This window comes from Physella acuta, unplaced genomic scaffold (genome assembly GCF_028476545.2).
Source record: "Physella acuta isolate Inbredline_101_S28 unplaced genomic scaffold, ASM2847654v3 ptg000508l, whole genome shotgun sequence".
NCBI lineage: Eukaryota > Metazoa > Mollusca > Gastropoda > Physidae > Physella > Physella acuta.
The window spans coordinates 457,545-528,809 of record NW_026732027.1 but is presented as its reverse complement, the minus strand read 5'-3'; the positions used below and the strand labels follow the sequence as shown (position 1 = coordinate 528,809).

General features: G+C 36.9%; 8 protein-coding genes and 1 long non-coding RNA gene across 12 annotated transcripts; 6 read left to right on the top strand and 3 right to left on the bottom strand.

Annotated features, from left to right (window-relative positions):
• The first annotated feature begins 17,483 nt into the window (after window positions 1-17,483).
• LOC131944782 (uncharacterized) lies at window positions 17,484-22,098 on the top strand. 2 transcript variants are annotated; one of them, XM_059305597.1, is made up of 4 exons: window positions 17,484-17,626; window positions 18,311-18,480; window positions 19,632-19,787; window positions 21,052-22,098. In XM_059305597.1, the coding sequence occupies exons 2-4, from the start codon at window positions 18,312-18,314 to the stop codon at window positions 21,213-21,215; spliced, it is 489 nt and encodes a 162-aa protein (XP_059161580.1). In that variant the 5' UTR covers window positions 17,484-17,626; window position 18,311; the 3' UTR covers window positions 21,216-22,098. The 2 variants fall into 2 exon arrangements, with proteins under 2 accessions (XP_059161580.1, XP_059161579.1); XM_059305596.1 differs by having other exon boundaries at window positions 18,274-18,480.
• Window positions 22,099-22,724: 626 nt separating this feature from the next.
• On the top strand, window positions 22,725-27,562 carry LOC131944798 (uncharacterized). Its single transcript, XM_059305611.1, has 4 exons — window positions 22,725-22,919; window positions 23,494-23,698; window positions 24,773-24,919; window positions 26,507-27,562. The coding sequence occupies exons 2-4, from the start codon at window positions 23,497-23,499 to the stop codon at window positions 26,701-26,703; spliced, it is 546 nt and encodes a 181-aa protein (XP_059161594.1). The 5' UTR covers window positions 22,725-22,919; window positions 23,494-23,496; the 3' UTR covers window positions 26,704-27,562.
• Window positions 27,563-34,072: 6,510 nt separating this feature from the next.
• LOC131944797 (uncharacterized) lies at window positions 34,073-37,342 on the top strand. The gene is made up of 4 exons (XR_009387077.1): window positions 34,073-34,275; window positions 35,960-36,161; window positions 36,861-37,007; window positions 37,266-37,342. It is a non-coding gene; the product is annotated as an uncharacterized LOC131944797 (long non-coding RNA).
• Window positions 37,343-38,825: 1,483 nt separating this feature from the next.
• On the bottom strand, window positions 38,826-42,609 carry LOC131944793 (tetranectin). The gene is made up of 4 exons (XM_059305606.1): window positions 42,540-42,609; window positions 41,888-42,067; window positions 39,663-39,848; window positions 38,826-38,953 (listed from the first exon to the last, which is right to left on the bottom strand). Exons 1-4 carry the CDS (start codon window positions 42,607-42,609, stop codon window positions 38,826-38,828), a joined length of 564 nt encoding a protein of 187 aa, XP_059161589.1.
• A 3,296-nt stretch (window positions 42,610-45,905) lies between these two features.
• LOC131944791 (fibrinogen-like protein A) lies at window positions 45,906-49,334 on the top strand. Its single transcript, XM_059305605.1, has 4 exons — window positions 45,906-45,920; window positions 46,717-46,903; window positions 47,745-47,888; window positions 48,739-49,334. The coding sequence occupies exons 1-4, from the start codon at window positions 45,906-45,908 to the stop codon at window positions 49,332-49,334; spliced, it is 942 nt and encodes a 313-aa protein (XP_059161588.1).
• A 1,249-nt stretch (window positions 49,335-50,583) lies between these two features.
• LOC131944790 (fibrinogen-like protein A) lies at window positions 50,584-52,374 on the top strand. Its single transcript, XM_059305604.1, has 4 exons — window positions 50,584-50,593; window positions 50,780-50,965; window positions 51,245-51,376; window positions 51,737-52,374. Exons 1-4 carry the CDS (start codon window positions 50,584-50,586, stop codon window positions 52,372-52,374), a joined length of 966 nt encoding a protein of 321 aa, XP_059161587.1.
• Window positions 52,375-56,636: 4,262 nt separating this feature from the next.
• Window positions 56,637-67,384, top strand: LOC131944774 (high-affinity choline transporter 1). 3 transcript variants are annotated; one of them, XM_059305587.1, is made up of 12 exons: window positions 56,637-56,797; window positions 56,933-57,012; window positions 58,481-58,653; window positions 59,407-59,514; window positions 59,802-59,957; window positions 60,158-60,306; window positions 60,639-60,785; window positions 60,977-61,106; window positions 62,059-62,276; window positions 63,149-63,264; window positions 66,103-66,303; window positions 66,392-67,384. In XM_059305587.1, exons 3-12 carry the CDS (start codon window positions 58,488-58,490, stop codon window positions 66,591-66,593), a joined length of 1,593 nt encoding a protein of 530 aa, XP_059161570.1. In that variant the 5' UTR covers window positions 56,637-56,797; window positions 56,933-57,012; window positions 58,481-58,487; the 3' UTR covers window positions 66,594-67,384. The 3 variants fall into 3 exon arrangements, with proteins under 3 accessions (XP_059161570.1, XP_059161569.1, XP_059161571.1); XM_059305586.1 differs by having other exon boundaries at window positions 56,930-57,012; XM_059305588.1 differs by lacking the exon at window positions 56,933-57,012.
• Window positions 57,289-58,073, bottom strand: LOC131944776 (peptidyl-prolyl cis-trans isomerase-like). Its single transcript, XM_059305589.1, has one exon. It carries the CDS (start codon window positions 57,986-57,988, stop codon window positions 57,497-57,499), a length of 492 nt encoding a protein of 163 aa, XP_059161572.1. The 5' UTR covers window positions 57,989-58,073; the 3' UTR covers window positions 57,289-57,496.
• Window positions 67,385-68,721: 1,337 nt separating the features above from the next.
• LOC131944759 (aerolysin-like) lies at window positions 68,722-71,092 on the bottom strand. Its single transcript, XM_059305566.1, has 2 exons — window positions 71,052-71,092; window positions 68,722-70,484 (listed from the first exon to the last, which is right to left on the bottom strand). Exon 2 carries the CDS (start codon window positions 70,468-70,470, stop codon window positions 68,737-68,739), a length of 1,734 nt encoding a protein of 577 aa, XP_059161549.1. The 5' UTR covers window positions 70,471-70,484; window positions 71,052-71,092; the 3' UTR covers window positions 68,722-68,736.
• Between the last annotated feature and the right edge of the window lie 173 nt (window positions 71,093-71,265).

Below are 71,265 nucleotides of genomic sequence, written 5' to 3'. Positions count from 1 at the left end.
TCATTGAGGGCTGGCACATCACGGTACATACAAGTATACAACAAGTACATAATTAGTGCCTCTACTAAAAATGTGTAATGATAGACTTTTACATAATGATTATGACCAAGAAGGGGAATTAAGATTAGCTTTAATGCTGCGTAGGCCTACTTCAGAAAAAAATACTTTGAACGTTAAGTTTTTACATAACAATTAATACGAATACATATTTTTGAAATATTCTCAACACGTTATAGATTCTACTTAAAAATAACAGACACTTAGAAAAGAATATATCACCAAAGTGGACGAATGATAACTGGTAGGGCAAGGAGGGGGAGGGTAAAAACTTGCAACTTATGGTCGCCGTTAAAGCATTAACCTTTTTATAGAATAAAACTGTAAAATATTCCCTTAAAGATGATTTTATTTGTGTTAAGTAATGAGAAGAGTAATGTTTTTTTTAAAAAGATATATCATTCGTATAATATTAAGCTACTCAAGGTGGATAAATCTGTATCCTACCTCTCACTATTTGAATGTGTAATGTACCTCAAGAAAGATAACTCTTGGTAATAAATGTGTTGTTTATTTACGGTTACCTTTCCTTACCCAAATGTGTCGTGGATAATTTTTCACATTTAGCTAATGTTTAAGATGATAATAATTACCAGGACAGCCATTAACTATAGAACAAGTATCGCATAGGACGGGGGGAAGGGTGAAAATTATGTGCTTGCATAATGACGGCTTGAATGTAACGCAGCAGATTATGATTGTCTTACAAAATCAGAATAAGCAAAATAAATCAATTTTGTGTGTGGTTTGGACAACGCATTTGAGAAGAAAGAGAAAGAGCGGGTTAGTTTACTTTTGAAATGTCCTTCATTGTGGTCTAAATTTTGAAATTATGTGGCCAAGCAGGTAGCGAATCACACGAAGTAAAGGGTCATTCATAAATGACGTCAAGCTTTTTTAGACGATTTTTACCTCCCCCCCTCCCCTCCGTCACACATTGTCACGAAAAGCCAGACCCCCCCCTAAAATGACGTCAGACCTCAGTCTACAACCCCCCCCCCCTCCCTCTCAGAATGGCTGTTGAATTTTTCTTAAAAAATCGATATTTTTCCAAAATCTTGTCAGGACTATGTCAACATAGAGTCAATTTCTATTACAATTTAGTAAAACCGTTTTGGAAAACGCGAAATAAAAGCTAAAAATCGTTTTCTAACCATGCATTTTTCAAATGCAAAAGTGTGACGTCACGCCATCTGAACCCTCCCCTCCCTCCCCCTCATCACACACCGTCATAAAATTACAGACCCCCTTTCCCTACGAGTGTACGTTATTTATGGACGACCCCTAACCCTCAGCTAACACTAAATTGTGGACATAGAGTTATGATTGTAAAGCCTATTTTCTTTATTCTCACGTCGGTGTAAAGGAAGTATTATGCGGCTGTATTCAAGCTATTTTCACCAGCTTTTAATTGCTTGCTTTCTCCGTCTATCGTGCTTTTTGTCTGTTTTTGTCGTCGTGGATCGAAACTGTCAGAAAATTTCTCTGAAACTTGGCATGTGGGTCAAGACTCGATGACAATTCAATGTGACATCAAATCTAACTTAATTGGATGCTTAATTATTTTTAAATAATTAATTAAAAGTTACGATATAAAGAACTGTATACCACGTTATTATACGCACGTTTTCGTGTTCATTTAGTGAGCAATTATTTTACAAACCTATGGTATCAAAATTTCTAAAGTACTGAATAAAATGCTTAAAAATGTTTTAATAACACGCTTTTATGTAATAATGCACTAAAAAGGGAGAAAATAAATGATTTTCTTTAAGTAAATAAAAATGAAATAATATTCTGCTTGATTGTGGATGATTAGATAAATTATGTCATCAATGTACTCCAGAAAAAAATTAGCACATTATACCTCAATCAGGCCAAACCAATTTTTTTAAAATTATTTAATAGCTGAAATATTTTGATTTTACACTTCTGACTTCACCAGCCACCCAGAGAATCAGCATTGCAACATAAAAGTACTGAACCAGCACATAGGCAGGAAATGTATGTACAACTATGAACATCAACATTATTAAGTTAAAGCTTGAAACAACTACATTTAGCAAACTCCACACAAGGGCAATTGGCCAGACAAGGTAATTTAGAAAAGAATTTTGTAACCCTTTTAAATAAAATTCCCTTCCCTAATTATTGTATGATGCTTTTAGTTATAAACTCAACGACAATAAAAAAAAATACATTACATTATTTAAAGTTTAACAAATGAGAAGCTGTTTACCTATGTTGTCATCATTGCTAACAGTTAAGGCACAAACTCCCAAATCTTCAGTAGGCTACAGTTCTGCCACAACCCCCATGCGTTCTGTCGCTTCATATTGCACAGCTTTAAAAATTGCCCATTTTGGTGCACAATATCCAACAATAAATGTTAAAGAACCAACTACAACTCCAATAAAGCCAACCTTATAAATGAGTCCACTTGGGGTCTTTCTCGCCAGACATCCATCTTGTTCGTATAAATCTAATTAGATCTTGGTAATTTTATTAATTTCTTTTTGTCTCTTGTCATTTTGGAGATAATTGGCGTAACACAGATTTCGCATGCCTGTTTACTACTGTTTAAGATGGCTGTTTTTAAGATTTAGTCACCGTATTAATAGCATTATCTGTATTATGATTTTAAAATACACAATTTTTTTATTTTTTTTTTCGCCTCAGACACGTAATTTATAGCGTCAGTTGTGTGTTCGCTTTAGTATTACAGTTTTCATCATCAGCTTGTGAGGACTGATACAGATTTACAATAGTAATATTTCTTTCTTACTTGTAGCCTGCTTTCATTCATTTAAGATGGTTTACTTATACATAGATCTAATACAAACACGTCTAAATATAAAGAAAAAGTAAAAATTAAAAACCGACCTGAAACTGAAAATGCAAATGTGTAATTAAATGATGATTCAAGGGATCTTTTTTTCTCGGCTTGCGTGGTGGGCTGAGGGGACGGGGGGTGGGGGGTGGAATTTGGGTTTTTAAGTAGAGCTGAAAAAAAATTGGGATTACCGAGAATTAAAATTATACACATTTTAAGCAATCGGAAAAGTTATGTTATTACAATGAGACACATCAAAGTGTAACGTTTACCTATCTACCAGCCAGATAGATGGTGAACGTCCCCTGATTCTTTTTTCGGGGTTATATGCAAATGACTTAAAGCCTAAATGAATGAACACTAACTCAACAACACACTAGGGCTCGATTTCGATGTCTAGGGAAAACTAGTGATACTATTGAAGTTAACAACTCATTCAATCTGCATACAACCTTTAATAAGCGAACACAGTTGTGGCAGAACACTAGGTTAAACGAGATAAAATATTTAATTTAGAAAATAACAAAACCCAACTTACAAAGCGTAAGAAAAAATACTATCACAGATTTTAACACTGTATAAAAAATAGCCACAGGTCACACAACACTGCTATAGCTTCAAGAATCACTTGGCGACAAGTAATATTATACTAGAAGACTAAAACCACTTAAGAAAGCATAGCACACTCAGGACTAAAGTTCTCTCACGTTCAAATGGTCAGAATCTATTGCCGGACAAAATGGACGGCATGGTCATAATGGACCGCTTGATCAAGGTGGACTGCCTCGTGTCGCGTGTGTGCGATCTAGTTAAAGACTTAGGCAACAGGGGAGGTTATCCTCAACTCATGTGGCCATTGGTTGGGGTGGTCATCTGGTCTGAATTAATCAATCAGATCTTGATGGAAAATTTCTACGTCTTAGACACTCTTAATAAGACAGTGGAAAAACCCCGGTAGTTGCACCATCAGTCCATATATGGTATTAACACAATGTCAAAATAAAACATGACGAGACCTAAGTAGGTCACATCCCCTCCCTTTTTGGAAGTGACAGATAGGTTCCACAAAAACATACATAAGGAACCAATCTGGCAATGAAATAAAAAAAATGTTTTACAAATGTAGCCAATCAAAATCTTAATATCCGATGAAAACATCCCTGGAAACAAAAGGGAAGTAACTCAAACTTTTACAATTTGTGAAAGGGGAGTAACCCTTCAAGAAATAATTATACATCAAAATCCCTCAAAAAAGGGTATTACAATATTTCCATGTGGATATTAAAGTGGTAAACCCGACAGGGTAAGACCTTTATTTCAATGACTAGCTACAATATCAACTGAGTCATATGAGACATATTATCATAAAAGATTACATATAATCAAAAACCCACCTTTAATTAAGGTTCACCTGAAAATAAATAAAATATTCAACAGGATTGGGATTTTGAAAAAATCAAAACTCATACCACTCATTTTCATGTGAGTGTCACCCAAACACAACACTTGTGTATGGTCCTAATGAACCACAAAACATGACACATGATCAATGTGTGCAATAAGATTTTACATCCTTGACAAACAATCAGCCACAACATTATCACTAACCTTAATGTGTAAAATTTCCAGATTAAAATTTTGGAAGTTTAAACACCATCTCAATATTCTTTGATTTGTCTGTCCTAACTTAGAGGTAAATTTCAGGGGATCATGGTCAGAAAACACTCTGATTGGATTGGTTGAAGAAGAGACATAGACTTCAAAATGTTGTAAGGACAAAACCGAAGCTAAAGCTTCTTTTTCAATAGTAGAGTAATTCTTTTGGTTCTCATTTAACTTCCTGGAAAAAAAGGCAATGGGATGGTCAATCCCCATGTTGTCTTCTTGAAATAGGACTGAGCCAATGGCTAAGTTGCTAGCATCAATGGCAAGTTTAAAGGGCTTGCTGAAATCTGGTGCAGCCATAACAGGAGCATTAGATAAAAATGACTTAATGGTTAAAAAAGCTTCATGACATTTATTTGACCATTCAAACTCAACACCCTTTTTTAATAATGCAGTAAGAGGTTCAGCAACAGCTGAAAAGTTTTGACAGAACCGCCTATAGTAACCAGCCATCCCAAGGAACTTTTTGATTTCTTTACAATTTTTGGGAGGTGGCAACTTTACAATAGCATCTACTTTAGCTTCAATGGGCCGAACTTGGTTCGTTCCCACTTGATAACCCAAATAGGTAATTGAACCTTTACAGAAATCACTTTTATGCAAGTTTACAGTAAAATTCACTTCAGACAATTTTCTAAAAAGGTTAGTCAACTGAACAATATGTTCTTCAAAAGTATTAGAAAATACAACTATATCATCTATGTAGGCCTCACATTGGTCTATGTCAGCAATGACAGAGTTAATGACCCTCTGGAAAGTTTGACCAGCATTTCGCATACCAAAGGGCATACGTTTGTATCTATAAAAACCATTAGGGGTTACAAAAGCAGATATTTCTTTTGCACGGTCAGATAAGGGGATTTGCCAGTATCCTGAAAGTAAATCAATTTTGGAAATTATCTTAGCTTGACCAACTTTATCAATAACGTCTTCTATTCGAGGTAATGGATAGGAATCAGCTTTGGTGAGCGCATTTACCTTCCTAAAGTCGGTCACAAACCTGAAAGATCCACCGTCTTTCGGGACTAGGAGACATGGGGAACTCCAGTTGCTGAAACTGGGCTCAATGATATCATTCTTGAGCATATAATCAATTTCATCTTTTATCAAAACAGCTTTTTCCGGGTTAACTCTATAGGGGTGTTGTTTGATGGGTTTTGCGTCACCTACGTCTACATCATGAGGTGGAACCTTCGCTTCTTTGGGGACATCCCCAAAAATAGAGGGAAATGTCTCGAATAACTGAGACAATCTATGGCTTTCCTCTGTGGACAAATGCATAAGGTGGACATTCAAATTATCTAAAAAAGCAGAATTTACCAATTTTGGGGGTTTCAATTTATCATGTATCACATCATCAGAAACATTTGAACATACAGGTAAAGTAATTTTAGCTGTGGAATGAAAATTGTTACAATTATCATAATACTTTTTCAGTGAGTTAACATGATACACTGTCTGTTTCTTTCTTCTGTCGGGCGTATTGGCAACATAGTTCAAATCACTTAATTTTGAATGCACAGTAAAGGGTCCACAATATCTTAAGGACAACGCATTGTTCAGATTAGACACTAGCACAAGAACCTTCTCGCCTGGATTGAATGTTCGTTTACGAGAACTCTTATCATACAGTCCTTTCATTCTCACTTGGGCCTTTCTTAAGTTCTTGTGAGCCATTTCGCACACGGCTTTCAGTCGAACGTGAAAATCGTCAAAGTTTTCCACTGGATGATCACTGGTACCTGTCCACCGTTCGTGGATCAGCTTCAGGGGACCACGGACAGAATGTCCAAACACAAGTTGAAAAGGAGAGTAACCTAAAGAGTCCTGGACACAGTCTCTCGCGGCGAAAATAATCCAAGGAACAGTCTCATCCCATTGGGTGTTACTTTTAGCGAATGTTCTTAGCATGGTTTTGAGGGTTTGGTGGAACCTCTCAAGTACGCCTTGAGACTGAGGGTGGTAGGCTGAGCTGGTGATGTGGGTATCGCCTAGCTTGGCTAGCGCTTCCTGAAAATGGTGACTGGTGAAGTTGCTGCCTTGATCTGTTTGGACGATTCTAGGTAATCCAAAGGTAGTGAAGAACCGGGTCATGGCTCTGACTACAGTCTTTGCCTTAATGTTCCGTAAGGGGAACGCCTCGGGAAAACGGGTACTTGAACACATAAAGGTAAGTAGGTACTCGTTGCCCGCCTTGGTTTTAGGCAAGGGACCTACACAGTCCATGACGATTTTAGAATAGGGTTCTTCTAATACAGGAATCGGACTCAAAGGGGCCTTAGGAATTTTCTGGTTTGGCTTTCCGGCCAACTGACAGTTCGTGCAACTTTTGCAGTAACGCGACACATCATTTCTCATTTTGGGCCAAAAGAACAGTTCTTTGATCTTCGCCACTGTTTTAGTGACTCCTGGGTGCGCTGACATTGGATGGTCATGTGCCAGTTTCAGTATTTCATGCCGATAAGGTGGAGGGACCCACAGCTGGTTTTTACCCAACCATGGTTCGGCTGGTGAGGCATCCACTGGTACAGAGCGACGAAAGAAGAGGCCGTTCTCGGAGAAATATTCCCCATCGTCAGATGATAGAGATTTTTCGACCATTGCTTTGAGTTCCGCGTCGACTTGTTGAGCTTTAATGATGTCTTCCTGAGATATCCTCAGGGGTAAGCCCAGGCTTGTGTTCTCTGGAAGCATAGACTCCAGTTTGGGAGTCGAATTTCTTGACGATGATGGTAGGTGTGGTTCAGACGTTGTGTCAGCCAATTGTTTGGTCTGGCTTCTTGTCACCACACATGCAGGATACAGTTCATTATCATTATCTGGAACTGTTGACAAGGGGTTTGGAACCGTACAGGGGTATACTTTGCTTCCCGCAAGGTCATTCCCTAGAAGTAGGTGTACTCCTGGGACAGGAATACTATCTATCACACCTAAAATGACTTCACCTTCGACGAGATGATGTTTCAGGGCAAACTTGTGTAAAGGGACGACAGTAGATTTTGTCCCCACTCCCTGGATAATGGAAATATTTCCGGTGTTCGTCTCTGGTGTAATGTCCATTGAACTTTTCAAAAGAAGTGATTGTGACGCTCCTGTGTCTCTTAGGACGGTGATATTCTTCTGAGACAACGGATCACCTGGTTTGCTAATGATAGCTTCGGCAATGAAAGATGAAAAGTCAACTTTTCTCGATCCCTCGAGATCGGTAGACTCGGAAGAAACTGGATGGTGGCGTGAACAGTCAAAATGTGACTGCACATAATGTGTGGAGACTTGACTACCTTCTTGCGGACACTTAGGGTTAGAGTCCTTTAGAATTCTAGAGTTCATAGTTGAACTGGCTGCTTGAGGGGATAGAGCATAGTGCGCAGAAGTACGCACCACCTCTCTGTTATATTGACGACGTTTGTAACAGTCCTTGACAAGATGACCAGGTCTTTTGCAGAACTGGCATACTGCTCGACGATTGAGAGTTGACCTTGGTTTCTCTCTGGACTGTAATGCCTTCACGTGTTGGCCACCAGGAGGATTGCTGCCAAAAAGGGGAAGCACGGGGTTGAGGCGGTTTCCTGACACTGGTGGTTTCTTATGCACCAACATATATGTGTCAGCCGACTCAGCAGCCTTCTGGATGTCAGTTATCTTGTTATCCAGTATGTGTAGTCGTATCTCTTCAGGCAAGGACGTTAGGAATTCTTCCCTTAGGATAAGTGACCTGAGTTTCTCAAACTCAGAAACTTCCTCAGAGTGTAGCCACCTTGAGAATATTTTCTCCTTTTCAAAGAGAAATTCCACATATGATTGAGTGGGTAACTTGCGGAGTGCTCGGAATTTCATCCGATAGGCCTCGGGCGTCAGTTCGTAGGCCTTCAAAATGGCAGTCTTGACCAAACTATAGTTATTTTGAACGTCGTGAGAGAGTGCCTGGTATGTTTTTGCAGCTTTCCCAGTAAGGACCGAGCTCAATAAAGCAGTAATGGAAGTTTCGGGCCATTCACATGTCTTCGCTAAACTCTCAAATGAGTTAAAGAAAACGACCAAATCTGTTTCATCAAATTTAGGAACTGATTTCCCAAATTTGGCAATCACTTGCCCCACCGACAACTTTTTTGGATCTACCAGAGAAGTAACATCACTAACTTGACCAAATTCTAATTCCAACCTCCTCTTATCTAAAGCAATTTTAGCCTCCAACTCCTGTTTCTCTAAAGCAACTTTCTCCTTCTCTAAAGCAACTTTCTCCTTCTCTAAAGCAATTCTAGCTTCTAATTCTACCTTCTCTAGAGGTTTCTCCTCGCGGAGTAACACACCAGCCAACAAACTTTCATCAAATACCCCTTCATTAATAAAATGAACAACAATTTTATCTCTCAACACCTCTGATTTCTGCGTAACAGAATAATCCAATTTCAATTCCTTAACAACACTAATCAAAACTTTTCTACTCAACTTCTCTACCTCCTCAACAGTGGGATTAGCCAAAAAAGGTTCCATAACACTAACTTCAAAATCACAACAAGCCTAGATTCTCTAAATTAACACGGAGCGCTGGGCCGTGTACTTGACCTCCTATCGTGACACGTCTGGCTTCTGACCTAGATACCACTAGCCTTGCGCGCGTTGTAAGAACACGGCGCCACTGGATAGAAAAACAACTAAATCAAACTAAACTTAGTGTTTAACTGATATAACCAACAACTGGAACGACAGATTAAATCTCGGCGAGCCCCCACTTTGTAACGTTTACCTATCTACCAGCCAGATAGATGGTGAACGTCCCCGGATTCTTTTTTCGGGGTTATATGCAAATGACTTAAAGCCTAAATGAATGAACACTAACTCAACAACACACTAGGGCTCGATTTCGATGTCTAGGGAAAACTAGTAATACTATTGAAGTTAACAACTCATTCAATCTGCATACAACCTTTAATAAGCGAACACAGTTGTGGCAGAACACTAGGTTAAACGAGATAAAATATTTAATTTAGAAAATAACAAAACCCAACTTACAAAGCGTAAGAAAAAATACTATCACAGATTTTAACACTGTATAAAAAATAGCCACAGGTCACACAACACTGCTATAGCTTCAAGAATCACTTGGCGACAAGTAATATTATACTAGAAGACTAAAACCACTTAAGAAAGCATAGCACACTCAGGACTAAAGTTCTCTCACGTTCAAATGGTCAGAATCTATTGCCGGACAAAATGGACGGCATGGTCATAATGGACCGCTTGATCAAGGTGGACTGCCTCGTGTCGCGTGTGTGCGATCTAGTTAAAGACTTAGGCAACAGGGGAGGTTATCCTCAACTCATGTGGCCATTGGTTGGGGTGGTCATCTGGTCTGAATTAATCAATCAGATCTTGATGGAAAATTTCTACGTCTTACACACTCTTAATAAGACAGTGGAAAAACCCCGGTAGTTGCACCATCAGTCCATATATGGTATTAACACAATGTCAAAATAAAACATGACGAGACCTAAGTAGGTCACAAAAGCAAACATTCTTCCCTTTCAAACATCTATATCTATACAGTCCTCAAACATTTTTTTTGTTTTTTTTTTTTATTAATTCAATTGTTTTAAACACTTAAATCAGTAATAGTAATATATTTGGTAGATTTTACACAGCATCAAAGACATGAACAATGAACATCAATTGCATATATACTAATCAAAGGGAGAAAATATAATGGCATAAGAACTAGATTAAAATAAAGTTTGCAAACTAGGTTTCTCTTGACTGCTTAGTTTAGTGTGCTGCGGAGTCAAAAGTTCACATTGTAGCCACCCATGGACAGAAATAGAAACGACCGTGGGAGAAGTGTCTCTGTAATACACATACTGATCTATCATTCCAAAACTTTCCATGACATAAAATTGACCCTTGGCAATGAGGGCACGCTACCTTGAAATATCCGCCAGTCCGGTTGAGTGGGGGGGGGGGTGGGGTGTGTGTGTGTGGGGGGGGGGGGGGGGGGGTTGAGGTGTGTATCTCTTTCTATCATTCAGGTTGTGCATTTTAAAACCCGGGAAACAGAAGACTGTTCTAATGTTAATTTACTTGGGGGCTGCTCGAGTGATGTTTGGCTTGAGACTGTCTAAATTAAAATTAATACTTTATTTATTTATTTCCTGTATATTTCTTTTTTTTCTCAGTTAAGTGAGAGTTCCCAGTCTATGTCTTAGCTTTGCTTGAAATATTTCTTTTAACTCGATATCCGTGTATTTTGTGAAAAAATATCTGACTTTATTCCTAATTTGCCATATAGTCGATCTAAAAATAGCCGTTACTACTAGTCAGTCTGTTTTCGTCTTCTGTTCTTTGTCTAATCGTGTTAATTAAATTAAGTGTGATACACAAACAATAGTAGTAATTAACAGCTATAACCAAAAACATCGGAATATAATGGAAAGTAACAATATAATCTTAATTACATTTAATTTTTAATTCGATTTTAGTTTATATAATTTGTTTGAGTCAAATAATAATGTTAAAGTAAATCTAAATATGAGTATTAGCACAGTTTCATAAAGAAACATAAATATTTTTTGTACCTTTTATACTAAATCTTGTTTTTTTTTTTTTTAATAAATCTTATTTATCTTTATTTTAACTACTTTTAAGAATATTGTTTTTGAATTGTTTCCCTTGAATGCCGAAATTGAAAAAGAAATGGACATTAACATTGTTAATTATTGTTATACCTTTTAAATTAGAAACATGTACCTTGTTCATTTGGGAGCTTATCTATGTATATCAAGGTCAGAGAAATATGCCAGTAAAAAGTGTAAGAAAATATTAAGTTCTCCTGCTTAAAATCAAGCTATTGAGTGTGCCCCTTCACCCACCCAACATGGGACGGCTGATATCATTCAGAGAAGACCTACTACAGCTCCTTATTGATACATATAATTATTGGTTAAATAGTTGATGCATCGTATGCTATCGTTTAATATTGTTAGATTACTCTGAAACAAACAACACATTAATTTTTAAAGGGTTATAGTTCCTGAGGTTTGTCGTACTGTAAAACCCAACAAACGTCAGGTTGGTCAATTGTGAAATTAGTGTTCAAATATATATTGTATTTTGCATTATCATACTCAACGAGAAATATGAAATATAGATAGATACATAAGAACCAAAATTCAACTTAGTCTACATTATGGTTTAAGAAGCATACACATATTTAAATATTCTTCTTCTTCGTTTTTAAAATTTAGTGTTGGAAGGGATCCCCTCCAGCACAATGGCCGTTGACAACGATTTCAGCCTGCTTTTCTTCTTGGATTTGATTCCATAGCCTTTGTCCAACTAAGAACAAACTACAAGATAGAAGTTGTTTAATTTTAAGTTATTATCTGCCCGAGGATTCGAACTCGAGACTTTTCGGTTTAGCAACTATGAGCTTTACCGACTCAACCAGGCCGACCCCTACACATTGAAATAACTAATTGATTTTTAGCTGTAAGACTTCACACATACCTAGATGTAACTGACATTCAACTTTTTTAATGTTGATATTTTTTTAGCTTAACTAAATCTATTGTTGTAAGACTATACATATATAAATTATCAATGCTGTGTAACTAATGACTGAATTTTCTGAATCAACAGTTTGCTTCTAAATGCTATACATCACCTGTTTCTCTAATGTCTCTTGTTCTATAATACTATAAGGATTGTCAGTAGCTGGTATAGAGGTGGTGAACTGGGATATAACGGCATAAGTGTTTTCGGATTGAACTACTTCAGCTGCAGTGGATGATGGATCAGTTGACCTCTTTCTGGACCGGCTGCAACAATCTCTCAGTGTTTTCCTACATCTGTGTTCATCTGTAAAGAATTCGTAGATTGATATCAACAATTTTAACACAATTTAAATTTTTAAAAAATATCCCATAAGTTGTATTACTTTAAAATTTCAAAATAATTAAAAATTAAGGAAAGTAAGCATTCAAGCGCATAGATTTTGATTGTCACAAATTAGAAAAAATTAACAACTGAACATTTAATGTTACCTTTGTAGGCGCTGACGAAAATAGAAACCATGACAGCAAGTATGAGAATTGGAGTTAAAATATAGAGGGTCCAGTGAAGGTAATTCAGTAGTGTCATATCATTGTCGAGTTCTGTAACAAGGTACACATTACATCATAATTTTCATTCTGTCAGTAGCTTGTGGTTGTACGTGCACCTGTATCCTGCCTGTCTCCTTGAAGCAGTCAAGCAAGTCAGTCAGGCAAGCATCGACCTCCGTGTACGACACAACACACACCGACACGGTCACTGAGTTGCTGATATTCCCGAAGACAATTTTTGTGCTGGCGTTTTCGTCACAGGGCGCTGGGGGACCTGAGTTTTTTAAAATATGTTTTAGTGGCGTCAAAAGCACTTTGTTAATATCTGTTTAGTGACATCAAAACATTTTGATAATTTCTGTTTTAGTAACATCAATAACTATTTGTAAATAAAGAAAAATCATTGAGGGAAATTTAAATATTTAATTGGTTTATGTAAGTAGGCAATAACGATCTGGAAAAAATAATATCAAGGGCAGAGGCGTCGCGAGGCGGGGGTTGCGGAGCGCACCGGGTGACACCATTTAGGGGGTGACACCAAGAAAAAGAAAATGTGAAAATGTATAGTAGAAAAATGCTTTATGCCAGTTTAATTAATGATTGAATAGAGTTACAAAGTCTTACAAAGTGCAAATCAAAGATTCCGATATTGGGGAATGGGGGAATAATAAGCTGTATTATATATATATATATATATATATATATATATATATATATACATATATATACACACATATATATATATATATATATATATATATATATATATATATATATATATATGTATATATATATATATATATATATATATATATATATATATATATATATTTAAACTGATACTTTTTGTTGGCGGGGGGTGACACCATTACTCGCCGCACTGGGTGACACCCGACCTAGTGTCGACTCTGATCCAGGGCAAATACTTAAAAGAAACTACATAAAAATATTTAATTAAGATGTATACAAATTGCCATAGATTACATATTTCTTTGTCGTAGACGGCTGGTTTTGAAATTGGCTCTCCATCAAAAGTGTGTACAAAACATTCAAAGTTCGGGATCACTGGGCAGACCAAGTCACTGAACTGATGTTCGATTCGAAGTGTTTTGTTTTTAAAGTCTGGATTGGTTATTTTTCGCGGTAATATCGGTCGGTCTGTGTACAGTGTGATATCTTGTGGGTATCCCGAGGCTTGACATTCTAGACTCATACTTTTAGTTGACCCATCTTTAAAGAAATATTTCCATTTCAGCTCAGTACTTGCGGTGGATCCTAGTAAAAAAAATGTGATAAAATATATATGTATGCGTATTACATATATATATATATATATATATATATATATATATATATATATATATATATATATATATATATATATATATATATATATATATATATATATATATATATATATATACCGTTTTATCAGTATATATAACATATATTATTATAAGTAATTAATCTTCACCCCCCCCCCCCCACCGCCAATTAACAAAATGTTAAATACTCTACATCAAATTCTAATCATACAATTACTCATTCTTAGAATCTTATGATGTATTTTTTAAAATACTTTTTTTTATTTTAATTTTTAGAAATATAAATAACTTAAGTGCTAAAATGTAAGAAAGTAAATTAACAAAATATAAAAAGACACCTTTAGGAGAGAAGTAAATAATTTAAACGAAAAAACGTGAGTCATTTAGACTTTAACCTATACATAAGTGTTTGAAGAAGTCGTTAAAATTCAAGCTCAACTGAGTTTCGTTTTTGTAAAATGAGTTTCCTTTCGCTCTGATGTGGTTGTTGAGCATAAGCTGCTGTATAGTTTTACAGGAAAAATACGGGTTAGTAAAGTACATAAAAGTTCGTGTAATTTTCGGGAAATGCCCTACAGGAAAGTACGTAACTACTAAATCCCTTTTTTAATTATTAGATCTTTGAACAAGGCGTGCCAATTAGTAATGATCTTAGATTAGTCTAAAAATATATATCCTAATTAGTTGCACTTCAGTTAGAACAACTTTCGTGACCTTTTTAAACTATTTGGAATCTATGCTAGGTGTTAGGTTATTGTTGCCGTCTGTTCTAATTACGAAAGCTGTCAATTTTAAACGTAATCGAAGGCGCTTTTATTTGTGTTATCAATCCTTTTTTTCTGTGATTTTACGAAGGTTTTCATCTGTGTTATGCATAACAATGTATTTTTAGCAGCGTCATCAACGAATGTTTGTGTTATAAATACATGTTGTTACCTGTGTTATAAATGCATGTTGTTACCTGTGTTATAAATGCATGTTGTTACCTGTATTTCTAATGATGTTGTAGCGTGTGTTATTATAACTATAGATGTCATTACCCGTGTTATCAACAAATGTTTTACCTGTCTTACCAACGTATGTTTTACCTGTTTCATCAACCAAAAGTAACGTTTCCAGGTACCGAGAACAACAAGAAAATATTTGCACTGTGTAGACGCCACACTCCACGTCTACAACCCGTATCGTTATTTTCACTCTAAAGTCAGCCACATTCTCCCATCCAAACCAGACTCTATCGCTGCTGCTGTTGCTGATGAAACTTCCATTGACAACAAGGTACAACACAGTGATCGTGTCGTTAGCACAGACATCCAGAGATCCTGCAGTTGTTCTATTGGCACCAATGGAGACAACGAACCCATGTTGATCAGGGCATGGGCGTAAAAATCCTTAAGTACATTCAAAGAAATACGGATTAGATTTTTCATTATTCTATAAACTTTAGTTATATTGATTAACATACAGGACTACTAGATGACGTATAACATACCCATAAACCATCCCTCTTATATGGACAAGTTGCGGGCGCCCTATATTTTCACCGTAAGCATCAATATTTATTTGGACAATGTGGCCAAGACTGTTCATAGACTCAATAAATGAAATTTAAAGTAATTATCGTAAAACCTGAACTCGGGAATCTAAATCCTTGAGTCCAGCAAGCTATGATGTGTAGCTGGCATCAATAAGTTATGTCTCGATGTGTAGGATAAAGCGAGATTACTCATCGGCAATATATAGATTCAATTTTCAATATATTGCCTACCAGCACAATATTGATCTTAACTAATAGAATAGTTACATTCAGCCCTCATAACATCTTTAGTTCGATTTGGCAATTGTAACACAGTAACAATGTTAGTGACAATCTTGCGCATGATAATCTTTTTTCTTGTGATTTCCCGGCCATAAGAACATGTCTACATATTTATAACCCGACGTGATAAATAACTAATAAACATTACCTTGTGAGGTACAGACTGAATTTCTGTTGTCCACATAGCCACAGAAATTAATTTTCTCTGATGATTCACCTGTGTAATAATTCATTAAAAGTAAACTAAAATATAATCTACACTTTAATATGGTCAAATATAATCACACATAATGAAATTACTTATTGTGATTCATAACCTAACACAAGCTTTCAATACAACATCTACTTTTAAGCTTTAGTTTACAACGTAATTTTTATAACACACAACGCACAAACAACTATAAATTACCAGCTGAAATATGGAGCACACAGCTACACACGCATACAAGAAAGACGAGTTCAAACATGACACGCATCTGAATTATAAGCTGTAAGCCAAAGAAAAATGTGATGTAAGTCTGTTGTTGAGACGTTGCATACAGCGATTGAATAATTCTAACAATAAAAAAAACGAAATTATCCTCTAAATCCAGGATGTTGCTCGTTGATGTTAGCACTCAAGTTTTGGTTGAATGAATCACCACTGGGTTTTTGTCAAGTGTATTTGTGATGTATTACCAATGGGTCACTAGGTTTATGTCAAGTGTATTTATGATGTATTACCAATGGGTCACTAGGTTTATGTTAAGTGTATTTATGATGTATTACCAATGGGTCACTAGGTTTATGTTAAGTGTATTTGTGATTTATTACCAATGGGTCACTAGATTTATGTTAAGTGTATTTGTGATTTATTACCAATAGGTCACTAGGTTTATGTCAAGTGTATTTATGATGTATTACCAATGGGTCACTAGGTTTATGTCAAGTGTATTTATGATGTATTACCAATGGGTCACTAGGTTTATGTCAAGTGTATTTATGATGTATTACCAATGGGTCACTAGGTTTATTTCAAGTGTATTTATGATGTATTACCAATGGGTCACTAGGTTTATTTCAAGTGTATTTGTGTTGTTTGGTACGTGTTTTAGATAAATGACAGACTTACAATAAAAATGTTTCAAGAATGACTATCATTAACCCAACCAAAGTTTTATAAGGGCATATATCCAATTTCTAAAAGCTTTTAATACAAACGTTTAGTTAGTTTGCAACGTCTGTTTGTTTGTTTGTTTATTTGTTTGTGGGTTTGTGACAAATCTTGTAAAAATGTGATAGACTTGTCATCGAAATGGAGCGGGCCGGGAAAGTTTGTACAAAATCGCTGCATTAGAAGTGTTTCTTTATATTTGTATTGTTTATTTGATTTTGTCACTAATTTTTTTTTCAAAATTCAGTGATATTTATCACAATGCAATCATGGTGTTCTAAAAGTTTCAGTAACATGCCTATTAAAATATCACACATTAATTATATTTACGTGTATTAACTAGTTCTTTGCAAATAGATTTGATTAAAATTCTCTTAAAAACTGGGACATTCTTGTACAACCGTTACTTTGTAATACGACTATCAGGCCCACTAATTCCCCTCCCCACGCCCCCCCCTCCCCCCACACCCACCCCCGCAGCCCCAAACCAGGTCACAGAGAGTTATCTTCGTTACATAGCCTAGTTTCCGTGCGTGTTAAATTGACGATGTTGTGTAATGAACTAGAGCAGCATACAGTGAAACAATCATGTGCAAGTAAAAAAATAGCATAAAATATTTACAATTATTCACGAAGGGCCTAATCTTAAAACATAAATAGTGTTACTAAAGATACGAGGTGAGTTTATCATTTGTGTATTTAAATTTTTTTATTTTATTCTTTTTTAATTTTGTTTTAGGTTTACTGTCTTACAATAATACTATTTTATAGATTTTCTGATTTTGCCGTTGGCTCATGCATGAATTTTACCTTAGGGACAGTGTGGTCGAGTGGGTAGATCGTTCGACTGCTAACACGATTGTCTGGAGTTCGGATGTCAGGTATGAGTACATTTGACGTCCCTGAGTCCAGCCAGCTCTATTGGGTACCTGACTCACGATGTAGAAAGTAAAGTTAGCTTTTTATATTCAGACCACACTTTTCCATCATGTACTGAAGTCAGTGAAACAGATGAACTCTACTTCATCTGCATCAATGGACCTAATTGTTCGAAATTTACTGATCAAGTTAGCAGTCTAACGCCCAACCCCTAGGCCGCACCGTACCCTAAAACAAAGTGAGTAAATGGTACCTGTTTAGTTAGGTACTCTAATCAGCAGTAAAAGTTGACTTTTCGCTACTTGTTTTAGACAACGAGGGTAATATCTTCATCTACGTCGTGTGGCTTGTATGTATAAGACTTCTCAAGTTTGAGAGTACCTGCAGCGTTATTGATTTACTCAACTGTTTAACAATACTTGACTCGACTGCTCAACGATACCTAGGTACCAAGGTTTAACCTGGAGTGTGCATCTACCCCAGGATGGTGGAGACTGACGGTCGTGTGGCGGCCCTGTCGGTGTCAGTACTGGGGTGTGTCCTACAGGTGGTGGGGCTGGCCACGCCCCACTGGGCTGAGGGCAACATGTTCAACACTGGACTCTGGGTCATGTGTCACGTGGGAACCTGTGGGGAGTTGGTGGACAAACCAGGTAATATCTTTGCTTTGTTAAGCTCTAATATAATATACTGGATAATCCAGGTAACATTGGGGGGGGGGGGGATTAAGGAATTAATTCGAGTGTTAAATAGTGTTTTAAGAGGTGGAAATCGAACGTTTGAGGGGGGGGGGGTGCAAATCAAAAGTTTGAGGGGGGTGCAAAACGAAAGTTTGAAGGGGGGGGGTCAAAATCAAACGTTTGAGGGGGTGCAAATCGAAAGTTTGAGGGGGGGGGGCAAATTGAAAATTGTAAGTTTGTCCCCGGGAAGTGTCGATACGCCTATGGGGGGGGGGGGGACACCATTAAGTGCCGCACCGGGTGACACCCGACCTCGCTACGCCACTGCTCTGATATATGCTGAACAATCCAGGTTAAACTCTGATTTGTGCTGGACTAGACGGATAAAATATTTAAGCTCGATCTACGCTAGACAATTCAGGTTACATATTGGTTAAGTTTTGATCTGTAGTGGGAAAAACCATGACGTGAAGTAACATCTTGGTTAAGTCATGATGTATGCTGTTACGTGTGTGTTATGCCCGGCCGCTCCTAGAAACCAGTTCGAAAGTGGGTTGTCTATTTATGACTTCACACTTCTGATGTAAGAGATGATGATTGTTGTGGCGATGTTTGGGAAGCAAAAGGAAGTGGTGATTAAATAAAGTGAAACTTTTTAAGTTAAAGCATTGTACTTTAAAACTGTTGTTAAAAATAGTTATTTTACATTTTGTAAATGGTACGGTAATGATAATTGAACCATGAATTTAATACTGTATCATAATTTCAAAAATTACCACAATTAAAAAATCATAATCGATGTTAAATGTAAAATGAACCTGCTTAGCTGTATCTCTTCATCTAAAGAATAAATTATATGTATAAATTGAAGAGAGCTTCTAAAATGTGATTTTTTTCGGGGGGGGGGGGGGGGGGGTGGGGGGATATGACTTTCTATGACGATGTGTGACAGCTGGGGAAGGGAAGGAGACATTTTCAAAACCTGACATGCTTTCTATTATGGATGGCACCTACTATTGTAATACACCACTTTATATCCCCCATTACCTACCATAAACCTTGTTTGAAGTATAATTTTGTTTTATTTTGAATCACGACACACGCCCCCTACCCTTACACCACAGACTGGCTGGTCACGTGTCAAGTTCTGTCTGTCATTGGTCTGACACTCAGCGCTGTGGCTGTCATTGTCAGTGCTGTCATATTCCTGACAGCGTTCACTGACCGCCCCCACAACATAAACCTGGACATCTGTCTTTTAGTCACCGGCATCGCTGCTTGTAAGTTTTTCTTTTCACTTATTTGTAGAATCTTCACATTGCTAGAACTTTATGTAGGTATAACATTAGCTGCATTTACATATTATTACAGTTTATTCGTTGAGTCGATCAAAATAGTAGTTTGCAGTATTTAACGAACTGTATACGATTCTTATGGTAATATTCACTCAGTACATTAGCCAACTTAAAAAAAAAACGCTCTTTAAAAATGAACAATCGTCTTCAGATTTGAAATAGCATATATTTATATATCTTTATAATGTATCCATTAAGCCCAACAAAATATATGTTTGAAAGTATTGAACGAAATGTATAGTATTACTGATGGCAATAATTACTCAGTAATTTAGCATCCGTAAATAACGCTATTTAAAAAATCGCCATGCGGTATAAAATAGTCATGTTCGTATTCTCTTCTAAGCCATCGGCTTCGTCTTCACCATCAAAATTTTATTGGGCTAGAGTGGTTAAAAATGTAGGGCTTATAACGGGGTTCAAAGGGTTAGCAATGAAATAGTGCGGACCCCTTGGCTGTAGAGGAGAGTAAGTAGTAGATCGATACGCTGAGTTTTATTAGCCATCTTCTCCCCAACCCGCCCATGTTTCTTATATTTTATTCATTCTTATTTTTCACTGATGATCGCAGATCCCGTAGAGTATTTTCACAATTTTAGCAGACCAAATAAAATAGTAATAATTTTTTAATACACTAACACAATCATTAATTGAGTGGAAAATTAACTATGCATTATTTTAACAATATAAAGCAAATTGACAACGGAGTAGGCGGGGAAGGGGGAGTTGGTTTGTGGGATGATGGTAAACACGGGGGGGGGGGGGGGGGTTGGTTGGTGTGTGGGATGGTGGGGAAAAACGGGGCTGTGGTAAACCATGGGGGTGAATATATTTCAGGGCGTCGTGCAGCCGCTCGATTGGTAGAGTGTTTGGCTGCTAACCCCATGGTCTCGAGTTCGCATCTTGGTTCAGATTTGGGACAGTACGACGTCCCTGAGGCCACTCAGCTCTGATGGGTAGCAGACTTAGTGGGTAAAGTAACGGCGGCTTGACACAATGCTGACCACATTATTCCTCCATATGCCTAGGTCAAGAAACATGAACTGTACTTTCGATATGATCGCTAGGTCAAAACTTTACTTTACTTTACTTTACTACTCAAGTGAACGCTAGACAGTTAATGTTACAGTCTGTCCTTCATTAAACTTTCTAATTGAAAATGTATTAATAGTTGACTCCATTTTTCTAGGTTTGGCCACGTCATCCTGTTGTTGTATTTATGTCTTGACGCTACCACGGGAAGCTGTTCTAGAATATTCCTTCTATCTGTCGACATTTGGTGGGGGTGTCAGCCTAGTGGGAGGGGTCTCTGGCTGCATCATCAGCAGGAGGTGTAACAACAGCAAGAGTTGAATGTTGGACTAGATAGAGGGTGTAACATAACAAGATTTGAATGTTGGACTAGGCAGGGGGTGTAACATAACAAGATTTGAATGTTGGACTAGACAGGGGGTATAACAGCAGCAAGATCTGAATGTTGGACTAGACAGGGGGTATAACAGCAGCAACATCTGAATGTTGGATTAGGCATGGGTTGTATTAACAGCAAGAATGTTGGACTACACAGGGCAAGAATGTTGGACTACACAAGGGGTGTAACTACAGTAAGATCTTAATGCGTTTGTTGAACATTTGGCTGGACAATGTTTGATTGTTTACATTTTAGCAGGCGTTTGTTGGATATTAAGCATTAAAATACTTGAGTGTATACATTATAATACGCATGATAATTTATAAGTATGCGTGTGTGACCACATACTTTAGACTTTGTAATAATGCGTGTCATGTGTTCTAATAGATCACAATAAATTTGATTGGTTGAGAAAGAATTAAAAACGCCGGGATTCTATTTCACTTTGTTTAATGACTTAAAACATAACAGTAATTTGTTGGCAGTAGATCCATATGTTGTATGCCACTGTATAACATTTTAGCTTAACATATGTAATAAATAAGGATGATTTTCAAATATGTTTGCTTATACAATATTTGCACAACGTAATGTGATTATGGTACATTACATTAAAAATCATTTAAATTTAAGATGTGGTTTTGTAATTTATATAATTTCAAGGTTTTGTTTGTATGATTGAACAAATGCTCCAAGACATTGCTACATTTTCCATGTGATGGTTGACACGTTAGAATACATATGTTTTGAAATGTGGTGTAATATGTGGTGTAATATGTGATGTAACCCAAAATATGACTGCGTATTATTGAAAACGATGTGGTTTATTGTTATTGTATTGAAAATCTTTGCATTTCAGATTTCCATAAAGAAATATATTAAACATAAATAAATAAAAAATGGCTAAAAATGCATTTTTTTTTGCTTATGAGAATTACTACACAATTTATTTACTTCGTTTGCAAGCGCTATTAAAGAATATTATCAGCTCTTTCAAGAGAAATACTAGGTTTGATTATCAAAGCAGTTCAGTTTCTAAAGCATAAATAAAGTGATAGTGGTTTAATTCCACGGACTGTGTTATTCACACCTAGTTAACATTTTGGGCTAAACAAATAAATAACTTCAACTTTTTATCAGTTCAAAATTTTCTCTCCGAAGTATTTCTGTCATTTTTTTTTCGATTCGTTCCTTATCGCCATATCAACATTTTGTTTGGCTTGTGACGGATGTGTTTTGTCGAGTGTTGGGTGCTGTAATCTGCAACCAATCGTACCTCTGGTTTTAGATTTGTCGGGGTTTGTAATACTTCATACGTCACTTCCGGCTTCAACTAACGGGGGGACTTTGTCGTGAAAAAAGGGTGACACACAGCGACACGACCCCCCTAACGCCTCACACACACCCATTCATCCCCACATACACACACATCATCCTACCCCACATACATACAGATATCACTAATACTGAGTCAACATGGGCTCGATAGAATCTGTTTTGCTCATATTTGATCAAGGACGGCAACCTACTTTTGCTTCAGAGAATTGCAGAGTTCCGTAGCCTACTTCCAATACACTTAGCATTTGTTATCAATCGGTATTCATTCTATACAAAATACTAAACGGTCAGCCTCGAAACTCTAAACAGTAAGTTGTCACAATTTATTTGGTTCTTTTAATAAATTTTAAGCCAGATTTGTAAAGTAGGATGCCATATAGTTCAAGAATAAACTAATTAAAATACAATGTAGTCCTGTATTGATTTACATATTTTTAATCAGTACCTCCATAATTAAATTGTAAAGATAAGGTATAGTCGAACTAAAATTGCAGAACTTAATATTTTAACGAACATAGTGTGCTGCCAAAAGCAACCTATTTGACAGGACATAATGCATTTTGACACCAAAAGAAACATAATGAGGATACAATCGAGGATCTTTTGACATGAGTAACAAACTACTGTTTAGTGTTATAGCATCGATCAAGTTAAAATCTCATCTTGTACTAATTAAATCTAGCAAACGTAAAGTTTTAAACCTAGTTTCGAAAAAGAGAAACGTTAATACAAAAATCTAATAATATTAAAAGCACTAATGAAATAACATTGTTACTTTAGCTAAATAAATGCATCCGTTATTAAAATGTGTAGAAAATAGTGTTAAACAATTAATGAACGAAAGAAGAACGGTACATGTTTAACATCCAAACCACTACATAGGCCATGCCACTTGACCCAAATATGAACCGGAAGCTGCTTATCGGCCCTAGTATCATAGCCGTGGGTCTGGTCTTTCACACCATTGGTCAAGCTACGCCTTACTGGACAAGTGTAACACTTCCTGTCATGGATATCACACAGAACATCGGGTTGTGGGAGGTCTGTGTTCCTAAAGGTTGTGTAAGGATACCCATAGACAGTCCAGGTAAGCAAACATACAGTCTTTTAACTTTTAACTGTTGTCTTTGTTCGTTATCAAAGCAGTGGCGTAGCTAGGGGGAGGGCGGGTGGGGCGGCAACCCTGTGCGCCAAAAGGGGAATACATGTTTTTAAAAGTTGGGGTATTAAATTTATTAAGCCTAAGTTAATAGAATAAACTTCTATAAGGCTTGACTGTACTTTACGCACTGTTTTAATTGGGTGGCACCAAAATCAAAACTGGTTTTGGATAGTGACTGATTAAAAGCGCCACCAACTTATCCAACTATGGGGGAGGGGGCGCTTTTTCACCAACTCGATTAATAACCACATATATAAAACAACGGGGGGTGGAGTGGGGGTGTGTAAAATTGATAGTTGCCCAGAATGGGTTCCTACGCCTCTGTATCAAAGTTCAATATTTACCGCCATTGAGTGAAAATACAGAAGACATGGCAGAGAGGCATTGATAGTGCATACAAAAACAACTGAAAGCTAAAACAACATGCCAGAAAAAAAGGGGGGATGGGTAGGGGCTGATAAGGTTAATAAAGCTTTCAGACGAACGCTACTACAGAAGTCAAAATATCTTAGACTAGCTAGTTAGCTGCAAAAACATTATGAACTTCTGGGTATAATCTTTCAGTCAAGCTGGGGTTTGTATGGAGAGGTGGTGGTGGCGGGGGGGGGGGGGGGGGGGGGGGTTATGCAGTTTGCGTATGCTAATTTGAATTATATGCGTGCTTTAGGCTATCGAAGAGTTTATATAAAAATACTAATTATACAAGAGAAGTCGAGTTCGAATCCGGATCGATCCAAGTCAGTTGAACGTCACTTGGTCAACCCAGCTCTGATGAGTACCGAATTCATGTTAAGGAAAGTAAAGGCGACTAGGCAAGGTGCTGACCACACTTTCTCTTTACATGCCGAGGTCCCAGAAACATGAACTCTACTTCATCTGCCAATGGATCGCTACGCCTAAAGAGAAATCCTTACTTTTTACTTTATGAAAGAGACTGGCATTTTATAGCTGGCGCATTTGAACTACCTCTGTATAAGTTTCCACAAACACCGTTTACAGACCTGACCCCTAGCTACCACGCCAGCAGAGCTTTCGCCATCATGGGAGTTTTGTCCGGAGCTGCAGCGGTTCTCGCAATATTTCTCTACGTGTTTCAAGCCAAGCTCATCTACGCCACCGTCTCGTCAGCTTTGGGGGCCCTGTCTGGTACGTATTTGCTGTAAAAGTAGTTGGTCAAGGCGGGTATAGCTTTGATGTTGTATGATATCTACATTACATTAAACCAAAAACATTGCTAAAGAGTAAAATAGGCCTAACCTTGATGTCAATGTCGCTGATCAAGGCGGTTATAGCGTTGATGTTGTATATCTACATTACATTAAGAGTCATTAAACCAAAAACATTGCTAAGGAGTAAAAAAAATTTTTAATAATATAACACAATTATACCAAATATAGCTCTAATGTAATCTAATATATAAGCTCAATTCTGTATGTAAAAATAAGTTTGTTTGTCGTTGACATACTTCCATGGATTTAAGTGTTAGACTATTACCGTGCTCATAGTCTAAATTTATGAGTTAAAAAATTACTATTGAAAGTGTTGGGAAATAATTTCATTTTTCAAACTGATAGTAATAATTGTCGGCATGTTCAATAAACACATTTTTTAAAAAATAACAAAAATTCTAATTATGTCTGAAAATTATTTATATTTAGTCCTTTAGCACTTACTTCCCTTTGATAAATTAGGGAAACACAATTACTTCCCTTTATAAAACATTGCATTAGTGGAAAAGAATTTATTTTTTATTACTTTGTTTTGGTGTTGGGAAAAAAATAATTACATAATTAGTGGGGATTGATCAAGTGCAAATGTTGTAGGTATTTTACGAATAAGCTTGGAGTATTATAATTGTTCATTTGGTTTGGTTTGGCACCTACGTTCGTTTAAGTGAGTGCAAAAGACTATGAATAGGTTGGGGTACTATAGTCGATTATTAAGCTGAAACAGGCGATTCTGCCCCGGGCTAGACTGTGAGCACTTTTCTTTTATGTTCGCGTTAGTGTTTTCTTTGTGTTTAGGTTGGGTTTGCGTTAGTGGTTGCGTTTTGATTTGGTTCGTTTTTGTTCTTTCTTTTTTTCGTTTTTGTTTGTTTTTTTCTTTGGGTTTGTGTTTGTGTTTGTATTTGTGTTCGTGGTTGGTTTTGCGTTTGGATTTGGTTTGTTTTCGTTTGCTTTTTAGTTTGTGTTTTTTTTCTTTGGCTTTGTGTTTGTGGTTGGTTTTGCGTTTGGATTTGGTTTGTTTTCGTTTGCTTTTTCGTTTTTTTTTTTCCTTTGTGTTCGTATTGGTGTTTGTGGTTGTGGTTGGCTTTGTTGTTAGGTTTTTGTTTTCGTTTGCTTTTTTTTTTTTTCTGTGTGTTTGTATTGGTGTTTGTGATTGTGGTTGGGTTTGTTGTTAGGTTTTTGTTTTCGTTTGTATTTGTAATTGTGTTAGCGTTATGTTTGCATTTTGTTGTTTTGGTTGGTTGTGGTTTGGGTGGGCAATGCCAGGTTTATGATGATTACTAAACACACAGATAATGGTCTTAAACAGAAAGGTTTTTCACAGAAGCCAGAGCAGGGCCTGGCCGGGACGGCTAGTATTATTTAATTATGAAAAATGCGTTTATTTTCAACAAAAAGTAATTTTTAAAAAAAAAAAAGAAAAAAAAATAACCCTAAAATTACCCGTAGTTTTAGTAGTGCTGAGTGATTCGCATCAATTCTTATATTATTTTGTTTCCTATTTCAGGTTTTTTGATCGCTGTGTGTATAATTGTGTGGGCCGCTTACATAAGTGATAAATGTGAGGATATATCCTATTCGCACGGCTTCTCATACGCCTTCAGCTGTGTGGGGTGTATTTTGTCCGTTGCTGGCAGTATAGTGGCACATTTTTCCAACAGACGCCATCATAATTTGGGATATCAGGCCATAGGGTCAAGCTAAGGGGGCCTATTACAACTGTATTCTCGGCATTGTATTAAGCTTGTGTTGCTATGCCATCACTGTACTATCATTGTTATAATTATAACATTTTAGACACGTTTTCTATTTAGCTAGCTTTATCTTTATTTAAGGTTACATGTAGGTTATCAATTAAATTCAGGGGGCGGCATGATCGAGTCGGTAAAGCTCATGGTTGCTAAACCGAAAAGTCTCGAGTTCGAACCCTCGGGCAGATGAGGCTCGTTAGCTGGTGACAGCCACTCTTCTAGGAGAGACAACTCCAAAATTAAACAACTGCTGCCTTGTAGTTTGTTCTTGGTTGGACAAAGGCTATGGAAGCAAATCCAAAAAGAAAAGCAGGCTGAAATCGGAGTCAATGGCCTCAATGGCGCATAACCAGTTGACACGTAACGCTTAATTGTGTTGGAGGCGTGGTCGAGTCGGCAAAAAGCTCATGTTTGATAAATTCGAACAAAGTCTCGAGTTCAAACCCACTGGCAGATAAATCTCGATCCCCTTCAACACTAATAATTAAGAACGAAGAAGAAGAAGAAAGAATTAAATTCAGCCATTGAATTATTGTTTCCGTCTAAATACATTCGTGTCTGTATGACGTCCCTGAGTTGGCCTAGCTCTGAAAGGTTCCTGACTTATGCTAGGGAAAGTAAGGGCGTAATGGCATAGTGCTGACCACTCTATCCCTTCATATGCCGAGGTCAATGAAACAGTTGTACTCTACTTCCTCTGCACCATGGAATATTAGGTTCGAAGGTTTTTATTAAACATTATATTCCGCTATGTAAATGCTGCTGACCTGTTATTTAGATACACAAAATACATCTATCTATCTATCTATATACTACTAAGACTCAAGTTTGTTTTTATGTTTGAATATTTTTTTTTGTTTGTCTGTTTGGCTACAGGTGAGAATCTGCACTATGTGTAGAGCTATACAAAACGTAACTAGGTAGAGAACAATGTTCCTTTTGACTAAACTGTTAATCACAAATTAATTTAAAGCCTTAAATTAATGTATTGATATATTCATTAGTAGATTAACCACACTAATTATAAAATTTCAGAACAATGACTTTACTTATAGTGACGTCACATAATTTATTTACTTTTTATAACAATATAGGCTGCTTCTATCGAAGATTTTGGTGCCCATTCAAAAGTGCTACTTTAAATTTATTTTACATTATAGCGAAGCAATAACATACAGCTAATATATATATATATATATATATATATATATATATATATATATATATATATATATATATATATATATATATATATATAGGTGTGTGTGTGTCGGCCTAAATAGGCCTTAATTTAAATAAATGCCGCATATGCGTACATGTATGTGTATAAGCTTTAATCACTGCTGACTTAATAGTAACGATTGTATAAATAGTTCTTGAGTTTAAATCTTAATCCTTTAGGTTGTCTCTGATTTAAATTCAAAGCAGCTTTAACCGGTTATGGACAGTAAAAGCTCTTTGACATTATGCTATCCGTACAATTTATTTATATGGAGAGGTAACAAAACCAGGTGAAATCTACTTCAGCACCATATTCTTAAAAACTATTTTTAGTTCGCCAGTAAAAGTTAATTATTAAATTAAGGTAGCAATTATTAGTTTCAGCATATACCAGCACACACAATCAGTGCTGAAAAAAATAAACATAACAAAGTTTATGATTTACTTTTTTCAATTACCATTATACTATACATTCAGAACTAATATAAAAAAAATAGTTGTTCAACATGTATCCTTGGATTATTTGATCTAATAGGTATATGTAGGCGATTTTCAGTCAAGCCTGACCACTGTTAAAGAATGCTGTAAATTAAGTCTTCAGAACTAGAGGATTCATTGATATGAGCAGTTTTTAAATGAAACTTCATCTTGCATAATATTGAAACCGAAATGGTTTAATTATGTATTGCCATAAAACACTAATGCTTAAGCATTTCATATTTTTAAATAAACCGGGAGTGATCTCCCCTAAACTTTCACGAATATTCTTATACGAGAAAAATGGCCCGTTGAGGAAGGATACAACGGGCGCTAGGTTGATAGTGCTGTCTATTTTCTCGGTACTTTAATTTATACAAAATATAGTCATAGGCATATCCCTAAACCATGCACCTAATCTCATTCATGACAAAAGTCGCATTTAGAGTTTCTTTCAGGCAACTCTTCTTGGGAGAATGAGGGCTTCGCCCCCCCCCCCCCCCGTCCCCCGTCCCCCCCCCCCCCTCCCTACACACACACTCCAAAACATGTCTACCGTCCCATTCAACGAAATATAATTATATACTTTTTCCAGTGTCCGCCCCCTCCCAGAAAATTCTACCCCCGCCCCCGAAAATTTCATGTACCCCCACCCCTCTTCGGAGAGGAAAAAGTCTGAAAGAAACACTAGTGTCGCGCTTAGCCACTACCCGAAGAATTGCATTAAAGAAATTGCAAGAAAACCACTTTTAGATTAGACACATTAATTAGGCGGTAATTTTATTATAGAGTATCGATGAAGAAATTTCTTTTGAGTTAGGGAGGGGGGGGGGGGGGCTCAGACGTTCTTACGCGGGGGTGGGGCTTCGCCCCTACCCGAAGAATTGTATGAAAGAAACTCTTCACGCAGACCACTTAGATTAGACAAAATTGCCTTTTTATTCAATGTTTACTTGATAATCAATGACGTCATATTACTGTGTGCACTCTCCGGCTTGAGATACTGTGCTAAATGTGGCGACGTCATAATTCGTTTTTCGAATTACTATGCAGGTTTGTAATTTGCTTGTGTTTTCTCTAGAGCGTTCTTGTCAGACAGAGCGTTCTTGTCAGATACACAGACAGCGAAACTATTAGTATTAACAAGAAAAATGGCCCGTTGAGGAAGGGTACAACGGGCGCTAGGCTGATAGTGCTGTCACTTTTCTCTAAACTAAAACCAACCGAACCCCCCCCCTCCCCCACACACCACCCCCTCCCCCCCAAAAAAAACATGTCTACCGTCCCATTCAACGAAATATAATTATATACTTTTTCCAGTGTAAGCCCCCTCCCAGAAAATTCTACACCCGCCCCCGAAAATTTCAAGTACCCCCACCCCTCTCCGGGGAGGAAAAAGTCTAAATTAAAACCACCCCCCACTCACCCCCCCCCCCCACCCCCCCCCCTCAAAAAACATGTCTACCGTCCCATTCAAGGAAATATAATTATATACTTTTTCCAGTGTCCGCCCCCTCCCCGAAAATTCTACCCCCGCCACCGAAAATTTCAAGTACCCCCCACCCCTCTCCGGGGAGGAAAAAGTCTAAATTTAAACCACCCCCCCCCCACTCACCCCCCCCCCCCCACACACACACACCACACCACACCCCCCCCCCACCCCCACCCCCCCCCCCCCCTAAAAAAACATGTCTACCGTCCCATTCAACGAAATATAATTATATACTTTTTCCAGTGTCCGCCCCCTCCCCGAAAATGCTACACCCGCCCCCGAAAATTTCAAGTACCCCCACCCCTCTCCGGGGAGGAAAAAGTCTGAAAGAAACACTGGTGTCGCGCTTAGCCACTACCCAAAGAATTGCATTAAAGAAATTGCAAGAAAACCACTTTTTAGATTAGACACATTAATTAGGCGGTAATTTTATTATAGAGTATCGATGAAGAAATTTCTTTTGAGTTGGGGAGGGGGGGGGGGGGGCTCAGACGTTCTTACGCGGGGGGTGGGGCTTCGCCCCTAACCGAAGAATTGTATGCAAGAAACTCTTCACGCAAACCATTTAGATTAGGCAAAATTTCCTTTTTAATTCAATGTTTACTCGAGAATCAATGACGTCATAATACTGTGTGCACACTGTGTGCTTGAGATTATTTTCTACTCTATGCTAAATGTGACCGCGTCATACTTCGTTTTTCGAATTACTGTGCATGTTTTTATTTTGCTTGTGTTTTCTCTAGAGCGTTCTTGTCAGACAGAGCGTTCTTGTCAGATAGATAGATACATACATACACAGACAGCGAAACTATTAGTATAGACGAGAAAAATGGCCCGTTGAGGAAGGATACAACGGGCGCTAGGCTGATAGTGCTGTCTCTTTTCTCTAAACTAAAACCACCCCCCCCCCCACACACACCACCCCCACCCCCACCCCCCAAAAAAAAACATGTCTACCGTCCCATTCAACGAAATATAATTATATACTTTTTCCAGTGTCCGCCCCCTCCCAGAAAATTCTACCCCCGCCCCCGAAAATTTCAAGAACCCCCACCCCTCTCCGGGTAGGAAACAGTCTAAACTAAAACCACCCCACCCCCCACACATACCACCCCCCACCCCCCCCCCCCCCCACACACACACACCACCCCCCCACCCCCACCCCCCAAAAAAAAACATGTCTACCGTCCGATTCAACGAAATATAATTATATACTTTTTCCAGTGTCCACCCCCTCCCCGAAAATTCTACCCCCGCCACCGAAAATTTCAAGTACCCCCACCCCTCTCCGGGGAGGAAAAAGTCTAAACTAAAACCACCCCACCCCCAACACACACCACCCCCACCCCACCCCCCCCCACCCCCACCCCCAAAAAAACATGTCTACCGTCCGATTCAACGAAATATAATTATATACTTTTTCCAGTGTCCGCCCCCTCCCCGAAAATTCTACCCCCGCCCCCGAAAATTTCAAGTACCCCCACCCCTCTCCGGGGAGGAAAAAGTCTGAAAGAAACACTGGTGTCGCGCTTAGCCACTACGCGAAGAATTGCATTAAAGAAATTGCGAGAAAACCACTTTTTAGATTAGACACATTAATTAGGTGGTAATTTTATTATAGAGTATCGATGAGGAAACCACCCCACCCCACCCCCCCCCACACACACACCTCCACCCCCACACACCACCCACCCCCACCCCCACACACACCACCCCCACCCCCACCCCCCACACACCACCCCCCACCCCCCCCCCCCACCCACCCCCACACCCCACCCCCCCACTCCCAAAAAAATCATGTGACCGTCCCATTCAACGAAATATAATTATATACTTTTTCCAGTGTCCGCCCCCCTTCCCGAAAATTCTACCCCCGCCCCCGAAAATTTCAATTACCCCCACCCCTCTCCGGGGAGGAAAAAGTCTGAAAGAAACACTGGTGTCGCGCTTAGCCACTACCCGAAGAATTGCATTAAAGAAATTGCAAGAAAACCACTTTTTAGATTAGACACATTAATTAGGCGGTAATTTTATTATAGAGTATCGATGAAGAAATTTCTTTTGAGTTGGGGAGGGGGGGGGTCTCAGACGTTCTTACGCGGGGGGTGGGGCTTCGCCCCTACCCGAAGAATTGTATGCAAGAAACTCTTCACGCAAACCATTTAGATTGGACAACATTTCCTTTTTATTCAATGTTTACGCGATAATCAATGACGTCATTATATTACTGTGTGCACTTCCGCCTTGAGATTATTTCCAACTCAATGCTAAATGTGTCGACGTCATACTTCGTTTTTCGAATTACTATGCAGTTTTTTAATTTGCTTATGTTTTCTCTAGAGCGTTCTTGTCAGACAGAATTTTCGCTTATGTTTTCTCTAGAGCGTTCTTGTCAGACAGATAGATAGATAGATAGATACACAGACAGCGAAACTATTTATTACGAGAAAAATGGCCCGTTGAGGAAGGATACACCGGGCGCTAGGTTGATAGTGCTGTCTATTTTCTCTAAACTAAAACCACCCCAACCCCCCCCCACACACCACCCCCCACCCCCCCCCCCCCCACACACACCACCCCCCCCCCACCACACACACACCCCCCCCCACCCCCCACCCACCCCCCTAAAAAAACATGTCTACCTTCCCATTCAACGAAATATAATTATATACTTTTTCCAGTGTCCGCCCCCTCCCCGAAAATTCTACACCCGCCCCCGAAAATTTCAAGTACCCCCACCCCTCTCCTTGGAGGAAAAAGTCTGAAAGAAACACTGGTGTCGCGCTTAGCCACTACGCGAAGAATTGCATTAAAGAAATTGCGAGAAAACCACTTTTTAGATTAGACACATTAATTAGGCGGTAATTTTATTATAGAGTATCGATGAAGAAATTTCTCTTGAGTTGGGGAAAGGGGGGGGGGGGGGGGGGGGGGCTCAGACGTTCTTACGCGTGGGGTGGGGCTTCGCCCCTACCCGAAGAATTGGATGCAAGAAACTCTTCACGCAAACCATTTAGATTAGACAACATTTCCTTTTTATTCAATGTTTACGCGATAATCAATGACGTCATTATATTACTGTGTGCACTTTCCGGCTTGAGATTATTTTCTACTATATGACGTCATACTTCGTTTTCGTTTCACTGTGAGAGTTTTTAAATTCCTTGTGTTTTCTCTAGAGCGTTCTTGTCAGACAGATAGATAGATAGATAGATACACAGATACACAGACAGCGAAACTATTATTATAGATAGATTAATGGCAACTCGGGATATAGACAATATTTTAAATCCATTTTTAATTGCTTAAACTTTTTAAAATAGAATAGAATCTCGTAGAAAAAAAAATTGCACAACAACTAAGCAGATCTACAAATTTGATATAATACATATATATGTAATTTCATCAATCTAGCTGTAACGGTACTCAAGTTATCGTGTTCACACACACACACGCACACAAACACAAGCACACAAACACACACATACAAACACACACACACACATGGACAAGATTGCAAAACTTCGAGATTTACAGAAATCTCTTTTTTTCTTTTTTTGCCCGATTACAATACTTTCTCTATACTTCGTATACGAGAAAAAAAACCAGACATTTATTAAAAATTATAAATTAATAAAAATACTGCTAAAATGCAATGTTTTTTCCTTGTGAGTACTATAACACAAATCTGATAATCAACAGAGAATCCAGTTTCTAAAGCATAAACAAAGAGATTGTGGTTTAATTCCATGAATTGTGCAATTTACATTCCCGTTATTATTTTGGGGTAAACGAATAAAATACTTCAACTTTTTATTGTCTCAAAATTTTTTTTTCGAAGTATTTTTGTCATTTATTTTTCAATTCGTTCATTATCGCCATATCACCATTTTGTTTGGCCTGTGACGGATGTGTTTAGTCGAGCGTTGGGTGCTGTTATCTGCAACGAATCGTACCGCTGGTTTCAGATTTGTCGGGGTTTGTCTTCGTTCGTACATGACTAACTGATGACTTCAGCCAACGGGGGGGGGGGGGGGGGGTGGAATTAGTCGTGAAGAAATGGTAACACGACTGTTTTACTCCCACACACCCACCTACCCCCACTTACTCCCACACACCCACCTAACCCCACTTACGCACACACATCACTAACACTGACAGTTAACATGGGCTACATTTAATATGTTCCTTGCATCATTATCTCCCAAGGACAGCAACCCACTTTGGTTTCTGAAAATTGCAGTGCCTTAGCATACTTTCAATACATTTAGCAGCGGTTATCATTCGGTATTCATTCTATACAGAAAAATAAACAGTCCGACTCGAAACTAAAAAGTAAGTTGTCACAATTTGTTTTAAATTAAACTTTAAACCAGATATTATTATCTAAAGTGGGATTTTATATAGTTCATGATTTTAAATTTTTTTAGATAATGTCGGCCTATATTGGTTTGAATATTTTTAATTCAGTACCTTCATAATAGGGCTGGTAAGTAGGTCACCAAACAGCTCTATGGCTCATTTAGGTTTTATTGAGCCATGGAACTGGTCAGTGACCCTCTTACCAGCCCTATTAAATTGTCAAAATAAGACTACGTTTTATTTGGTATAGTCGAGCTATGTTGCATAACTTAATATTTTAACGCACATAGTGCGCTGTCAAAAGTAACCTATTTGACAGAACATAATGCATTTTGATACCAATAAAACATAATTAATGCAGATATTATCGAGGCCCATTTGACATGCAAACGGACTACTGTTATTCTGTATAGTGCTAAGGCATCGATCAAGTTCAAATCTCATTTTGTAGTATTTAAATCTAGTAAACGTAAAGTTTTAAACCCCGTTTAAAAACAGGTTCAAATCACTTTTTTTTCAAATGGTTGTCTAGGTAACGTTACTATAAAAAATGTAAAAATATTAAAAGCCCTAAAAGAAATGAAGTACCGTAGTTTATTTAGCTAAGTAAATAGGCCTACATGTTAAAATGTGTAGAAAATATTGTTTAACAATTGATGAAAGTAAGTAGAATGTGTAGAAAATATTGTTTAACAATTGATGATTGAAAGTAAGAAGAATGTGTAGAAAATATTGTTTAACAATTGATGAAAGTAAGTAGAATGTGTAGAAAATATTGTTTAACAATTGATGAAAGTAAGTAGAATGTGTAGAAAATATTGTTTAACAATTGATGAAAGTAAGTAGAATGTGTAGAAAATATTGTTTAACAATTGATGAAAGTAAGTAGAATGTGTAGAAAATATTGTTTAACAATTGATGATTGAAAGTACGTAGAATGTGTAGAAAATATTGTTTAACAATTAATGATTGAAAGTAAAAAGAATGTGTAGAAAATATTGTTTAACAATTGATGAAAGTAAGTAGAATGTGTAGAAAATATTGTTTAACAATTGATGAAAGTAAGTAGAATGTGTAGAAAATATTGTTTAACAATTGATGAAAGTAAGTAGAATGTGTAGAAAATATTGTTTAACAATTGATGAAAGTAAGTAGAATGTGTAGAAAATATTGTTTAACAATTGATGAAAGTAAGTAGAATGTGTAGAAAATATTGTTTAACAATTGATGAAAGTAAGTAGAATGTGTAGAAAATATTGTTTAACAATTGATGATTGAAAGTACGTAGAATGTGTAGAAAATATTGTTTAACAATTAATGATTGAAAGTAAAAAGAATGTGTAGAAAATATTGTTTAACAATTGATGAAAGTAAGTAGAATGTGTAGAAAATATTGTTTAACAATTGATGAAAGTAAGTAGAATGTGTAGAAAATATTGTTTAACAATTGATGAAAGTAAGTAGAATGTGTAGAAAATATTGTTTAACAATTGATGAAAGTAAGTAGAATGTGTAGAAAATATTGTTTAACAATTGATGAAAGTAAGTAGAATGTGTAGAAAATATTGTTTAACAATTGATGAAAATAAGTAGAATGTGTAGAAAATATTGTTTAACAATTGATGAAAGTAAGTAGAATGGTACATGTATAACACAGGAAATGCCACTTGACCCAAATTTGAACCGGAAGCTGCTTATCGGCCCTTGTATCATAGCCGTGGGTCTGGTCTTTCACACCATTGGTCAAGCTACGCCTTACTGGACAAGTGTAACACTTCCTGGCTTCGATTTCACACATAACCTCGGGTTGTGGGAGGTCTGTGTTCCTAAAGGTTGTGTAAGGATACACGACATGGACAGTAAGCAAACTTTGTATACAGTCTTTTAGCTGTTGTCTTTGTTCGTTATCAAAGTTCAATAGTTACCAACATCGAGTATAAATACAGAAGAAATGGTAGAGAGACATTTAGAGTGTAAACAACTAAAAGCTTGCCAGAAAAGGGGGGAAGGGGAATAAGGGGTGCTAATAAGGTTAATAAAGCGTTAAGATGAACGCAATGACCGAAGTCAAAATATCTTAGACTAGCCAGTTAGCTGCAAAAACACTATGTACTTCTGGGTATAATCTTTCAGTCGAGTTGGGGTTTGTATGGAGAGGGGGTGGTTGTAGCGGGGTGGGGGGGGTGGTTATTTTGCAGTTTGCGTATGCTAAGTTGAATTATATGCGTGCTTTTGGCTATAGAAGTGTTTATAAAAAATACTAATTATGGAAGAGACGTCGAGTTCGAATCCGGGTCAGCAGAACGTCCCAGAGTCCACCCAGCTCCAATGAGTACCTGACTCGTGTTTAGGAAAATAAAGGCGGCTGGGCATAGTGCTGACCAAATCTTCTCTTCATATGTCGATGTCACAGAAACATATGATCTCTACCTTACCTGCCAATGGGTTGCAATGTCTTTATAGAATTTCTTACTTTTTACGTAACAGTAGAGACTTGCGTTTTATAGATGGCGCTTTTGTCCTTCTTCTGTATAAATTTCTACATCCATTGTTTACAGTCTTGTCCCGTACCTACCATGTCTGCCGAGCTTTCGCCATCATGGGAGTTCTGTCCGGTGCTGCAGCGGTTCTCGCGATATTTCTCTACTTGTTTCAAGCCAAGCTCATCTACGCCACCGTCTCGAAAGATTTAGGAGGCCTGTCGGGTACGTATGTTGACCAATGCTGTATAACGTTGACATTGTATTATATCTACATTACATTAAACCATTGTTTGTTTTAATAATCTTACAGAATTATACCAAATATAGCTCCAATTTAGTAATATTTAATTATGAAAAAAGCGTCTCTTTTCTATAAAAAAGAAACAGAAAAATATATAAGTAAAAACCATGAAATGACCCGTAGTTTTAGTAAGGCTGTTATTCGCATCAATTCTTATATTATTTTGTTTCCTATTTCAGGTTTGTTGATCGCTATGTGTGTGATTTTATGGGCTGCTTACAAACATAATCACTGTGAGGATAAATCGTGTTCGTACGATTTCTCTTTCGCCTTCAGCTGCGTGGGGTGTATTTTGTCTATTGCTGGCAGTATAGTGGCACATTTTTCCAACAGACGCCATCGCGCTCTGGAATATCAGGCCGTAGAATTAACTAATGGTGTTGATATCACAACTGTATCCACATGGATTATCGGGCTGTAGTCTCAACTAATGGTGCTGATATCACAGCTGTATCCACGGCATTGAATTAAGCTTGTAGTTATTTGTTATTATGCGATATATGTGCGGCTCAAGCATTGTTATCATTATAAAATTTTAGCCACATTTTCTATTTAGCTAGCTGTATATTTATCATAGGCTATATTTAAGTTATCTATATTATTCAGCTATTAAATTATTGTTTCAATCTAAATACATGCAACTAACTAGAGTGCCATGTTTGAAAAATAAATATATTAAAACATTTACTCGATCTAAATTGAATAGCTGCTAAATGTGCAATCTATATTCTTCTGAGACTGCCAAAACAAAATTGCATGTGGTATCTAGACATATTGCCATGTCTTGCATGAACAATCAATAATAAATTATCAAATAAAGACGATTTAGTTTATAACACATAATTGGAGAAAAAAAAACTGGTTTAATTTAATTAATGAATGACGCCACTCAAATGCTGGTTAATATTTTTGGGTCGGAAGAAATACAACTAAATAGTGGGATATTAAAAATATTTAATTTAATGTTTCAATTCGTATCTTATCGCCGTGTCAACATTTTACGTGACTCGTGTCAGCTGAACCTAGAGTGCTAGATTCTGTAACATCAAACCAGTGGCATAGATGGCTATAGTCTGACCAGGAATGTGTTTGCTTTCACATGACTCACAGCAACAACCAATGGATTCAAATTCTCGCCAGGAATTAGACACACATACATTCAGACTCATATATTTAACAAAGCAGCTCTTTCAAAAATGAGTTCCTTTATTATATGAAATATGGAAAATAAACCTCATACATTGCTTCTACGTTTAGCGATACATTACAACATCATTATCTGCTGTAAATGACTGACATAGATTAAGTATATAGATGATTTCCATAATTGACTGATATAGGTGGCTGACATAGATTACTGACATAATGACTGAGAGATGACTGAGAGATGACTGAGAGATGACCAGAGTTTCTTCCAGGCACCGAAGAAAGTATACCGCCCCCCCCCCCCAATGAAATAGAATTTATATAGAAAATATATAGCCTACTTTTAACAGTGTCCGCCCCCCCCCCCAAATTTTAGTCCGCCCCTCCCCCCCCCCCCAAAAAAAAATTCAAGTGCCCCCCCCCCCCCCGGAGCAAAAATTCTGAAAAGAAACAATGTAGAAGACTGATATAAATTACTTTACTAATAACTGACATAGAGAGCTGACATATGGCGGACACAAATGACTGACATAGACAACTGCCATATTTCACTGACAAAGGTGACTGCATTATATAACTCTCTTGACATCGATTCACTGTGTAAAATCTCCAATGTCGCACATGAAGAGACATAAATCAGAACATTTGACGTCAGCGGCGCGCCTATCTGGAGGGCGCACTAACACCACACAGTTCTCGGTCACACCCCCGCTAGGCTCACCTACACAGAAATAAACACACATTATACATTATAAAACGGATTCAAATTAAATAAATTAAAACGTTTTAAAAAATATATTGTTGTACCACTAGGATACGATAAAAATACAGATGGAAAACAATGTACATACTACGCGTCGTCTAGGTATGGCGTCTTTAATATTTTACTATAACACCCTACCTCCCGTTTGGTCACAAAAAAATGCAGTCCTTTTTTAAAATGACTCTTCAGCGTACATCTCCTCGCTCCTAACTCCGCACCCTCCCCCTACGTCCACACACACACACCCGCCCAAAAAATATTTTACAAAGCAGGTATTTATTTTTAAAACTTTTAGTTCCAGCCTAAATCATTTCACTAAAGCAACATCAGTCTAAATCCCAGAGGCGTAGCGAGGGGGGGGCGGGGGTGCGGACCGGGGTGACACCATTTAGGGGGGGGTGACACCAAGGCAAAAAATAGTAAACTATATAGAGAAAAATTTGAGGGGGGGGGATGCAAATCGAAAGTTCAAGGGAGAGGGTGCAAATCAAAATCGAAAGTTTTTCTCGGGGAAGAGTCGCTACGCCTCTCGGGAAGGGGGGGGGGGTGGCACCATGAAGTGCCGCACCGGTTGATACCCGACCTCGCTACGCCACTGCTAAAACCCCAGTCTAAATTGTTCCCTAACAAAATCTCAATGTTTGTCTATATTATAAGCAAACTTTACCATCGTTGAACAGAGCTGTCCTCTGGCTATAGGGCATGACGTAACCGTCATCCTCCCACACAAGGACGTTCTCCTGCACAAGGTCAGTCAGACCCAGCCACACGAGCTGACCTTGAAACACTGACACATTCACTAGAATGTTCATCTGGCCAAGAGACTTTGGGGTATACACATAACTGTGTTTGGCTGAAAATTGATTTTAACATATAGATTATCTAGGTGTTTTCAAGAGACATAGCTAATTTAAATAGATACTAGCCGTCCCGGCCAGGCCCTGCTCTGGCTTCTGTGAAAAACCTTTCTGTTAAAGTCTATTACCTGTGTGTTTAGTAATCATCATAAACCCGGCATTGCACACCCAAACCAAAACCAAAACAACAAAACGTAAACATAACGCTAAAACAATTACAAATACAAACAAAAACAAAAACCTAACAACTAACCCAACCACAACCACAAACACCAATACGAACACAAAGAAGAAAAAAACAAACGAAAAAGCAAACGAAAACAAACCAAATCCAAATGCAAAACCAACCACAAACCCAAAGAAAAAAACACAAACGAAAAAACAAACGAAAACAAACCAAATACAAACGCAAAACCAACCACAAACACAAATACAAACACAAACGCAAAGAAAATAAAACACAAACGAAAACGAAAAAAGAAAGAACAAAAACGAACCAAATCAAAACGCAACCACTAACGCAAACCCAACCTAAACACAAAGAAAACACTAACGCTAACATAAACGCACAGTGCTCAGAGTCTAGCCCGGGGCGGAATCGCCTGTTTCAGCTTAATAAACGACTATAGTACCCCAACTTATTCATAGTCTTTTGCACTCACTTTAATGAACGTAGGCGCGAAACCGAACACGGGAGGCCCGGGACCCCAAATAGCACCCTGTCTGGGCGCCAGAGGACGCAACATGACGTCACCGCCTGATTGAACTTAGTAAACGACTATAGTACATAACTTATTCATAGTCTTTTGAACTCACGCGAACGTATATACCATAGCGTACACCGGAAGGCCCTGGGCGCCAAATAGCACCCTGTCGGGGTGCCGGAGGACGCCCGGATTTGATTCACTTAAAGACTATAGTAACCTTTCTTACCCATAGTCTATCGCACTGTTAAAAACAAAACTATGCAGCATAGCGCTCACATGATAGCCCAGGGTGCCAAATCGAACCGTGCAAGGGCGCCGGCGGACGCGCCTGTTTCAATTTAGTGAACAAAAATGATAATACTCCAAGCTTATCCGTAAATGGAAAGAAATAAACATATAGGATTTGTAGGACCTGGCTTATTAAATGTTATTGATTTAAAAAAAAAATATTGAACAGTATGTTCAGTGTATAGAATAAATAAAAGGCAGTGTTAAAAATACCTAACGACATTGCACTTAATCAATCCCCGCTAATTATGTAATTATTTTTTTTTCTTAACACCAAAAACAAAGTAATAAAATGAAAATTCTTTCTTCTTAAGAATATTTTATTAAAGGGAAGTAACTGTGCAGTCAATACATTTCCGACACAATTTTAGAAATTTTATAAACGTCGATACACTTTTAAAAAATTTTATGTCGCGTTCATAATTGAAAATTATTCTTCTAAGTAAATAGAATGAAAATTGTTTTTAAAGACTTTCAATGGTAATTTTTTGACTCGTAAATTTAGACTATGAGCACGATAAAAAATCTAACACTTAAATCCATAGAAGTGTCAACGACAAACTTTTTTGCCACACGTTACAGAACTGAGCTTTATATATTAGATTTCTATCGTTTGTTGACATTTGTTTTAAGCCGATTATGAACAGTAAGGAATCCGGTCGTTTTTTCGAATGCCGTTTGCCCGATGGTCGTTTTCCCGAATGGACACTAGCACGAATGCGAAAAACGTCCAAATGGACCCTTGCCCGAATTGGACAAACGTCCAAAAACATGAAACAATTAAAATAGTTTGAAGGCGCTTATTTTATTACAAAAAAAGTATTCATCGTAAAACGTCTGCAGCATATATATCACTTTATCCTCATATATTTTAAACTTCCAATAAATGAGGCTAAGGAAATCTCATGGCTTTATGATATCACTTTATGTTTTAAACGATCTTTGAAGTGAATATAACACGAAGAAACGCTCGATGAACACTTATAATTATTCAGGAATCTAACTAGATAATTGATATCCACAGTTAATAGATCACTAACCTCTACAGGTATCTCTAGCACTGGTGAAGTTAGCCGCTACAGGTGAGATCCACACACACGCGCTAGTATTGTTTAAAGTAATGACCTTGAACCCTGATGCCAGGTCACATGACTGAACCATCTTGTACGTGACGGCAGAAGGCGAGGTATTTGCCGGTAATGTGGGCACCAGCACTGATCCTGAAAAAGTTTCAATAGGTTTGACAATTTTTAACGTTGATATAGCAATGCAGCTGTGGGCGATTACTTAATCTGTTGGTAAACAAAAGTAGGCTGTAATCCCAACACAAATCACCATTACATTGAAGTTCATATTTTATAAGATAAAATTATTTAAATACGAAAATTTAAAAATAAAAAATCACCTCAAAAAAAAGACGATGCATATAGGTTAGCGGGACGGCGTAGCCTAAGACGTTGAGGAATTTACGGCTAACCCGAAAGCCTGGAGTTCGAATCCTGTTTCAAGTCAAAATAATGTCCGTGAGTCCGCCCAGCTCTGATGGGTACCTAACTCATGTTAGGGAAAGTAAAGGCGGCTGGTCAAAGTGCTAACCACACCTCCCCTTCATATACCGAGGTCAAGAAACATTAGAAACTTTACTTTATAGAAGTAAGCATAATAATTGAATTAGCCTAGTATAAAACCCACCTAATGTACAATTCTTGCTGCCGTCGTTGTACAGAAAACTCTGGCACTGTTGTTTAAAGACTAGGCACATCCTGCTACACTCCAAGAGAGTCCGAGTAAAGGAACTGACCAGTGGTAGGAGTGTCACATTTCGATTGGTGACCAGCACAAATTCTGTCTGCGGAGACCCCACTTTGAACAAAAAAGATTAAGAATGAATGTTTTAGTTACTTTCAATAATTCTGTAGATGTTGAAGAAGATAAGATATCTAACTAATTACTATTTAACGTGATAATGTTTAGCTAAATATAAAAACACCCATAAATACATGTATATATATATATATATATATATATATATATATATATATATATATATATATATATATGTATATATATATATATATATATATATATATATACATATATATATATATATATATATATATATATATATATATATATATATATATATATATATATATATATATATATATATATATACATCCATGTACATATATGTATCTGTGTATGTAATTTGTAAATGTTTGCTTATTTTGTACTTACCAATTAATGTCAGCATCATAAAAAATGTTATCAGATTTTTATACATTTTCAAAAGCTAAAATAGTATTATTAACTTTTACAACTACAAAATTAGATTTCAAGCCAATTTACAATAACAAGTTTTTTTTTTTAATTTCAAAATAGCATGTTAACTGTTGCTGGATTTTCGGTTGAATGATTTTCAGATCAAATAAATAGCGGCTATGAACACAGTTTACCATCTCTTAAAATATTCTCTTGAACACCTTGTGACGTACAAATCTATTTAAAATTCAGCGCAACAATGGTAAGTACATAAAGAAATAACGTCTAAAGAAGGCTCGAATACAACTGGAGTGGTTGGTGCAGAAGTACTAATTTAGAAATACTGTTTTAAAAGATTCATGCTAATGACGTTGTGAAATCAATACTGTCTGTGGACGTTGCTTCAAAGGTAGGCGGATATATATGGCAAGAGGCTTAGTCACTCCGATATTTTCGATAAAAAAGTAAATGCAGTTAAAAAAAAAGTACAAGTGTACTAAGTGTTTTCAATTTATTTATGTTGTCTATTTTAACGTTCTGTTTGTCGTGTTCATTGATGCGTAACTGTATAGTTTTAACCGTGTCCGTGGGGGGGGGGGGGGGGGGGCTTTGAGAAAAGAAAACAACATTTGCATTAAATAATGCTATAAGTTTACAATAAATAAAAAAAATGAAACGAACGAAGATAAAGCACATTTTACTATCAATAGGAAATATATATATATATATATATATATATATATATATATATATATATATATATATATATATATATATATATATATATATGTATATATAAGTCGATTTCCTCAAAATCACTCAGAAGTGACTTGGCATTACCAAATCAAATCAGAAGTAAACCCGCAGGTTTTGCAAATTGCCTCCTCAGATACTGTTTGTCCGTTGGTATAATTATAATGATGGGTGGGATGAAACATTTTCAAACCTTAGACTTGGGTAGGTTGTCTGGGTGGTTGGGGTAAAAGCTGCTAGACGTTATTTATCCAAGTGACATAGGACATAGCATTTTTAAATGTAGCTTTGAATACATGAACTAACTTTTAACTTAACTAAACGAATGAAAACAATTCCTGCTTTGTAAACGATCCGATTTTTTACAGCCATAAAACATGACTGTACTGATGTATGTTGAAAAATGTATTGGTATTCTAACAAAACAGTCTCAGAACAAAATCAATCGATATCTGCCTAATGTGTTATATCTGACACTTCCAAAAATAGTTTGTATTAACACTGTCTGTGTCAAGTTTTATAACAAACTGTCCTGAATAATTGACAAACTTTGTTGGATTTCTATTTGAACAAGACAATGAGCTCTAGTGCTTTAGAATACTAAAGAATAATTAAAAGGAGTGTCCAGCTATATGTTATATCTTCTACTTAAGACTAGTGTAACAAAGCAGATTCTACACAAACGTTGTCAACGGCTGCTTTGTGTGACGAAATGTCAACGTCACAGTCTACGAGATACAACAGACCACACTAATTTATATATATTCATTAAACATTCATACGAACAAACAAGAAAAAAAAATCTTAAGTCTTTAGTACGATTCAGTTAATAGTAAAAACAACAGATCAGTACGCAATTCTCTTTCAAATGTCAATACATTGTGGAAACGCTTCTCTATATGATGACATATCGTGTGCATTATTAATGTCCAATATTACTGAACCGCAGCGATTCTAATGATTGTCCACAAACTAAAGACCTTTCTATTTTTCGTTCATGCTATATGTTTGTTTGCTTTTGTTAGTATGTGGAATTCACAGTGCTGCTAATAGTAATTCAGCTTATATGGAGCAGAGGCGTAGCGAGGGGGGGGGGGTATATATGTCCTCGGGCGCCGACCGTAGGAGGCGCCACAATGGGTTAAATAAACCGGGAGTAATCTCCCCTAAACTTTCTCGAATATTCTTATATAACTTGGAATATAGACATGATTTTTAATTACTTAAACTTTTAAAAATAGAATAGAATCTCATAGAAAAAATAATTGCGCACCAAGCGAACGCCAAAACAAAATGTGCGTAATAGTGCGCAATATTATTAGAACTTTATAAATTTACATGCGTTTTTTGAGAAATCGGAAATAGCGTAAATTAGTACTTCCGATCAACGGAAATTACTCAAAATTTTAAAGAGGGTAGAGAATTAGATCTGTTACTTATATGTGAAATTTCATTTATCTATCTAAAATACTACTTAAGTTATATGCTTTTGAAAAATTTAAAGTCGAAAAAGTACCACTTCCGTTAATCGGAAATCGCTCAAAAGTTGAAAAGGATCTACGATTTTGATAAAATACTTATATATGAAATTTCATCAACCTAGCTCTAACGGTACTCAAGTTATCGTGTTTACAGACAGACAGACACACACACACACACAGACACACAGACATACGGACAAGATTGCAAAATTATGTTTTTTCCGTATCAGTGAGGTGTAAAACGTCGAGATTTGTAAAAATCTCCATTTTTTTTTGCACGATTACAAGACTTTCTCTATACTTCGTATATACGAGAAAGTAAAAAAAAAATAAAAGCTCATTTTAGCTGCAGTTTTGCATTAAAAATATTTTAAAATATATGGGGAGGAGGTCAAATTGAAATTTTGTCCCCGGGCGCCGGGAAGGGTCGCTACGCCTCTGATATGGAGGGAAATCGCTACTGCGACTATGTGGGACATTATGTTTTAGCTGTTGTGGCCTCGTTGTGTGCTCGTCCACGATTTATACTTCGGAAACGGCCTCATGCTCTGAATAAATCGTCATGACATGGCCACAGGTAATGAATTTTTAATGACAGTCGTGCTATGGACAGTGGTGATTTGAAATCAGCTGATATAAAGGGGGGACATTGATGTGGAATAATTGCACTAAATTTTGGATTTAAGTTGTTTCAGCTCATTTATTAAACTCCATTAAGCTCGACAGGAAAATAAAATGCTCTTAGCTATCATAATATTTCTCATTCACGGTAAGCGTACATATTACGTTATATAGTATATATATATATATATATATATATATATATATATATATATATATATATATATATATATATATATATATATATATATATATATATATATATATATATATTTATATCGTAGGCGTAGCGACCCTTCCCGGCGCCCGGGGATAAACTTTTCGATTTGCACCCCACCCCCCTCAAACTTTCAATTTGCACCCCCCCCCCCCATAACCTATTAATTTATTTTTCCAACTCATTTTGGCGTCCCCTAAGGTCGACACCCGGAGACATATGTCCCCCCCCCCTCGCTACGCTACTGATTTATACACACACATATATATATATATATATATATATATATATATATATATATATATATATATATATATATATATATATATATATATATATATAATATGCTTGTGTGTGTATGTTTGCGTATGCATGTGTGTCTGCTGTTGCACTAAACTTAGATTATTAGCTATATTAAGATTGTTGTGCAACGTTGCCACTACAGGTATCATTAATTTGTTTCCTTCAATGAAAAATTGCCCGAAAAGATTTAAACCTAGACCTGACTACTACAATGTGCCTGTCCATCCCCTAGCCTGCACCGCTACCCACACTAAAACACACCAGGTACAAGAAGCTGGATGACCGCGGTGTGGCCATGCTGCCCATTAACAGGGAGTTTGACCAGGTCAGCCACTTGTCCTGCGCCTCACTGTGTACAACATCAAGGAAGAGATGCTACAGCTACATCTACAACACGACCACCCGACACTGCAGCTTGGGTATGGCTTTTATGTAAACAGTGGCGTCGCTAGGTCGGGTGTCACCCGGTGCGGCACCTCAGGGTGTCACCCCCCCCCCTTTGTTTCTCTGTATACTTTGTAGTTAGTGTCATCCCCCCCCCCCCCCCAGATAAAAGTTTTCAATTGTTTTATGTAATACTAACAATATTTATCTATAATCGGATGTTAATACTGCTGGATGTGGCATTTTCGTATCTATAGTTTGCATGTTAACGTCATGGTGTCACCCCCCCCCCCCTTCTGTCGGGATCTTCATTAAGTATTTTAAATAATTTTTAACTTTAATTAACCATTCATTGAACTAGCAAAAAAAAAAACAACAACAAATTTATTCGATTTGTGTTGCATCTTTTTGTCTTGGTGTCACCTCCCTCAATAGTGTCACGCGGTGCGGTCAGAACCCCCCCCCCCCCCGCCCGCTCACGCCTCGCGACGCCTCTGTATATAAACGAAAGCTCAATCACGATATCTTTAGGAAATTTACAATCATTTATTACAAAATATGGTCGATGCAACTGCCAAAGTTTCGGTAATATATGTAGAGAATAGAAATGTTTCCGGATAAATAATCTAGCTTGGAAAAATGTCAAGAGTATAAAGTATAAATAGTATTGCCATTTTCATAGGATAAATATCTTTATCAAGGGAAACAACTCGCTTTATTTGTTTTCAGAATAAATGTAAGATGTATGTGATAATATGTAATGACGATAAAGTAATAAAAAATTCATGAAAAATGTATGTCTGTCGTCACATTTTGATGACCGCGTGTATTACATACAGGTTCTCAAGTAACTATTCATTATATTTTATTACACAGGTTCTTGGTTATTTCCCCTTAAGTCATCAGACCAGACCAGCCAAGGAAAGATCTACTCAACCGGAAAGTTCTGTAACACCACCAGAAACATCACAGTTCTGCCTGACTTGTCGGTCCTACCATCGGATCTCGCATTTTGTCTGGGTATAAATATCTGATGTGTTTACTTATCTTAACTTATTTACATATCTTATTCAAATTTAATTGATTTGAGGTCTAAAATTTAGAATGTTGGTACTGTTTTCCTATAAAATAAGGCAGTAGTTCTCCGTCTTAGAAAATTTATGGGATGGCTGAATGTTCGGCACGTGACATAACAATGTTCAGCTGACCCTCATGTTAAACCTACAGTTATCTCCCCGCCTGTGACAATAGATTTGGTGAATGGCAAGCTTCGTACAAAGGTTGTAAATATTATCTGGACAAATTTGTCAGAACTCTGAACAAAGATGGAATTAGCAAATTTGCACAGTTGGGATGGGCTTCCACTAATCGAGTAATGAAATATGGTCAAAACATTAGAGTAATGTGTTAATTATTTATGGTTTAACTCTTTTTAGCATTTAGTTTAATTTGCTTGGACTAATATTTGCTGTTGACGATTCGTGAGTGCAACGCTCGGAAATTTATTATTAGGGGTATTTCAGTGATGGGGTAATTGTGTTTGTCTGGCGGAGGCCGATCTTAGGGGGGGGGGGTTGTGGCTTGTGAGGGGAGGTGCTCTTGCCGCCACCCACCCCTCCGACAAAAATGAATTGTAAAAAAAAGCGTATAGAAATAATTAAAATTGTATGATTTTTTATGAAAGTTAAAATTGTAATTATACTTAACGTCTAAAATTTTAATTCACCTTTATTTAACAGTAAAATTTATTCAAATAACTCTCAATTTGTTCGTTTGAGAATGGTTGTTTTATTTAAATGAAATGTAGATATACAACTTAAAATTACATCGGTGTTACTTACATTCATACCTTCTTATTTCTGTCTAACAGAGTCTTGTCGTGACCTTGACAGCAGTGACCCCAGACCTATCGTGACCCTTAAATCTGGACTTCAGGTCATGTGTGACACAGTGACCGACGGTGGAGGATGGACCATTTTCCAAAGACGTGTTTCCGGAACCGTAGACTTTTACCGAAACTGGACGGAATACAAAAACGGTTTCGGTAACTTCATCTCAGGAAACTTCTACCTCGGTAACGAAAATATTTACCTCATCACCTCGCAAATCCAACACGAGCTTCGAGTCGACTTAACCATCGACGGGAAAAACTTCTTCGCCAAGTACTCCAACTTCAGCATCTCTAGCGAGACCAACGGCTACAGGCTGATGGTATCAGGGTACAACGGCACCGCTAGCGACGGCCTGAACTACCACAACAACATGATGTTCACCACCTACGACAGGGACAACGACAAGTACGACGGCAACTGCGCCGTGGCTTTCCACGGCGCCTGGTGGTACCTGTTCTGTTACTACTCCAACCTCAACGGCCTGTGGGGCGACACCGGCGACATGGGGACTCACTGGGTCAAAGGTCAATATACTTCCATCACCTTCACGGAGATGAAGATAAGGTCCGTCTGATTTCAAGAGTCCAATGCTCTTCTACTGTGATAATGGAGCTAAATTAATCTAAAAAGTAACTAAAGAATTCAGTAAACTCAGGCCAACTGTCGCGGTATTCATGTCACGGTCAAGCAATAAAATAAGCAATTACTTACCTGTGGTTTACATTTCTTCGTGTTTTAGAGAGTCTTGAAATATTTTTAAAAAAAATTATAATGTGTCATTAAGAGTGGTCTAGCGGTAGAGAGCTGGACTTCTAACCCGTAAGTCTCGAGTTTGAATCTGGGTTCTAGTCAGTAGACCGTCCCTGAGTCCACCCAACTCTGATGGGTACCTAACTCACATTAGGGAAAGTAAAGGCGGATGGGCATAGTGCTGACCACACTATCTCTTCATATGCCGAGGTCACAGAAACAATTGAACTCTGCTTCACTTGCCCCATAGACCGTCAGGTTTGAAAGGGAAACATTACTTTTTACTTTTTTGAGAGTGGTCAAACGATTGCATGATAAACGTTTTAATAACAAGCTTTTATGTCATAATGCACTAAAAAGGAGATAATAAATGATTTTCTTTAAATAAATGTTACTACACTACTATTTAAAGTACAAAAAAGAAAAGCGTGGGTAACGTGCAAAACGATCTATGATCAAACCTAATTTTTCAATACTTGCATTGTTGCCACGCTTCTGAGATCAATAAAGTATTTACATAGACTCATATAATAATGGTGACATTATTTATAAACAACGCGAACACCCCAAAAGTACCCTTAAAATCAATACCTATATTTGCATTTTGAAAAGATATTTTTAATATTAAAACTCGATACTTAGATACATTATTTTTACTAATATACGTCAGAAACGTTTTAAAACTCCACATGTTTTCAATGATAATAAAATACGTGTTTTTAATATTTTGATAGTTTAGAAACTTCTGTTGAATAATATTTAGTAAAGACACACTTCATCACGCAGGCGCTATGTCTGCGAGAGTTTCCATGGTCATAAACATATTTATCACAGTTACATGAGCAGAAGGTAGAGAATGTTCTGAAATAAGAGTTTTAGATTAGGCCTCAAGCAAATTCTGGTTATACAGTTTTTTGTATTTGGATAATTAATGGTCACTTTACCAGTTTTGTGTCAAGAATTACTTGATCAATGTACCATACTTGAAAACGTCAGGTATTTATTGTGCACGTTTTATAGTTTCAAGCAAAATGTGTAAAGAAATGGTTACGATCATCATCTTTGTATTTACAATGATACAAGGTAAGCTTAGATATTTTGGTATAGATAGAATAAGGTTTATTCTCACTGTCATATATTTACAACACACACATATATGAATTATAAAAATAATAATTTTATTCTCTATAAACGTTCTAACAAAATAGGTCTACATGAATAAATCATTTAATTCTTTCTATGAACGAAACTTATTTTTATTCCATTAAGTCAGTGGTTCTGTCATGATTAAAGAAACTGACTATAAGAAGTTCAACACCACTGACGTCACCATGCTGCCCATTGATGTAGAGTTTGACCAGGTCAGTCTTTTGTCCTGCGCCTCACGTTGTTCAAGTTCCAACAAAACGTGCTACAGCTACATCTACAACAAAACCACTAGACATTGTAGCCTGGGTGAGTTCACGTTTTAGCTTGTATGGTGAGTGTTTCATAACACCAGTATTATACACCAGTATTACAGTATTATATATATATATATATATATATATATATATATATATATATATATATATATATATATATATATATATATATATATATATATATACAAAAAATTGGTCTTTAGTATTGATAAGTATTTACAAAGTAATCTACATTTTGTTCTATTTTTGTGTCAATTAATTTAACAAGATACACATTTAAAACAATTACCACGTCATGATCGACCCACAGGTTTCCGGTTACTTCCCCTAACAGCTACAGACCCTCCAGCTCTAGGAGAGGTGTACTCGGCTAACAAGGTGTGTAACACAACTAAAAACACCACGGTCACGTGGGATGGCCCAGACCCCACCTCATCTCCAGGTAAAGTAGTAATTCTATGAGTCTATTGAAGCATATCCCTAATATACTATGAGTAAGCAACTATAGGTATATTTATATTGTTGCCGTAAATAAAATTATGTGACTAAGTACACAACCAAACGAGGAGGAAAGCATTAGATCTTAGATTGTTAAACCACCATCCACAATTTTAAGTGGCTTTGTGTAATAATGAAGCATGACTAGCGCTGATAATTTCAAAGCACCATCAGAGAGAAACGATATTTGATCTAACACAAACATCTTTTTCAACGATCTATTTTTGAATTATTGTTTTACAGATGTTTTTTTTTTATTTTCTTATAAAAATATCTTTTTGTCAACTTCGTTTTCCTACTACAGAATATACATCTATTTATCACAATCAGCTTAGGTTTTATATCGTTCTAGAAACGTGTGGTGACCTTGACAGCAGTGACCCAAGACCTATCGTGACCCTTAAATCTGGACTTCAGGTCATGTGTGACACAGTGACAGACGGTGGAGGATGGACCATTTTCCAAAGACGTGTTTCCGGAACCGTAGACTTTTACCGGAACTGGACGGAATACAAAAACGGGTTTGGTGATTTTACTTCAGGCGATCTGTACCTCGGCAACGAGAACATTCATTTGTTTACCTCACAAGGCTCCTACGAGCTTCGAATCGATCTAATGAGTAATGGAACCAGTTACTTCGCCAAGTACTCAAGCTTCAGTATCTCCAGCGAGGGAGACGGTTACATGCTGGACATATCCGGGTTTTCTGGAACGGTAAACGACTACCTAGATCAACACAACAACCGGCCGTTTTCCACCTACGATAACGGCACCGACGAAAACTGTGCTGTGACGTGTCAGGGAGCCTGGTGGTACAACAACTGCTGTGCAACCAACCTGAACGGTCAGTGGACCGAGACCAGCTCATCTATTTACTGGGGTGGGTTGTCCATTTACCTCGATCATCGTTCTTACACCGAGATGAAATTTAAACACACTTAGTATCTCTAGAAGTTTGGCTCAGTTTTCTCAAATAAAAAATAAAAAAAAAAAATGTGTCCCACTTCTATTGTATTTGTCATAACGTTTTAATTAGAAGTTAAAGACTGACTATACGATCCAACAGACACGGGCTGAAAGTTTATTGTCAAGTTCACGTGACAAGTGTACTACAAGAATTTCAGCTTCAGCATCTCGAAACAAACTGTTGGCTTATGGGGGGGGGGGGGGTTACATTGGTGGTACCGCTGAGGTTAGCCTTGTAGTTTTTATCGACACAATAATTACCATACTAGATAGAGTTAACGTTTAAACAAACCTAGTTTAAATATTTAAGAATATTACCTTCGCCCGTCATTTTGAAAGTTTGTTTATAAAAGATAGTCGATTAACATAAGTGATATTTACCATTTCACCATTGTGCATCCCTCCTCACACAAAAAAAAGTTAAAGTGGCTGTCCACAGGAGATTTCACGACAGCCCCCACCCCAATCCCAGAAGAAAAATATCTCAAAGAAACCCAGACAACATGAGTAGAATAGTATCCAACATTCATTCATCCTTTCTTCTCGAGTGAGATTACACAAGACATATTTCTTATTAATATTTATGAAGACGCTGTTTTAAAACTATTCCAATAGAGTTGTATTCAGTTCATATTTATCTAGAGTTTAGACATCAAACATTCGACGTGTGAGAGTAAGTGCGTCACAACATGTCGTAAAGGGTGGTTGAAAAACTATCATCTTAAAATAGTTTATTATTGATAAAAAATATTTTACTATATGATAAAACTGAGTTAAATATACAACAAGAATGGAACATTGTTGACAGAAAATACAGGAGTTTGGATGTGACTCGTTATGTTGTTTGAATGTGGGGGCATTTTAATGGTGGCGGGGTCATAAAGGTAGGGTTTTCTTGAATAAGGGAGGGGTAAGTTTTGGTGGGGGAGAAATTGTAGTGGAGGGGTGCACAAGGTATTTAATTTTTTTTAATTGTTGCGATTGTGTTTCTGTGGTTTTAGAGGTTGTTGAGGTGGTTAGTTTAGAGGTTATTGAGGAGGTTAGTTTAAAGGTTATTAAAGTGGTTAGTTTAGAGGATGTTTTGATGTGGTTAGTTTAGAGGTTATTGAGGTGGTTAGTTTAAAGGTTATTAAAGTGGTTAGTTTAGAGGATGTTTTGATGTGGTTAGTTTAGAGGTTGTTGAGGTGGTTAGTTTAGAGGTTATTGAGGTGGTTAGTTTAAAGGTTATTAAAGTGGTTAGTTTAGAGGTTGTTGAGGTGGATAGTTTAGAGGTTGTTGAGGTGGTTAGAGTTGGATGAACTGGTTGTGCCTCAATGGTAGTTGGAGAGTAACATTTATGCTGTAGATGGCGTGTGTGTAATCGGCGAGACGGTGTTGTTGGATATGGTATGGGAAGGGTATGGTGCTACGGACGGACCTTTTCCAACGGGAAACTGTGTCGTATGTATAACCGACAACCATTACAAGAAAACTGCTAAAGTATACATGTTTTAGCGATTTCCGGTAACTGGAAGTGGTAATAATTCTACTTTCAATTTTTTCAAAAACTATAACTTAAGTACTGTTTCCGATAGATAAATAAAATTGCACACATACGGAAAAGATCTTCTTTTTTGTTATCTGTCAAATTTTGAGTAATTTCCGGCGACCAGAAAAAGCACGCCAATGAATTTATAAAATATCAATGTTCCGCACGATTATACACGCATTGTTTGCATGTCTATATTCCGAGTGTTATATAAGATTATTCGAGAAAGGTTCCGCTTGATTTGTCAATGTAAAAAGGTTTTATCTTTAAGCAGATTTTCAGTGGTGGTTTTTGTTCACAGTTTCTTTAGGAATTTCACTTCACTGTCTGTAAGTGATAGTTGATATTATTTGACTATTGCACAAACACATGACTAAAAACAATAGCGCACCAAATAAACTTGATACCACGCGTATAACAGTGCGGAATAGTAGGATAGACTACTTATTAATTTCAGAAAATTTTAATTAATTAATTTTAAAAAAATAATCAGTCATCCGAAGAGCCAGAAATTTCGCTCTCCCGTTTCGATTTAGGATTAAGACAGACAGACAGACAGACTGACGACAGACAGACAGAGGAAGCAAGTTAAATAAAAGCTTCCAAAAATAAAGGATAATGATATTAATGACAGGTTAATACAAATACAAAGTCAAATAAATGTACTAAACACACCACTTTAAGCTCTAATGTGCATTTTGATAAACAGCTGTGCAGAAAATATGAAGAAAACCTACCTGCCTACTGTCTTGCTTGTGTGTCTGATTTGTTTGTGTGTCGGTTTATCTGTGTGTCTGTGAGTTTATGTGTGTTTGTCTGTCTTTATGTTTTTTAACATGTCTGTATGTTTCTATGATGGTATCAACGACATGTTAATGATAATACTATGGAACTACATCAGTTTATGCTCTGATGTTAATTTAGATAAACATCTGTGTAAGCATGTTTAAAGAAAATTATCAACCTGACTGCCTTCCGCCTGTCAGTCTGTACTACGTTACAATATACCTGCCTGCCTGTTGCCTGTCTGTCTATCTGTATGTCTATCTGTTTGGCTATCTTATCTTTGGCCGTTTATATAAATGTATATATAAATGAAATTGTGTGTGTGTGTGTCTTTTATGCATTACTACACCTTTCATCCGATCGCCATTAAGAGGGTAGGCTCCGGTAAAAAAAACCTTTTTTAATACTCGTTAGAAAACAGTTATTTCTTTACAACTCTATGCATTTACACTAAAAAAAATTGGTGGAAAAATCTTGGTAACTATGACCAATTGTGGTTCCATTAAAAACACTACTTTTAATGCCCCAAAATTAATTGTTTTGAACAGACACACATTTTGAAAATTCATAATAAATTATTTTGAAGATATGCACCTAAAATTTTTAGCTGAGTACCCCAAAATATGGAGGAAGATTATGAATTGATTGTTTATTGGGCATAAAATATAATTTTTTATGAATGGTGAAAAACCTACGAGGGGGGTAATTTTTCAAGATGGCCGCCGTTGTCATAGTTACCAATATTTTCCGCCATTTTTTTTAGTGGAAATGCATATGCGGATGTATTTTAATAAAGCTGTAAATAACTAACGAGTTTTTAAAAAGTTTCTTTTTTACCGGAGCCTCCCCCCTTAAACTATTTCAAGTTGTTGAGAATACTCCGAGAAGGGTTTCTGCGGAAAAAAATTAAATTTCGCAATGCGAACAATATTTGTATTTTTCGCTGTCGTATCGATTGCTCTAACAATACTAACTCAGTATACAGCTTAATTTTCACGTTAACCATATTTCGTAATAATGGAATTTTTTGCGCTAAATTTACATGGGGCCGTTCGTTGTTAGCGCCCCATTTATGGGACTTTTTTTTTTAAATAGATACTTTTAAAAGTACTGATTTTTAGAAAAAAATCTATAATCATTCATTGATTCAGTGCCCATATAATTTTTTTTATCTTGAGGCCTTGGGGTAATATAGGATATATATTACCTTTCGAGTATTTGTTTTGTTTATCAATATTCTCCTCTAAAATTAGGCGTTTAATTTGTGTCTCTGTTATCAAAGATGTCATTATTATTGTGTATCGTTTTCGGCATTCGATTCTAAATTCTATTTTTTTATTCAACAATCAATAATCTGGTAACCTTGATCTACACGTAGTTACTACACATTGATACTAAATATAGTCGTAGTCATACCCCTAAACCTTGCACCTAAGCTCAAACTTGACAAAAGTCGCATTCACACATCTCTACGGGTGGGGGCGGGGGAGGGGGGTGATGAAGGCCGTTTACCGCCACATCGAACTTAATAGCATTTATATAGAAAGTCTAGAGCGTTCAGGACAGACATACAGAAAGAAAAACAGAACAGTGAAACTTTACAGTTAATGCATACCTAACAGTGTTTCCCCCCGGAAATTTAAGTCCGCCACCCCCGGAAATTTCAAGTGCACCCCCGGAGAAAAACTGATACCTAAATGAATAAATACGATCAATCCACATTAAAAACTAGAAAACTGACACCATGTTTCTGTATAAATTAGAGCATGCTAACTTTAGAGTTGTATAAACCTACTATCAATCATTTTGTTATGTTTTGTTCAAGACACTTTTATAGACGTGTATTACGAAAGATAAAATATTACGTGCTCTAGCAAGTACGCAACATATTCTGTGGCCTACATTCAACAAACACACAGATAAACTGTTGTAGGGCAGTAAAAACATTAAAGTCGACGTTGTTTTCGACTGTGGTTGCTGTATACACAAAATAACTTTTCTGACATTCGGCACATTGAGTTTAAAGAGGTAATCAGGTCAGGGGGACATAACTGATACTCACACTGGATGTCAATAGCACTGAAAGTAAGTTACATTCATAGTTAGAAGAGCTAGTAAAATGTGTTATTTAATTTTTTAAATATTTATGTTTGAACACGATTATTAAAATCCTTCTAAATGTGTAGGTAACGTGATTTTTTTTTTATTTCTTGCTAGCAGGTTTAGTACACGAGAACCGAATATGGTAGCTTATAAATAACTAGTTCGTTGGTGAGATAAGAAAAAACAGAAACTTAAAGGTAGAGTCGGTTTAGTTTTTTTAATTTTATACATATATATATATATATATATATATATATATATATATATATATATATATATATATATATATATATATATATATTAGAAATTCAAAGGAATGCTATAATAGTATCTATAAATGACTTCTATAATGACCGTGTACAAATGGCATTAAGAATGTTACATTGAGGCACATTTTACAGATAAATTGAACACTAACATATAGGCCTATACTGCTTTTTTTTTCTTTTTTTTTTTTTTTTTTTTTTTTTTTTTTTACAATAGATAAAAACATTTTTAATAAACATCCAGAAAAAATGTAGCAACATTACAACATGGTAATCAGCACATACACCCTAGCATGCACTTACTATCTTAGACAAGAGAAGCTCTTTGGTCAATGTAGTGATTATAAACCATATTAGAATTGGTGATCAAAGATATCAAATTCAGCAAAAAACACGAGAATAGTGTAGTAATAGTTTACAGCACTCCACAGTTGGTGATTTTAACTTCTTTTGATGGCTTGCCAGACTGTCCTCCAGCAGACTCCATCTTTTTCACCACATCCTGGTACCCAGACACAACATCACCAAACACAACATGTTTGCCATCCAGCCAGGTGGTCTTTGCTGTTGTGATAAAAAACTGAGATCCATTTGTATTAGGTCCTGCATTTGCCATTGACAGCAAACCCTCTTTTACATGCTTTTTGCTGAAGTTCTCATCAGCAAACTTTTCACCATAGATACTTTTCCCTCCGGTTCCATCACCCCTGGTAAAATCTCCACCTTGACACATAAAACCAGGGATGATTCTGTGGAATTTGGAATCTTTGTATCCAAAACCTTTTTCGCCAGTGCACAGTGCTTTGAAATTTGCAGCAGTCTTGGGTACTTCTTTATCATACAGCTGAAACACAATTCTGCCAGCTGGTTGATTACCGATAGAGATATCAAAAAAACATTGGGTCATTTCTGATGCTTGGTCAGCTAGGCCACGGAAGAAGCTTTTGGGACAATGTCGATCTACTACGGTTCGTCGTAAGAAGCCAGTTACAGCAGGACTATACTGCTTACTTTATGTTATCAACAACAACCCCTAAGAGATAATAAAATATTAGGACATCTTGACGAACTTTACGAAAGTTTTTCATTCAAATTTATAATGGGTATATAGATTCAGATTTATCATGGATATTCTCATGCGTTTAATTAATGACTGTTACCTATCATATGTTGTCCATCTATTACTTACCTTACAACTAAAACATTGGGTAGTCATCCTAGTATTCATCTTAATGCTAGAGATTGTCCATTTGGTTATTTTTGTTCTTTCTGCTGGATTGTTTCCCTTAGTTTGTCTTCTTTCTTCTTGATTATCTCCTTAAATACATTGTTACTTCCTACTAGAATTGTGTCCCTTGGGTCATTGTTTATGTTTATATTTATTTCCTCACGCATCAAGTCCAGCCATGTCCGTCAACATCCCGTGTCTGGTTGCTGTCATCATCCTCTACATCCTCATCCTCATCATCGGCATCATCGCTGCCAGGAAGACAAACAAAGCCAAGGACACGGAGGAAGTGATGATAGCCAATCGTAGCATGGGGCTCTGGTTGTCGTTCTTCACCATGACAGGTCAGAGGTTATGTATCTGCTTGTGGCGGGATTAGAAACCGTATACACACTTAAATACACACACAAACACCAATACAGGAATCAACTAATTTTATAATATTCCACATCATCAACTGATTAAGTCGTATATATTACAGTGCAAAATTTACTTCATTATTTAACTAATACTCAAAAATTAAGACATGGTCCAATTGTTATTATTTTGTAAAAATTATGTAATTAAAAAGTCATGTATATAGTACCAAAACTAATCGGGCCTTCAAGTTTGATTATTATTACATTTAAACATGTTTCCAAATAATCAGGATGAGAAAAACCTGCAATATGTATCGAATAAAGAATTGTGGATGAATGTATAGAAATGGATACGTTTCGTATCTATCATCCCAAAAAATGTCACATCAGGCGTCCTAAAAAAATTTCATGTCTGTTGGAATGAGTTTTGTGGCACAAGATAAAACATGGACATAATTGTTGCAAAAAAAAAACTGAGTGTTTTATAGCGTGGTGCACCGGACAGGCCGTTTAGCAAAGGATAACTAGGTCGTCTAGTATTTTAAAAAATCATTTAATTTTTTTGACAAAAGCCAATGTAACTACAGGACAATGTCTACTATTGTCACAATTAAAAGTGATTTTTAGCTGGTCATTATTATTATCATATTATTATTATTATAAAACACTTGTTTTTTTTTAATTTCGGTAGCCCTGTGTCCTCACTGGTATATTTGATGAATGCTCTTTATATTACAGCAACTAACGTATGTGGAGGCTACATCAATGGAACAGCCGAATACACAGCCTTTTATGGGCTATTACAGACTCAGGCCCCAGTGGGTTATTGTCTTGGCTTTGTTTTAAGTAGGTACAATTTTCGTTTGCTATTTTCTGTGTCTACATATTATTTACATAAAGTAAATTTTCTAAGAATTTGTATTAAAACAAACGAGAAACTTCTCAAGTGTTAAATTTTTAAATATGTTAAAATCAGTGTCTATGATTGGACAGATATTGATATTATTATTTCGACATTTAGAAAATTATCTTAAATATTATACTGCTTGATCCAGAGATTTTTTTATAGACATTTGAACATAACATATAGACTACTACACCACTTAATTTTTTACCTGAAAAAAACTACACAGGTGGGGTGATTCTAGCACCGAAAATGAGGCGACAGAAATACGTCACAATGTTTGACCCGTTCCAGTTGAAATACGGCAGGAAGATGGGGGCGCTGTTGATCATACCTCACATGTTTGGGGATCTGTTTTGGTCGGCGGCTGTCTTGGCGGCTTTAGGTAAAGTTTGGCACGACTAGTGTTTGACCATAATACCATAATATCGTCTTTGTCTTAGCGTTTAAAGTTGGTTGTATTAGTAAAGGTTGAATTATAAAATATCGATGATTTCTGTTAGTAACTAAAATTATTTGAATTAAGCGCAGAAATTATGTCGCAAGAAATTTAATTAATTCATTTAATTTAATGTTACCTTTCAGGTGGTACAATATCGATTATTGTGGATATCGATCCCACAATCTCAATCATCGTGTCCTCGTTGATCGCTATAGTCTACACGTTCCTTGGTGGTCTGTACGCTGTGGCCTACACTGACGTCATACAGATGGTGCTCATCGTCATAGGTCTGGTAAGTGACGTCATACAAATGGTGCTTATTGTTGTAGGTATGGTAAGTGACGTCATACAAATGCTGTTTATCGTCATTCATCTGGTAAGTGACGCTATATTGATGGTGCTTATCGTCATGATGTTATTCAAGTTTTGATTATCACCGTAGAACTGGTAAGTAACGTTGTTCAAAAGGTGTTTGTCACAACTTTTGAACCACAGCACAAAATAAAAGTCAGCTTAGTTAAAGTTTAACAAAGAGGTCTAAATTGTTTTAACTCTAATATACATTCAATACTGTAGGGGTGTTAACATAGGTCATCTAGCTATATATATATCCATATTTTTTAGGTGGTCGCCTGCCCCTTCGCCATGACGAGTGAGTTTGTTCACCTGGAGAATATAACGTCTACCTGGCTGGGGGAGGTGGGGGCGGGGACAGAGATGGCCTATATGGATACGTTTTTATTGCTGATCTTTGGTGGGACCACATGGCAGGTAAGTGTCAGTAGATGGATGGCAGGTAGTTGTCAGTAGATGGCAGGTAGGTGTCAGTAGATGGCAGGTAGGTGTCAGTACATGGCAGGTAGGTGGCAGAAAATGACTGGTATGTGTTAAAAAATTTACGCCCGACCTGTTTTCCCTATAACACTTTACCCCTACGTTAAAGCAAACTGTACACTCAACAGGCCTTCTACCAGAGAGTTCTAGCATGTAAAGACACCAAAGTTGCCACCTACTCGGCTCTCGGTGCCTCGGTGCTCAGTCTATTAATGGCAGTTCCACCTGCAATGATGGGATATGCAGGGGCTGCGGCAGGTAAGATCAATATTTCTAAACTCTTTACCTGTACAAAATGGATCAATCAGCTTTCGCGAACCGCTTCAATTTTAGACAGGTTCTAAGTAAAATAAAAACTGAATAATATATGAGTGGTGTGGACAGCAATGGATGAAATAAACCTACCAAAGAGAGAGAGAGAAAAAAAAAAGAGAGAGAGAGAGAGATGGGGAGAGAGAGAGAGAGAGAGATGGAGAGAGAGAGAGAGAGAGAGAGAAGGAGAGAGAGAGAGAGAGATGGAGAAAGAGAGAGAGAGATGGAGAGAGAGAGAGTGATGGAGAGAGAGAGAGATGGAGAGAGAGAGAGATGGAGAGAGAGAGAGAGAGTTTTAAACACCCCATGCGAATGGTTATCTCTCTTTCTGTCATTGATCTCTTCACTGAGTGATACATAGATATAATAGCATTTTTGGTTTTAAAGATAGAAAGAAAAATGGAAAGATCGAGATTAATTCAGATTGAGAGAGTGTGATCATAATATACAAGAAATGTGGCGCCCGAAATAGTAGATTCTACAGATAAGAACTTCGTAAATACTTCCCTTATCTTACTCTATACTTCGTATACGAGAAAGTAAAATAGCAAACTAAGAAAATTGTCTCAATAATACGATCGTTTTTGTTCAGATAAAAAAGCGCATTTCTCGATAAACTTACTATTGTTTTCTTTAAAGATTTACAAAAGTGACAGAGATTAATTATTCAAAATATAGGTCAATATGAACCGTCAACGTAATTTTATTGTTTGTAAAACGTTATTATGTTGTGTAATTTCCATTTTTAGAGGTCTAATTCTGTTATCAAAGTATTTATATGTACAACAGAAAACTATGGTCCAGTATTCAGTAATAATAGAGCCGACCGACTAACACGGAAACCCTGCGAGTTTTGTTTTACCCTCAGCACTAAATGTCTGTTCCCTGACCCTTCCAGACTGGAACCTAACTTCATACGACGGACCGATACCAATACCAGACGACAGGAAAAGTTACATCCTGCCCATGGCATTGAACTACTTGGTGCCACTTCCGGTTTCAATTATCGGAATGAGCGCCATCTGTGCGGCCGTGATGTCATCGGCCGACTCGTGTTTCCTGTCTGCGGCGACGGTGTTCACTAAAAACATTTACCAGGAAATTATCCGAACAAAGGTTAGCCGTGTGTATGTACCAGAAATACAAATTAACTTTCACTGGGATACTAAGCTCGCTATTTGATAACAGAATCATCTACAAAGGTGCAAATGTATATATATATATATATGTTAATTTGTATTTTTAATAAATTTGCATTTTCAATGATTTTATTAGTTTTTTATTTGAAGGCAATTAAGACACATTTTTCATTTCCTCCCCCCCCCCCTCCCTTAAAGGGTCATTCGTAAATGACGTCACGCTTTTTGACGATTTTTACCAACCCCCTCCCCTCCGTCACACATCGTCACAAAAAGCCAGACCCCCCCCCCCCTCCCCTAAAATGACGTCACACCTCAGCCTTCAACACCCCTCAAAATTGCATTTGAAGTTTTCTTAAAAAATGGATATTTTTCCAAAATCTTGTCAGAACTCTGTCAAAATAGAGTATTTTAATCATTTCTTATTGCAATTTATTAAAACAGTTTTCTAAAACTCGAAATAAAATCTAAAAAAATTAAATATTCTCGATTTTAAAAATGTCACAACATAATTAAATTGCAGAGTGAGAAAGATAAAGAGAAAAAAATTATGAGATTCAGAAACATACTGACCAAATTTAAATATATTATTATGTACATAAAGCCACAGTCTTTACTAACCTCTACCCCACATCAATAGATTCGGTCGATAGATTAGTACATGATTCCATTGGATGCTACTAGAATCTACTTTATTTTAGTTAATTATCCACTAAGGCGACAGATCGAGAACTACCATAACGTTAAAACAATCTATTATACAATTTCACATATACCTTACACATATGACAGATAAAGAATTACCATAACGTTAAAACAATCTACTATTACATTTCACATCTTACACAGGCGACAGATAAAGAACTGCTGTGGGTACTTCGTGTTTGTGTCGTCATCTTTGGAGTGTTGGGGACGTTGATTGCCATTTTCTCTACCACGATCTACGGGCTGTTTGTGCTATGCAGGTAGGCAACGATAAGAATGTGTGTCATAGTCTTCATACATTTACCTCTAATAAACTGTCGCTACATTGTGTTTTAAATTATTTCAGCTGTTTTTATTTCTATTTTTTTTAGAAATTTTCAATTACGTTAATATTGAAAAAAAAAACACATTGTACGTATAACATATTTTAATGTGTAACAATTTTTGTTTAAGGTGGCAGCTAAATTGATGATAAATTGTCGAAAAAAATCGTTGAAACTACAATTAAACCTGCGCACATAAATGTGTTTTACAGTAGTGATTGTAATAAAACAGTTATATAACATCATGTAAATGAGGACCTGTTTATCATGGACAAATTTTTAATAAATAATTTGACGGGAAAAAAGTTTCATTAGATATTTACAGTTTCCCCAATAAATACAGTCTGATTATTCTGAAATGAAGTAAAAGGCTAGCTAACATAATTATCCTAAACTGAAATGACCAGAAATGCATTATCGTATTCATTAAAACTTTAGAATTTATTTTCTTTAAATTCAGACAAAACTAATTACCAACATTATATTTTTTTAATTCAATTTTTTTTTCTTAGTTGAAATTTGTTTTCCCGTACCAATGCATTTTGTCGCCCATTAAAGAGCTCAAAGAAATAAAGTGTTAAATGAAATTATGGTTCATTTTATAAGCGTATGTTTAAGATTATAAAGAGTCCAATTTGTAATTAAAAACAAAGATTACTATACAAGACAGTTTGTTCAGTTGGTGGTAATGTGATGCTAGCTACCAACTACACGATGAACTGTTTGAACACTCACAAATACACCACTATCATTAAAGTGTCGCCATCAGATGGATCTTTTTACTGGATTCTTCCAATACTCTAAAATAAACCGGGAAAATTAAAATAGAACTAATTATTTGTTAAGGAAATAGACCGATTCCAAAGCTTAATTTTTTTTTATTTTTTTTTTTTTTGCCTCAGACACGTAATTTATAGCGTCAGTTGTGTGTTCGCTTTAGTATTACAGTTTTCATCATCGGCTTGTGAGGACTGATACAGATTTACAATAGTAATATTTCTTTCTTACTTGTAGCCTACTTTCATTCATTTAAGATGGTTTACTTATACATAGAGCTAATACAAAACGTCTAAATATAAATACAAATTGAAATTAAAAACCAACCTGAAACTGAAAATGCAAATGTGTTATTAAATGATGATTCAAGGGATTTTTTTTTTTCTCGGCGTGCGTGGTGGGCTGAGGGGACGAAGGGGGAGGAGGGGAATTTGGGTTTTTAAGTAGAGCTGAAAAAAAAAATTGGGATTACCGAGAATTAAAACTATACAAATTTTAAGCAATCGGAAAAGTTATGTTATTACAATGAGACACATCAAAGCAAACATTATTCCCTTTCAAACATCTATATCTATACAGTCATCAAACATTTTTTTGTTTGTTTTTTTTTATTCCAAAGCTTAATGAGAATTATAAAATTGGAGTTTAAAGATCCGAAAACCTTAAAGTATATATTGTCTAACATTGAAATACGTTTTTTGAAGTTTAAAAATATTGTTTATAAAAATATTGTTTTATAATAATGTAACAAATTTATAAAATATGACTTTTAAATTTATGAAAATCTTTTTGCTTTATTTATACATCACAAATTATTGATCTTATTATAACTGAAGAGTCACATTGACTGCCGTGATATTTTATTGTGTATGTCTGATAGTCTTTTTATTTAGACGAATTATTAGGTTTATCTCCCTTAATTGGGTGATATTGCCCCCTTTAATTCCTTTTAAGTCCCATGTGATTTTAAAGCATTTTGTGCGTGTATTTGAACGAGAATGTGATGCATTGATGTACCTAGTCCTAATCCCACAACTAGTGTTTGTATTTTAACCTAGATGTCTATATTTCAGTGACCTGATGTATAAGGTGCTATTCCCACAACTGGTGTGTGTATTTTAACCTAGATGTCTATATTTCAGTGACCTGATGTATGTGGTGCTATTCTCGCTATTCCCACAACTGGTGTGTGTATTTTAACCTAGATGTCTATATTTCAGTGACCTGATGTATGTGGTGCTATTCTCGCTATTCCCACAACTGGTGTGTGTATTTTAACCTAGATGTCTATATTACAGTGACCTAGTGTACGTAGTGTTATTCCCACAGCTGATGTGTGTATTTTAACCTAGCTGTCTATATTTCAGTGACCTAATGTACGTAGTGCTATTCCCACAACTGATGTGTGTATTTTAACCTAGCTGTCTATACTTCAGTGACCTGATGTAGGTGGTGCTATTCCCACAACTGGTGTGTGTATTTTAACCTAGATGTCTATATTTCAGTGACCTGATGTATAAGGTGCTATTCCCACAACTGGTGTGTGTATTTTAAACCTAGATGTCTATATTTCAGTGACCTGATGTACGTGGTGCTATTCCCACAACTGGTGTGTGTATTTTAACCAAGATGTCTATATTTCAGTGACCTGATGTACCTAGTCCTATTCCCACAACTGGTGTGTGTATTTTAACCTAGATGTCTATATTTCAGTGAACTTATGTACGTGGTGCTATTCCCACAACTGGTGTGTGTATTTTAACCTAGATGTCTATATTTCAGTGACCTGATGTACCTAGTCCTATTCCCACAACAGGTGTGTGTATTTTAACCTAGATGTCTATATTTCAGTGACCTGATGTATGTGGTGCTATTCTCGCTATTCCCACAACTGGTGTGTGTATTTTAACCTAGATGTCTATTTTTCAGTTACCTGATGTACGTGGTCCTATTCCCACAACTGGTGTGTGTATTTTAACCTAGGTGTCTATATTTCAGTGACCTGATGTACGTGGTGCTATTCCCACAACTAATGTGTGTCCTGTGGGTGCCGTGGGCCAACACCTATGGCAGCTTTGCCGGGTTTCTCGTCTCATTCCTACTGCGGATCTTGTCTGGTGACGCTGTGCTACAAATTCCAGCGGCGATTAAGTTCCCTTTGTATGACTACAGCACTGAATCGCAGTTATTTCCCTTTAGGTAACATCTAGTTTACATATAAAAATGTTTAGCTGTAGAATTGTATAGACCACACCATGGAACTAAGACTATATCATGTGTGTTTTAGAACCTTCTCCATGCTGTTTGGAACATTCTGCCTGCTGGCCGTGTCCGGTCTGACCCACCTGATGTTCACCAGAGGTCTACTGGACCTGAAGTATGACGTCTTCAACTGCCACAAGAAACGATCACACAAAAGACACGATATGATTGACATGGAGAAGCCTGAATTGTTTAAACAAGAGCTGCTGGGTTCTGTTCCCACTTGAGGCCCCGTAAGGGTTTATAATTAACTGCTCAGTTCTTCTCCAACTTGAGGCTCTGTTAGGGTTGAACATTAGCTGCTCAGTTCTTCTCCAACTTGAGGCTCTGTTAGGGTTGAACATTAGCTACTCAGTTATGTCACAACTTGAGGCTCTGTTAGGGTTGAACATTAGCTGCTCATTTCTATTCTAACTTGAGTCTCTGTTAGGGTTTATTTTGTTCAAGGTTGAGGCTCTATTTAGGTTAAACATTTCGAATATGAGGATATTTTAGTATGAAATTGGAATTTATTGGTTAAGTTTAAATTTGAGATTCTGTGAGATAGAAACGATTGCTGTTTAGTTGTTTTTTTTTAAAGTTGAGGTTCTGATAAGGTTAAACAAGAGCGGCGTTATTTTGTTCTGTCTTGGGTTTTTGTTAATGATCTTTAGTAAATCCGTGTGCATTATATCATGTTTATAATTAACAATAATTATTTATTTTACTGTAATTTTAAACATAAAACATAAAATCGTTTTTGTAGTATTTTGTATTGTTACGAAATAACTGTGTTCTAAACTAATTGTTGTTTTTGTTTTTCAAAATATGTTGAAAAATACGAATACATGTGCACTGGTGAAATAATATTTATTTGAATTATGTGAATAATTTGAATACAGTTTCATTTAAACGATTGTTTAGCCAGCTTTCTTGGTGTTTAATATTATTTTAACTTTCATTTTTTGCTTTTGTTTTAAAGCATAATTCATCTGTAATTTATTTTAGTAGTAATTACAGACCTATATTGACAAAGACAGTTTTTTTTTTATGAAAATGTTTTAATGATGTGTTATAAGTTTACTTTTTACAGCAATCCCTACGTCATCAAATTAAAATGAAACAGATTTTCCTGTGTACACTATTGTTATTTTAGAATTTTAGACAATGTGGACGTGTGTTTACCTTCGTATAGTAAATTAAAAGACTTGTGTTCGGTATTAGCAAACATTGACATAAAACAAAAAGTCATACGAAACATTGACACCAGACATAATGTCTTACAAAACATTGACACCAGAAAGAAAGTTTAACAAAACATTGACACTAGAAAATAAGTCTTTAAAACATTGACACAGACAAAAGTATAACGAAACAATGACGAATGTTGACCTTAGTAGCTATGGTTACTAACGAAGCGTATCCCGTAAATAAGCCAGGCGCCTACGCCAACAAAATGAGCTTAAACATTTTTTTTCACGCCATTTAAAAGGTCCTAGGTGCTTTGACCACACAGGTGCTTTGACCATAGGGGATTTGACCACAGTGGTCAAAGCACCTATGGTCAAAGCCCTTGTGTGGTCAAACCACCTATGGTCAAAGCACCTGTGGTCAAAGCACCTGTGGTCAAAGGTCCGCGCACCCTTTCAAAACACAATCATAAATTGAGTCGACTAGGTTTTCATCGTATTATTTCAGTGTCTACTTCCGTATCTGTTTAAGTAGCTCGAACTTGTATGTTGGTTTTAAGAACGTCAATTATGTATACGAAATAGATATATAGTAATTAAACGCTGCTGGGTGTATATACATGTTGGTGTTGTAATTAGAAACAATGAGCATACATTATTGATAGTCCACTTGACTAGTCATGATATAATAATTGGCCGATGCTAGCCGGAATAAGATACGCATACAATACGCATGCGCAATGGAGAAAAACTATGACTTGCCTTCGCGGCAATGTTTTCGATGGTACTTAGCATGCGTGTGTTTACAACCGCAGAACCCTAACACCAACCCTAATCCTAACCCTATCCCTAATCCTAACCCTAGCCCTAATCCTATCCCTATCCCTAATCCTATCCCTAACCCTAATCCCACCCCTAACCCTCATTCTAGCCCTAACCCTTGCCATAGGTCATTGCGCTTGCGCAGAGCTATCTTTTGTCGACTAAGTGGAGACGTTGGGGAGAAAAATCTTCTTCCGAGTAGTCACTTCGATAATAATTTGGCGTGTATCAAACCACTAGACATTCAATAAATACCATGCGATACTGAAACTCTACGACACAATTTCATGACTTTCACAACAATGAAATAAAAACGCGTGACACTAGAGGTTTTTGTATTTTAAAAAGTTTATTCTGTCTAAATCTATTTATAGCTCATCTAAGATCCACTGGGCGTTGGCTGGTCAACCTTGACCTGGTTCTTGACCTCGATGTTGACCTTCGGAGGTTCAAGTAACACAGGAGGGACATCGTTGGGCAGCGGCCTGGCGACGTGAGTGGAATTCTGGAAGATCTCGTCTGGTTCCTCCTCGTCACGCTCGGCTGACCGCTTGCGTAACGGCACCGCGTCCCAGCGGAACTCGGCGTGCTTGCCGATGACGTCATCGAACCTGCCGGTGATGGTGAAGACGTACCTGTTCTCATTACACAGGTCGCTGATGAGAGTCTGCGCATTCGGGTAGGCGTTTTTGACGTCGTTCCACAACCAAGGCTGGGAATCGGTATCGCTTTGTCTTTTCAGCGCCGTGTAGAAAGGAGTGCTGGAGTCTCCGAATCTGTAGTTGAACGTTGGACGATCTTCACTACCACGATACTGGTAATGGTAATTGGTATCGATGCTGCTAGCTCCGCCTCCCCAGCGTAGAAAACCTTGAAGCTCTGCGGAGAACTTGGCTATGATGGTCGCCGTGTAGGCTACTGAGGTCCTGGTTTTGGACAGGATAAGGCTCCATTCTGAAGCTGAATACGGCTTCAATACTTTGGATGTACTGACAGAGAAAGTTTTCGACTGCTCGTTCTTGGTTTCGTCGGATGTGGTTGTGCTGGTCTCGTAGTTGAACTTGTATCCGATTGACCCCCCGACCCCGCCTGTAGCCGAGGGCGGCGAGTAGGTCACCTGGACATTCAACTCGTGGCTGTATTTCCAGGAGCTTGTTGTCGTGTGGGTGACGCTGCGGACACTAGTCTCAGATCTTGTAATGGACTTGGTCGCATCCGTTGGGTCATTGTTATATATAGTTCCAGAGTCGATAGTTTCCGGTGTTAAGTCTTGAACTACCGGAGTTCCATATTTGATGTCCTTGATCTCAAACCCCCAGTCCCCATAAGACATGTTCAGACGGTTTTCACTCATGTAGCCTTCACACCGACCACTTTTATCAGCGTTCCATGTGTCGCCGCTCCTTCTAAAATCTTCCCCAACATACGGTGCTCTACAACCCGAGCACCAGCCGTAACCCAGGTAATGAGCCAGTAGGGCCATGTCCGCCATTGTGGTGTCCATGACGCGGGTTTTGACGTTGTACAGCTCATCGAGTTCCTCTTGTGCCGGGGCGGTCTGGCAGCAACGTAAGAACTCCAGACAGTAGAGCTTATCACAGGAACTACGGTACAGGCCCGTCACGTAGTAGTCCTCATTACACCTACACAATCCCTCGTTATCGAAACAAATCGATATGTCATGATCATAACAGTGTCCGTAGTAGGATGGATGATCAGCGGGCTTCGAACATCGCCCTTCTTCTATATTAAACAACAAATCATTGCCGTTTGTACTCCTGTACAAGCCGTTGAGAAAATAACCGGCCGGACAATTGGCCCAAGTGTTGCCTCTATCAAACGTGCTCCACCAGTCCACATTCACAGTCTGAGTTTTAGAGTTAGACCACGGCCAGTTCCTGTTGCAGCATTCCGCCTCTTCTAAAAGCCCCAAGCCGTCGTCGTCCCAACTTTTTCTTGGGCTTCTATCGAAACCAGCGATAAAATCAGTTCCACCGCTACACTTTGACAGCCCCTCGCTGTCCATGCTTGACCACCAATCTGATCTACTGCATCCAGCATTTGCTCCGTGAATCAACACAGATAAAAGACACAGAGATGGAACCAAATACATCTTGAATGTAGAAACTGTTGGGAGAAAATGACTTTAAATTATTGTTAACTTGTTGAGAAAATACACTCCACATTTACTATGGTTGGTATTTAAACATACCGATCGTGATATACGTAACTTGGCATTCATAAACAGCGCAACACTAGTGATGTTGAAAGATATAATTTATTGTACTACAAACATTCTGCTTTTTTGCACCGGCTCTCACCATCTTAGTTAATTATACACCTCATGGGAAAATATAATCTCATTTGAGTTATACACTTCATGTGATAAGATCATCTCATTTGAATTATACACTTCAAGTGAAAAGATAATCTCATTTGAATTATACACCTCATATGAAAAGATAATGGCATTTGAATTATACACCTCATGTGAAAAGATCATCTCATTTGAATTATACAACTCTTGCGAAAAGATAATCTCATTTTAATTTAAAACATTGACTTATGAAAACACTTTTAATTCAAAGACTTATCTGTCTACATTAAACACTGTCAATTATCTTTATCAGCTTACAGAGAGTGTGTAACAAAAAAGTGATATATTTTTACTATATAAAAATGTTTTCAAATTACCTATAAACAGCAAGTAGTGAGAAGTATCGTTATTGATAGAACTGTCGTGTTAATCTAAGGCATATATACACCAAAACTTTTCACTTCAAAATAGATTTAACTTAAGCTTAATCTCTTTTTAATTGAAAGTCACGTATATTTTACATTTTTCCCAATCGGTGTAATTAGTAACAGACTGTTGTGTAAAAGTAAATTCTGTTTTCACCACACCCTG

Coding starts and splice junctions, on each gene's coding strand:
- LOC131944782 (XM_059305597.1), top strand. CDS start 18,312: ATGGTGGAGACTGACGGTCGTGTGGCGGCCCTGTCGGTGTCAGTACTG. Junction 18,481..19,631: donor GGAGTTGGTGGACAAACCAG/GTAATATCTTTG, acceptor CTTACACCACAG/ACTGGCTGGTCACGTGTCAA. Junction 19,788..21,051: donor AGTCACCGGCATCGCTGCTT/GTAAGTTTTTCT, acceptor CCATTTTTCTAG/GTTTGGCCACGTCATCCTGT.
- LOC131944798 (XM_059305611.1), top strand. CDS start 23,497: ATGCCACTTGACCCAAATATGAACCGGAAGCTGCTTATCGGCCCTAGT. Junction 23,699..24,772: donor GATACCCATAGACAGTCCAG/GTAAGCAAACAT, acceptor CACCGTTTACAG/ACCTGACCCCTAGCTACCAC. Junction 24,920..26,506: donor AGCTTTGGGGGCCCTGTCTG/GTACGTATTTGC, acceptor TTCCTATTTCAG/GTTTTTTGATCGCTGTGTGT.
- LOC131944793 (XM_059305606.1), bottom strand. CDS start 42,609: ATGTGCCTAGTCTTTAAACAACAGTGCCAGAGTTTTCTGTACAACGAC. Junction 42,068..42,539: donor CAGCAAGAATTGTACATTAG/GTGGGTTTTATA, acceptor AAACTTTTTCAG/GATCAGTGCTGGTGCCCACA. Junction 39,849..41,887: donor TGCTAGAGATACCTGTAGAG/GTTAGTGATCTA, acceptor ATCAATTTTCAG/CCAAACACAGTTATGTGTAT.
- LOC131944791 (XM_059305605.1), top strand. Junction 46,904..47,744: donor CACCCGACACTGCAGCTTGG/GTATGGCTTTTA, acceptor TTTATTACACAG/GTTCTTGGTTATTTCCCCTT. Junction 47,889..48,738: donor GGATCTCGCATTTTGTCTGG/GTATAAATATCT, acceptor TCTGTCTAACAG/AGTCTTGTCGTGACCTTGAC.
- LOC131944790 (XM_059305604.1), top strand. Junction 50,966..51,244: donor CACTAGACATTGTAGCCTGG/GTGAGTTCACGT, acceptor ATCGACCCACAG/GTTTCCGGTTACTTCCCCTA. Junction 51,377..51,736: donor AGACCCCACCTCATCTCCAG/GTAAAGTAGTAA, acceptor TTCCTACTACAG/AATATACATCTATTTATCAC.
- LOC131944776 (XM_059305589.1), bottom strand. CDS start 57,988: ATGACCCAATGTTTTTTTGATATCTCTATCGGTAATCAACCAGCTGGC.
- LOC131944774 (XM_059305588.1), top strand. CDS start 58,488: ATGTCCGTCAACATCCCGTGTCTGGTTGCTGTCATCATCCTCTACATC. Junction 60,307..60,638: donor TGCTCATCGTCATAGGTCTG/GTAAGTGACGTC, acceptor CATATTTTTTAG/GTGGTCGCCTGCCCCTTCGC. Junction 61,107..62,058: donor ATATGCAGGGGCTGCGGCAG/GTAAGATCAATA, acceptor TGACCCTTCCAG/ACTGGAACCTAACTTCATAC.
- LOC131944759 (XM_059305566.1), bottom strand. CDS start 70,470: ATGTATTTGGTTCCATCTCTGTGTCTTTTATCTGTGTTGATTCACGGA.